Here is a 69,534-nt window from a genome sequence, read left to right on the forward strand (position 1 = left end):
ACATGGATCTACATAAGTTACAAGTCAAGCTAACTGTTCAAAGGTACACCTTATTACTAACAAGGACCTACCGTATAGCACAGGGAACTCTACTAATTTTGTGATAACCTAGATGAGAAAAGAATCTGAAGAAGAATGAATATATGTATATGTATAACTGAATCACATTACTATACGCCTGAACCTAACACAACATTGTGAATCGACTATAATCCAAAAAAAAGAAAAAATGGATACGTGAAAATGCTTAGAGAAAATGCTGGAAATATACACAACAAAGTATGAACAGCGATTATTTAACTATGATGGGAATATAGCTGATTCTTTTTCATTTTTTATACTTAACATGTTTTGTAATAAGGAAGAGAAGAATAAATGCTCTTTTGTTCAAAAAAAAAAAAAAAAAAATACACCTTGCCAAGTATACCTCCACCGTGACCTGAAAGCCAGGCTGGAATTCAGACTTCTGACTCCTTCTCAGAACATGGAAGCCTGCAGAAAACTTCTCCCTGACCCCCAGCCCTGGGCCATCTCCCCTCCCCTTCGCAGCCCTGGCTTCCCCCACACCACAAACGGCCTCCAGCATGTGGATGCAGGGACCACAGCTTGCATGTCCCCGCTGTGTGCATCCCTTTCCCATAACTGCCCCTTGTAGCCCCTTGGCCTACTGTGCTCACACCATGCACAGTGCTGCTATCTGAACAGGAGAAAGAACCTGAGTAAGAGACCCACAGGCCCTAGAAGCAGGGTCAGAGCTGGGCACGTACCCGTAGTGTGATCTCCAAGGGCCAAGGCATCAATCTGTGTACGTTCATCCCCTTGGCTCTGTGTGGAGGGACGCGACCGCAGAAGGACCAGAGCAGGGGCCTAGGTGTACGGATGGCTCTGCCCCTTTGCCTGGGACTTTGCCCCCCGGGAATGACTTCCACTTATCCGTGCTCCTTTCCCGCTGCTGTAACACCAGGGGAGAGCTGCTGGGTGGTGGCAAGGGACCATCATCAGCCTGAAGTTTAGCGTCCCGTCTGTTTACCTGGTCTTCCTTTATGGAGGCGGCCATCCCCGAGGCCAGGCAGAAGAGGAGGGAAGAAGGCCGTGTGTATTTGAGTGTACTGGGGAGAGAGTGCTGACTCAGCTGGGGTTTGTGTGTATGAATCTGTGCCTGTGAGTGTATATCCTTGAGGTGTGAGCATGGAAGGGTGTGTGTGTGTGTGTAACGTGTGCAGATCTAAATGTCTACTTGCTTCTGTCTGGGGAAGGGGCCTCCACAGAGAAAGGACTGATAACAGAGACTCATGCACCTCCTTATATGGCCCAGAGGCCTCGTGGAGGTTGAGAAGAAGGGAGAGGAGCTGAGGAGGGTGGCCGGGCTGCCTCAGTCCCCTTTCTCCAGGGAAACGCCTCCCATCCTCCACCGGCTCCCCTCATCAGACGGGCCCCTCTTTGCCAGTAACTCCTGTCTCTGGGGGGACTTGGGAGGGGCCACTTGATGCCCTTTCCTCCTTTACTCTGAGGCCCCACGAATCTGCAAGGTTGAATTAACTATATGTGTTCTTGGTGGCCCAAAGACTCCGCTTCCACTGAGCTCTGGGCAAGAGAAATTAGTTTAAACTGCAGGGATATGAATGAGGGCTAGACACCAGAAGGAATTTACCAGTGTTAGAATAAGGAGACAAGGGTATTCATATAAGGGAGGCTGGAGAATCTCCTTTCCTGGAGGTTTGTCAAACAGAGAAGTCCCTGCCTTTAAAGGCTTGGAGGCAGGGGACTGGGTAAGATGGTCTTGTGGCCTTTCCTTCAAGTTCAAGCTACAGAGGAGACTGTGGCCACAGGGACTCTCATCCCTATCCCTAGGCACCTCCTTGCCCCATGAGACCAAATCCCCTATACAGACAGCTGATTCTAGTAAACCTCATTTTCTGATTCTTTTCTGTATCCTACAGATGAATCCTCAGTGCCTAGGAGGCAACAGTAGGTGCTTAATAAACGTGCAGAAACTCCCTTGATGTGGGAGATGCAGCTCTTAGCCCAGTCTTTCCTGCTGCTGTGGTGATGCCTCCACCCAGTCTCAGGCTGAGTTTTGGGGCCAGCTTGTTGCAGCATGTTCTAGGCTGACATGCAGGGAGAATTCTGGGGACACACACACAAACACACAGGCTTTATTCTGAAGCCTTATTTCTGTCTCTCCACCCCACCCAGGCTTCTCCACCCTTTTGCAGTCAAACAACCTACTGAAGTCAGGAGAAAGAAAGGGGTTAAGCCAGGCTTAGGTCTGGACATGTGTGTGTCTGTGTGTCGCCTTGTGTGGGTACGTGAAGTGGGCAGGGGAAGATGGGAGGTGGGAGAGGAATGAAGAGAAACGCTGGAGGGGGCAGCAGCCTAGGATTGGGAGCTCTTTTCCTCCCAAGCTGGGGGCTGGCTGCTGCATGGCGCAGCAGGGTGGCAAGCAGGTGGATGGGGCACAGGGAAGGTAGGGAGAAAGAAGTTGGGGAGTAGGGGAAACAAAGCACAGGGCAGTGGCCAGGGCATGTGGATGGTAACTGGCTGGGGATGTTGATGTCTCCCTGACCCCTTCCAGGAAGACTTGGATGGCACAAGCCTCAGAAGTGAGACTGTTTTGCCATCATTCCTTTCTCTGGTGGAGAAAGTGGTCAAGGATGGACATGCCTCCATCCAGCCCATCCTGAGGGCTAGCTTTGGGGATGTAAAGGTTTTTTGAGCGGGGGACCCTTTCCTGAACAATCACCCCTCCAACACCGACACACATGGAGTGGCTAAAATGACCTGTTTACACTTGGCCCTCTGGAAGCCCTTTGAGGGTTGGGGTCATTTGATTTTCCCTGTCACCAGGGTCTAACCCAGTGTCTAGTATACAGTTGGTGCTCAATACTTGTGTGTTTTTTAAAAAATAAATTTATTTATTTATTTTTGGCTGTGTTGGGTCTTCGTTGCTGCTCACGGGCTTTCTCTAGTTGCTGAGAGCGGGGTCTACGCTTCATTGTGGTGCGCAGGCTACTCATTTCGGTGGCTTCTTTTGTTGTGGAGCACGGGCTATAGGAGTGAGGGCTTCAGTAGTTGCAGCACGCAGGCTCAGCAGCTGTGGCTCATGGGCTCTAGAGCGCAGGCTCAGTAGTTGTGGTGCATGGGCTTAGTTGCTCCGCAGCATGTGGGTTCCTCCAGACCAGGGCTCGAACCCGTGTCCCCTAGCATTGGCAGGCGGATTCTTAACCACTGCGCCACCAGGGAAGCCCAATACTTGTGTTAATAAATGAATGTCTGTAAGACCCTTGGCACACTGTACAGCAGGCTTTCACTTCATCAACCACAGAAAGAGCCTTGTCTTCTCAACCCGCCTACTGGGAAGTTCTTTCTTTTCTTTTTTTTTTTGGCGGTACGCGGGCGTCTCACTGTTGTGGCCTCTCCCGCTGCGGAGCACAGGCTCCGGACGCGCAGGCTCAGCGGCCATGGCTCACGGGCCCAGCCGCTCTGCGGCATGTGGGATCTTCCCGGACCGGGGCAGGAACCCTTGTCCCCTGCATCGGCAGGCGGACTCTCAACCACTGCGCCACCAGGGAAGCCCTCTTTTTTTTTTTTAAATTTATTTATTTTATTTATTTATTTTTGGCTGTGTTGGGTCTTCGTTGCCGCACGTGGGCTTTCTCTAGTTGTGGCGAGTGGGAGCTACTCTTCGTTGTGGTGCACGGGCTTCTCATTGCGGTGGCTTCCCTTGTTGCGGAGCATGGACTCTAGGCATGTGGGCTTCAGTTGTGGCTCGCGGGCTCTAGAGCGCAGGCTCAGTAGTTGTGGTGCACGGGCTTAGTTGCTCCGTGGCACGTGGGATCCTCCAGACCAGGGCTCGAACCCGTGTCCCCTGCATTGGCAGGCGGATTCTTAACCACTGCGCCACCAGAGAAGCCCTGGGAAGTTCTTTCTGATAACTAACCCAGACTTCCACTACTGAGGGGCCTGCTGCCCCATTTCTTTTATGCCAGTGTTGATGTCCTTTAGATCTGCTGCCTGACTTTTTCCAAACCCACCAATACTTTCTCTTTGACACACATCGTGGTTCTTCTGCCTCTCCCCAGAATATTCATTTTTGCCTTTTCCCCAGCCCCTCCCCACTGCTTTGACATTTTATGTCTATGCTATTATTCCACCAGGAGAGCATGTGGACCTTGAAGTTAGAAAAGGGGTCTAGTTTAGGATGTGCCATTTTCTAGTTTTGTCATCTCTCTGAAGCAGTTTCCTCATCTTTGAAATGAGGACCATTTTGTTGCCCTAACAATTTTTCAGAATTGTCATGAGAATTTTTTTTAAAAAACCCATCATTAATTTAACTTTAAGTTTTAGCAGTTGTCCAAGTGACTTCACAAAACTTCCTTCACCCCCATGAGAGAGCTGTAGCTCATAAACCCATTTTACAGGTGTGGAGAAACAGGGTGAAAGACAAGTAATTTGCCTAAGATCATATAGCTACTAAGTAGCAGAACCCGAATCCAGGACTTCTAATTGTAAAGCTCATGAGCAGTCCATCTTTTGGGAAAAAAAATCCCAGCCCAGAAACAAAAGCCTATGAAATGCTATACTAATACGTTATTACCACTTTGAGGCAAGGGTGAATAAGCCCAAAGAAGCATCATGCCTGACGCTGAGTTGGCTGGCCAGTGAAGTCATCTGTCCTTTCCCATGGCCCCTCCTGACTCACCTGTTGGACAGGTAGGGGGAAGGGGAGAGTAATCATTCTTACCTGCTCGGGGGTAGGGTGGGACAAGACACACCCCATCCCTTCCATTGGTTCTTTCCTTAGTCTTACTGACAGTTCCTTGCCCAATCAGGAGGAAGTAACCCTCAATCTGCCAATAGGTGAAGAGTTAGGATGGAACCTCAAGTTGGAAAACGTCTCTAGGGCCGAGTGGCAGTCCCTGGGGCCAATGGCCAGCGGATAAACAGAGGCGGCGGTGAAAGGGGACTGGGCGCGAGGCTCCGCCTCTCCATAGGACAGTCAGGCCAGGCAGCCAGTAAGCCCACATCAGCGGGTGGGCGTCTCCCTCAGGGGCGGAGCTTCGAGGGGGCGAGAGGCGTGGCTTGGCTGTCAGGTCCTTTCGCCTTTTGTTCGGTTACTGAGTTGCTGCCTTGGCCAGAGTCCGGAGCAGCCACCGCCCGAGTGCGCTAAGCTCAGTTCGCAGCCCGCGCCGGCTCCCATCCCGGCCCGACCCCTACCCAGCCCGGCCAGGCTCCAAACGCAGGTGCGGACGATCGGGGCAGGTATCGCTGAGGCGAGGGAAGCGGGGCGAGCGGACGAGAGGCCGATCCCCGCCGTCCCCGGGCAGGTGAGGGCGGGAGCCAGGGAGAGCCACCCTGCACGGGCGGCAGGGGGCGCCCTGGGGTCCTGGGCGCGGTGACTAAGTGGGCGCGAGGTTCGCGCGGAGCGCGACTGGGGGCTCCGAGAGCCGGTGTCTGAGAAAGGTGGGGAGGGATCAGGGCAGGTGCCTCCGGGTCGCGCCTCCCCCGGGACCCGCGGAGCTCGCTGGGCGCCGCGTCCCTGACTCTGGCCCTGCTTCTTGCGGGGGAGACTTTAACCTGCTCGGCCTGCGTCCCAGCGCTCACTCTGTAATCAGGAATTTACTGTTTGCGAAACTTGCTGCCGCTGGTCTCTTTGGGGCCACCGTCACCCCACCCCACGCGTTATCCTCGCTTTCCCTCCCTCTCTACTCCCCCAGGCCTGGGTGGGGCCCTATTGTCTACGCCCGGCTTGCCCAACTGTGAGGGCTGAGCGCACATTTTCCTAGAGACGCGGGCCCCACCTGCCGAGCAGGTGAGCACACGGAGTCCCGAGGCCCTGCCCTCCAGCTCTGCGAGCCTGGTCGGGACTGTACCTGCGGCGCCTCTCTCCGCTCCGTTCGGGTGGGTGCCGGGCTCTGGCTCCGCCAGCGGAGGCGGGATGGGATGGCAGGGGGATTGGTGCTGGGCCCGGCTCCGCGCCCAGCCGGTGTCTGGCACCCGAGGCTCAAGATAGGGGTCTGGGCGGAGGGGTTGTGCACGGGTGGAGAATTCACCGGCCCAGTTTCCAGTAGCTGCGGCTTCCAGAGTGTTGATATGGGAACAGGACTACCCTTCCTTTCTATCCTCTTCTTGGCGGAAAAATCACCCCGAACAAACTTTCCAGGAAGGAGTATTCACGGCGGCTTTCTCTGGGGGTTTTCCTGCCTCCTTGCCCGGGGCTTCCCGCAGGCTTTAGGGGTCCTTCTCGGAGCAAAGCCCCCTCCCCCAGCCGGCCAGGCTGAACCTGGGCAGTGCCTGCGCTGTGACCCCGTCCTCCCAGCCCCCACCTCCATCCTGTTTGCTGGGCCCCTTGGGGCCTGAGGGGGGGCCGGGGTGGGGGGCCGGGCCAAAGGGGAAGCAGCTTCTTCCTTGTCTTCCTGTCTCCGGGGACCACCACACCCCCTCGCAGGAGGTCTGCCCTACAGGCTCTCTCCCGAGCTCTGCCCCCCTCCCCAGGAATGGGGGTGGGGCCGGGCCGGGCCAAACTGACTGAGGGTGGGGGGAGCGATTGTTCTGGTGTTTTTTTCCCCTCTATCCCATCCCCCACGTTATTTAGCTGGCTGGGGATTGAGTCCGAAGAGCGCGGAGCAATGGGGCTGGATTTCCATTTGATTTCTGGGTTTTGAAGGTGCATTCCTTCTGGAGGCTTTTGAAGTCCTTTTCCCACCCACCCCCTTTCCGGAGAGACTTCGATGGGGAAGGTGGGACTGGAGGAAGGCTTCAGTGGGGAAGGTTTCAGGCAGAGCTGCGTTAGTTGCTGCCCTCCCTACTCCCCCCCAACAATTTCCTGAGAGCGCCTTCCCTGGCCTCCTTGGGGAACAGAAAGGGGGGATGTAACAGCCAGGTTCTCCATTCCTGAGATGAAGGGAAGATTGGGGGGATCAGAGTTGCTTGCCCTGACTCACTTGGGAAGACCCTTACCACCCTACAACTCCACCGTGGGGGGTAGATGGGAGAGTGAGGGCGGAGGTCAGACCCACCCCATGGAGTGCCCTGGGTCAGGGGGAGCCTGGGTCAGGGGGAGTCCCATACCTCTTCTGCTCCAGTGGGTGTCACAAGGGCAAGGAGTTTTGGCAAAATAACCTGTTTTCCCTCTTCTCTGTGCCAAAGTGGAGGAGGGGAAGGCATTGTTAATTACACTGGTTAAATGATTAGGTTAGCTAATCTGTTTCCTGGCTTCCATGAAAAGATAATACTGAGGAAGTATTGTTAGGAGGTGCAAACTGGCTACTTACTGGACTGGAGGGAGAGGGGAAAAAAAGGTAGGATCCAAGTGGTCATTTCTTGCTAGATCAAGCCTCAACTTGGGTGACATGAGCCCTCTCCATGCCTCCACCCGGTCCCACCCCACCCCAGTTACAACCCCATTTCCTCTGGAATCTCTGTTTGGGCTGCCAGAGATGAGGCTTTGAGAGTGCATTGCATGGGAAAGAAGGGGTACTGACTGGGCAGGTACAGGTGACGGGGGTCTCTCCCTGGCCTGGGAGGGCTTGTGGAAAAGAGCCACCTTAGAATGAGATGGGGCAGTTGACTTCTCTACAGAAGGGCTATTATTTGGACAGATGTTATAGTGGGGCAGTTCTGAGCATAGGGATTTAGGCTTGGACTGAGCTAGGTTTGATTCCCAGCTCTATCGCTCGTTACTTGCGTGGCCTTGGTCAAGTCACTTCACCTCTCTGAGCTTCAGTGACCTCCTGGGCAAAATGGAAATAATAGTACCAACTACCGAATAAGTACTTGATAAATGGTCACTTAAAAGGTAAGGGGCTACTTACAGATTCCAAGCACTGTCATTAACTGTTCTCACTTAATCTTTATGACCATCCCTCTAGGCAAGTATCATTACCCCATTCTACAGGTGAGGAAGGGGAGTTAAGTAACTTGCCCAAGGTTGCACAGTGAGACCCAAGCAGGGCCAAGGCTGGCATTTGGGTCCTTTGGCGCCAAGCCCAGGGCCCATCTTGCTGTATCACCCCACCATGGCTCTGGGAGGAATTTTTCTGCCATCCCTTTTTTGAGAGTCTCTGCTTAGGAGTTTGGGGAGAAGAGAATTCCAAAGGGTCCAGGGTGGTGTGTGTGGTTGGTGAAGGCGGGGCTAGGTTTGCCAGGTAGGGGTGACTCACGTCCCAGCCTCCTGCCCTCTGAAACCCCTGACCCTCCCGTGAGTTGGTTTTTGGTTCCTGGTGGAGGGGGCTGTCTCCCCAAGGCCAGGGGCTGTGGCGGATGTGTGGAGGAGGTTTCGGCAGGGAGAGGAAGGCAGGGGTCAAAGCTGCTGCCGCCTCCTGGCTTGAGCTGGGCCGAGCTGTGGACTGTTCTGGACTTCTCCCTGTATAGGAAGTGGGAGTTGTATGCTTTGCGGGGGGCTGGAGCTGGGCCAGGATAAAGGGGGGCCTGTCCCCTGGGGAGTGGAGAGAAACGAGAGTCAGATTTAGGACCGGACCAGTGTCCTGCCTGGACTCTACCAGTCAGCACTGCCAGGCTGGTCTAGGGCGGGGAGCTGGCTGTCCTCTGGAGCTGGGAGCCCTGGGGGCTGGGAGTAGGTTTTCTGCTGCTGAGGAGGCCTTTCTGGTGATTGGGGTGGGGTCAGCAGGGCCTGGGTCCTGGAGGGAGGGGCTGGTGTCACTGTCCTCAGACCTGCTGGCACGTCTGCCTACTGGGCACCTGACACCGGAATGGGCCTGGGAAATGGGGCCTCTATCTGTGTCAGTACAGCCTGGGTACTGAGCCTATCGACACGGGGCTTCCAGATCCCTTGAGGTCAGGAGGGGACCCTAGGCATGGGGAGTTACTGATCCTGGAGAAGAGAAGGCTGAGGGGACTTGATGTGACAAAGAAAGAAAGAGAATGAACTTAGTCCCGGGTGATTGCTGTGAAAAGGGTGACAGGCTTGCAGTTTTCCAACAGCCCTGAGGACACAAGAGCGATTGGGACTCTTATGGAAGGAATGGAGGCTAGACAGGAGGAAGGACTTCCTGCCTGTTAGAGATGAGATCTTGAGTTGATGAGCAAGAGGGAGATCCTGGTGGAGGCTCAGGGTTGACTCTTCTCGGAAGAGGATGAAGCAGGGTCCCATCCCTGTGAGCTGGGGGAGAGCCAGGCTGCCCCAGGAGAGAGGGCAGGTAGGAATCACTACCCTTTGGGGCGAGTCTGAGGTCTTTTGGGGTCCCTGGGGAAACTCTTAGTCTTGTGTCTTTTGGGAGGAGAGACCTGGCCATGTGAGAGGCAGGTGGCCATGAGCCGCTGGCCCAGTGACCCCTATGAAGAGAAGCAGCAGTGTGACTGGGGCAGGTCATCAGGGTTTGTGTCTCTGCAAGCAGACACCTTGAGGCCTGCCTCCAGGGACGTGGTTGAATCTGGGGGAGGTCTGGGGGGCGTGGACTGTCCTGATTTCCAGCAGCTTCCTTGATTAGGCTGAAGAGAAAGCTCACCGACCACTCCCCCTTTGCTCAGCCTCCTGGCCCCTCAGGCTTTGGGGGCCCTCAGGGCAGGAAGCTCAGCTTTCTAAGACCTGCAGAGTGTGGGTTACAGGTCGACTGTCTTTCCTCCCTGTGGGGACAGAGGATTCTTGTCTCTGGTGAGTGGCAGGGACAGGGGAGAATTGGGACGGGGCTGGGCAATCAATACACTGCTTATTTTGTGGTGAGCGGAGGATGCACTCACTACACAACTCCCGCTCCCACTTGATTGAAAAAGTAACATCTGATCATTTTACAAAACAGTTGGAAAGTTTAGGAAAGTTTCCAAGAGAAGAAAAAAAGTCACCCGTAATCCTGTTGAGGCATCTAACCATGAACATTTCCTTCCCTTCTCTTTTCTTAGCATCCTCCTGTTATCTCAGCCTCGCTCTCGGATGCTCTTATGCTCTGTATACAATAACAAATTTTAACCAAATCTTTATCCGAACCCTAGTTTTCTCCAGCAAATGCTGAACAGGGAAGTAAGAGTTGGGTCTTCCCTGCTTTTCCAGGAGAGGGCCAGGCAGCGATCCTTGCAGAATGAAACCCTGGGGAATCACACCCTGAGGAGTGGACATGAGCTGGGGACGGGCTCCCCAAGCCCCCCTGGGTGGGGGCGGTCAGGTGGGGACACCAGGCACTTGGGTATTGAGATACGTCACCGACCCAAGTGAGTCCTTAGCTGTTGTTTCCTGAGGCTGGTAAAGTGTTTTTCCATTCCCAGGAGTCCCGGTTTAGGGTCATCTGCCGGTTTGGGATTTTTGCCCACCCAGGGTCCCCAGCAGGGAATGGCGCTCCAGCTGGAGCCCTCTCCAGGGGAGCCTGGAGGTTCCCAGGGTCCAGCCACCTGGCTAGGCATTTCCCTCTCCTCCAAGTCCCCTTCATTTTCCCACCCTGGTTTGTTTGCTTTGGGCAGGAGCCCAGAAGGAAGAAAATAAACAGCAGCTGGGTCGGCCTGACCTGAACCTCCACTCGCAGCCAGTGCTGGGCCACAGCTCAGGCTGTCCTCCAGCCTGGAAGTGAGGGGTTTCCTCCGGAAGCTCAGGATGGGCTTCTGTATCTTCTCCCGTCCCCAGAACCCTGGCCACACATGGTACCCGCTTCAGTCCCTGCCCGTTTGGAATGACCAGTCTGATGGGGGAGACCACAGTCTCTGCTAAGGAACATCTAGTGTGCGGGTGGTGGACATTTCTCCTGGAGCCACCCGTCTGAGGGGAGAGGCCTAGATGGGAAGCCCCAGCCTGATGGGGGAGACAGGGCTCTCAAGGGATGCAGTCCTGTCTGTCTCTGTACTTTTGTAGAGTCTGTTTCCGTCTGTGCTTGGGACCGCTCGCCAGATCTCTTCTGGAGCCAGAGACGGAGTGGGGAAGGGTGGTGGCTGGCGACACTGTGGAGCCCAGCCTCTCCCCTGGGGCTGCTATGTGGGGAATGTCCAGGCCTGACTGGCCTGCAGGCCCCCAGCTGCAGAAGGCGGCACGTGTGACCGGGGAGAGGGGCAGCGCCATGTCTCCACCTGGCCTCCCCTCCCAGGACCTGGACATAACTCATCCTCCCCGGCCACACCTCCCCCGACCCCAGGGGCTCTGGCCCAGGGCCGGGAGGCAGCTCCCCTTCTAGCCTTCATCTGAGGGGTCAGGGAAAGGAAGCCTGGGTCTTGCCCTGAGTACTGGGTCCCGCAAAGCAGGCTGGCTACCGGCTACCTTGCCAGGCCCATCTCTGCTGGCTTCCTCCTCTGCCATGTCTGTGCTTCCCTAGTAGAAGGACGCTTGCCTGGGCCTTTCCTACCAACAGAGGCCTTGCACAGTCATGGCTGTGTACCATCCACACAACACACAGCCGTCTGAAGAAGGGAGTGTCTTGATTGTCTCTACTTTACAGAGGCGGAATGAGGCTTCGGGAAGTTGCGTGATTCGCCCGAGGGCACGCGGCCAGTGAGCGCGGGGGGCTGGATGGAGCCTTCCCCTGACCCCCATGCCCTCCCGCCCTGCCCATGGCCCCCTTCGTCTGTCATTTTCTGAGCCCGTGATCCGTGTCTGCACAGGGTGCTGGCCTCTGGCCCAAGGAACTTCTGGGGGGCCCTGACTGCTCTGATGCAGTGTTTCTGAGCCGGGTCCCAGCTCACCTCTCAGGCAGCCCATTTCCTGTCCTGGTCTCCCCGTGTCTTATTGACACTTGGCGTCCTGCAGCCCGGCCCAGCCCGTCACTGGGGCAGGTACTGGCAGGGCGAAGAAGCCTGATGCAGCTCTGGTGGGGGTTCTTTTTATTTCTCTTTAATTTTTTTTTGGCCGTGACGCATGGCATGCAGGACCTTCGTTCCCCGACCAGGGATCGAACCCGTGCCCCCTGCAGTGGAAGCACGGAGTCCTAACCACTGGACTGCCTGGGAATTCCTGGGAGTTCTTTTTAATGTCAGAGCTGGGCCACACTCTGCCAGGACAGTCTTCGATTTAGGGTGCTTGCTGCCAGCCCCCTGGGTCGGCCACGCGGAGGAGGAAGCAGGAGCGACAGGCAGGGCAGGCCCCAAAGCAGTCCCCTTGCTTGCAGACTCCTGGCCAGTGTGGACCAGTGGGGGAAGGGTCCTTCGCACACCCTCTTCAGGGCCCCTGTCTTCTCTCTTCCTGTCCCTTGCCAGGTCCCCCACCCCACCCAGTGATCTCTGAGCTGGCTTCTTCCTCCTGCAATAGAGACTGCTTGCTAAACAAAGTGCGCCCATTCAACTCAACTCAGGGCCCCGCCCTGTGTTTGGCTCTGCCCGGCTCCCGCCAGGGTGCAGGGGCAGGGCCCGCGTCTGTCTCGCCTCCTTCCACCCTGGCTCTGTCCAGGGGCATTGTGGCGGGTGTCACTCCAGGTCCAGGGCGGAGAGGGACAAGACCAAACCGGGTGCGGCCTCCTCCACCCTGGGAGCTGCAAAAACAGCACTTTTGTTTCTTGTGAAAGAATTCCCTTGGGGCTTCCCTGGCGGCGCAGTGGTTAAGAATCTGCCTGCTAGTGCAGGGGACACAGGTTCGAGCCCTGGTCCGGGAAGATCCCACACGCCACGGAGCAACTAAGCCTATGTGCCACAACTACTGAAGCCTGTGTGCCTAGAGCCCGTGCTCTGCAACAAAGAGTAGCCCCCGCTGGCCGCAACTAGAGAAAGCCCGTGTGCGTCAACGAAGACCCAACACAGCCAAAAATAAATAAATAAATATATTAAAAAAGAAAAAAAGAATTCCCCTGGTTCTCCTGGGGAGTAGGTGGGGAGAAAGGTGGGACTGCTTGACAGCCCTGCCTGAGGTCTGACTTATATCTTTCCTGTGGCGGGAGTGGCTTCCCACCAGCATCCTTTCTTCAAGAAGAGTTCTGGTGCATGTCCTTTCTGGACTGCTTTCCACCTCTGACCCTGCCCACCCTCAGCCTTTTCTGGTCTGTCATGGGAATTCTGACTCTTTATCCCTAGAATCTTAGATATCAACTTTCCTCTGAGATCACCTGGGCTAGCCTTTCTGAAGATGAAGCACAGAGAGGGAAAGCTGTTGCCCAAGGACACACAGCAAGTTTGCAGCAGAGGTGGGACTAGAACCTGGGACTCCTGATTGCCAAGCAGCAGGTGCTCGGCTGCACCTGTGCCCCTCCTGCCCCCTGCCCCTCACTCTCTTCTGCAGCAGGGTGTCTGGCATTCTCTCCTTGGTGGGCTGGAGGCTGGTTGGCAGTGAGGCAGATCTGGATTTGAGCAGAGCGCCACTGTTTTTCAGCCTGGAGCTTGTTTCCTCACCTAGAAACTGGGAATAATAAAATGCCGGCCAGGGTTGCTTCTAGGGAAGCATGAGATTCATTTGCTAGTTAAGGCTTTCCCCCCACCCCCGCCTCCCCTCCGCCATGGATCCTGTGACCTCTGAGGGCTCTGTCTCGCCCTGGGCAGCTGTCCAGCCCTCAACTTCTTTTGGCTCCAGGCCTGGGCTGGCGGGGGTTGGTGAGGGGCCTGCTGAGGAAATGCCCCTCCTATGGCCAGCCTTGACCTCGGTGGTCCCTTTGGATATGGGGCTGGTGAGGGGATTGTCCCTGAGGTTCTGGCCAAGGCCTGTATCCCTCTTACTTGGCTCAGAAGCATCAGGGTAGGCGGTGGTCTCTACTGGGGAGCAGCTTTTTCTGGCGCGGGTTGCGTGTTTTTACTGATAGGGCTGGAGATGTCCAGTTTGTCCTAAGCGAATCTGACTGAGGCTCGGAGTCCAGATGTCGGCTCAGCCCTCTGCCCGGCAAAGTGGCCTTTACAGGGTTAATGCAACTGTATTTACTGATGCAGTTTCATCTTCCTTCTCCAGTGCTTGGATGTCCAAGGCCTCCTGCCTGAATTTTCTCCCTGGGGCTTCTGCGACAGGCTTTCTCCTCCCAAACTCTCCTGTATTCTCTGTGTCCAGGGAAGGCAGGAGTGCCGGGCAGTGTGTGGTTAGGGTGGGGGCGGGGGGGAAGGGCTTCCCCTGAAATAGCCACACTTGGCCGGTGCCTGGAAAGCAGCTGGGCACGTCTGGAGGCACCGAGCCCGCTTCTGTTTATCAGCCTGAAACTCTGAGTCACTCGGGGTGATGGGAGGAGAGGAAGGAGTCCGCGGGGAGCTGGTCTGGCTCCTGCCTCTGCCGGTTCCAGGTGTGCTCACAAGCAGACGGGGAGCTGGGGTCGCCATAAAAGGCAGGGTGACATGAAGGATCTTTGTCATCCTCCCGGAGGGTAGCACTGGGGCCATCCCAGAAGACATATCCTTGGTGATCTTTGTTCCTGGGGTGGGACCAGGCTCACCAGCCACTCCAGCCTCGTCCTTAACTGGTCTCCCAACACAATGGGACAGTGGGTTTGAGGTGCTGGGTACTGCTGCCCAGCCTCACGGGTGGACCAGCCTGGGGTCTACTTGCCATCTGAGGCCACACTGGGTGTGCACAGGCCACAGACTCGGGTGTCACTCACACCTGGGCCTGGGCCTGGCTCTGTCATTTCTCTGCTATGCCTCCTTACTGGGTGGAGCCTCAGTTTCCCCATCTGTAAATGCGGGAGCAGAGCATGTGCTTCGAAACCCACTTGTGAGGATGGTGACCTTTTAAAATTTATTTATTTTATTTGTTTTTTAAATTTTTGGCTATGTTGGGTCTTCGTTGCTGTGCGCAGGCTTTCTCTAGTTACGGTGAGGGGGGGCTACTCTTTGTTGTGGTGCGCGGGCTTCTCATTGCAGTGGCTTCTCTTGTTGCGGAGCACAGGCCCTAGGTGCGCGGGCTTCAGTAGTTGCGGCACGCGGGCGCAGTAGCTGTGGCTTGGGGGCTCTAGAGCGCAGGCTCAGTAGTTGTGGCGCATGGCCCTTGTTGCTCCGCGGCATGTGGGATCTTCCTGGACCAGGGCTCGAACCCGTGGCCCCTGCATGGGCAGGCGGATTCTTAACCACTGCGCCACCAGGGAAGCCTTCTTGAAGGACACCAGGAAGGCCCTCACTGGGGCACAGCCTCCCTTGCCCGTCCTCCCAGCTGCTGGACTCTGGAGGTCAGCACCGAGACGGGAGCTGGACAGACCAAGTGAGAGTCACCACCTCCCTGGTAGAGTCAGGCCCAGCTATTCATGAGCCTCAAGTGGCCCCAAGTCTCTGAATAGTAGTCTGCCCCACCCTGAGGGAGAAGCAATACTGATATCTGGCCATGGTCACCAACATTGAACACCTACTGTGTGCCAGGCACCAGGCTGGGTCCTTTACGAATCTGGTCCTCACAACAGCCTACGAGGGAGGTGGTGCTACCCCATTTTACAAATGAGGACTGAGGTTCAGCAGAGCCTCTGAAGTATGTGGCTGAGATTTGAACTGGTTGGTGGGATTCAGAATTCCGGGAAAGGCTTCTAGAAGCTGGAGTGCTGGAGAGATGGGGTCCTTAGGGCCTGAGCCTCTGGGGTCACTCGTGATCCTGCCCCATCTGCAGGAAAGTGAGATCTTGGAGTCTCTGAGGCTTCCCAGACAAACCTGTCTGGCTGCTTCCCTGCCCCACCCGGTTTCCTGCCCAGTGCCTGGGGTGTAGCTGCCTCACCTCTACAGTGCTTCCCAGGGGGCCCCAGTGGATGGGGGTGGGTCTGCGGGACCCTAGAAGCTGTTGAAGGTCCTGAATGCCTTCTCCTGTTCTGGGGGTTTGGGGCTGGGACAGCAAGGTGAGTGAGCTGAGGGCTGGGTTGGGGCATCTGGCCCTTTATACCCCTCCCGCTATTGGGTTCGCCCCACCCTGGGCTGGAGGTCAGAGATGCAAGCCCAGGACTCACAGACAGGTGTCCCATCCTGGCAGTCCCCCCCTGGGCTTGGTCTCTCCTGTCTCCCACCCTCCTCCACAGCCTGCTGACGGCCTTGCAGCTGTGGTGCGGGTTAGGGGTGATGGGCAGGGCCTGGGGAGAGGCTGAAGGTGGGGACTGGGCCTGTTGATGGGATGCCTCACTGCGGCCAGCTGATTTCCTGCCCCTCCTTTGTGTCCCCAGCAGCCACCATGGACGTGATGAACCTGATCGAACAACCCATCAAGGTGACGGAGTGGCAACAGACGTACACCTACGACTCGGGCATCCACTCGGGGGTCAATACCTGCGTGCCCTCGGTCAGCAGCAAAGGCGTCACGGAGGATGACGAGGCCTGTGAGCGCCAGTACATGCTGAAGAAGACCACCACCTACACCCAGGCGGTGCCCCAGAGCCAAGGTCAGGATCCCTGGGGACTCTTCCATGGGACTATTCCAGCCGAAAACCAGGCTGGGCACTGGAGGGAGGTCAGGGTCAGAGGAGGCAGACTTTAGGGGGCTCCCGGTCTGAGGAGGGAGGCACAGCTACGGTTGTTTGTTTGTTTTTTTTAATATATAAATTTATTTATCTATTTATTTTTGGCTGCACTGGGTCTTCGTTGCTGCGCACGGGCTTTCTCTAGTTGCGGTGCACGGGCTTCTCATTGCGGTGGCTTCTCTTGTTGCGGAGCATGGGCTCTAGGCATGCAGGCTTCAGTAGTTGTGGCACGTGGGCTTAGTTGCTCCGACGCATGTGGGATCTTCCCAGACTAAGGCTTGAACCCATGTTCCCTGCACTGGCTGGTGGATTCTCAACCACTGCGCCACCAGGGAAGCCCCACAGCTCCTGTTCTTAGACTTACCAGTCTGAGGGAGGAGGCACAGCGACTTCAGAGCGCCCTCATCTGGGAGGGAGGCAGATTCCTCTTCCATGAACCTCTGGTACGGAGCGGAAGCGTAGACCCTGCCCACCAGTCTGAAGGCAGAGGCACAGTCTTTGCCTTCCGTGAACTTACAGTGTGATGAGGAGGCATCACTGCTGCCTTCAGGGAATTCAGGGACTGTGGGGAAGACACAGTCCTCTTGCTCCAGGAGCCTCAAATATGCCGGGAAGGCAGAGCCTTCCCCACCAGCCCAGGGTGCCCTGCCTCTCTGGGGGAGAGGAGTATCCAGTCCTGTCTGTAGTCCACAGATACCTCCAGGGCCCTGAGTGTTGCAGCCCGGAGAGCTATGGGAGGTGGGGAGGGCGCTGGGTAGGCTTTGGCAGCCTGGGCCACGGCAGAGCTCAGCCTCTGCACCCTGGGGAGCTCCTCCCACACGGCAGGCAGAGGCCTCTCAGCCTGGCAGGGCCAGGCATTGTGTTGGTAGCTGAAGTACAGCATCCGGACGGGAAAGTCACGTGGATGGTCTCTCCTTCCCGACTGACTGGAGGGTGGAACCTCTGCCTCCCTCTCTTCGGGGCTTTGGGACACTTGCCAGGGCAGGGCTGCCTGCCAGGGCAGGGCTGCCTGGGAAGCCGGGGCACCTGTTTGTGGGACTCCCAGACCCGCCAGGGGGTGGAGCCTGGACTCTGAGCTGAGAGCCCCCCTCTTGCTTGCTGAAACCCACAGTCTGGACTTTCCCTCTGATCTGCTGTATTCTACCGGGTGGCCCTCTGGGCCTCTATTTGCCTGCCCGTATAATGGGAGAGTTGTCTCCTTTGGGGAGGATGAGGGTATAATTAGAACCGTGAGATTTCAGGGTTGAAAATAGACCGAGGTTGTCTCATCCTACCCCTACCTGGTGGTGAAGGGAGGGGCATAGAGTCGGGGTTGGATTCTGGAGTCAGGCTGTCTGAGTTCAGATCCCAGCTTGGGTTCTTATAACCTCTCTGTGTCTCAGTTTTCCCATCTATAAAGTGGAGATAATAATAGTCCTTACGCTCTAGGATTGTTGTAAGATTAAATGAGAAAAGTATAAGGAAAGCACTTAATGCACTGCTAAGCACATAATAAGTACAGGCACTCCTCGTTTTATTGCACTGCACTTTATTACACTTCGCAGATACTGCGTTTTTTACAAATTGAAGTTTTGTGGTAACTCTGCATGGAGCAAGTCAATCGGTGTCATTTCTGCAACAGCGTTTGCTCACTTCATGTCTCTGTGTCACATTTTAGTAATTCTTGCAATATTTCAAACATTTTCATGACTATTCTATTTGTCATAGTGATGTATGATCAGTGATCTTTGATATTACTACTATGACTTGCTGAAGACGCAGATGACGGTTAGCATTTTTGGGCAGTATTTTAAAATTGAGATATGTACATTTTTTAGACATAATGCTATTGCACACTTAATACACTACATACAGTGTAAACATAACTTTTATATGCACTGGGAAACCAAAAAATTCATGACTTACTTTATTGCAATATTCACTTCATTGCAGTGGTCTGGAAATGAAACCGCAGTATCTCCAAGATGTGCCTGTACTCAAAAGATGTTAGCTATTCCTTTTAATAATAATAATCTCTGAACTTTTTTTTAGCAATATGTGCCAGGCACATGCATCCTTTCTTTTTTTAAATTAATTAATTAATTTATTTTTGGCTGTGTTGGGTCTTCGTTTCTGTGCGAGGGCTTCCTCTAGTTGCAGCGAGCGGGGTCCACTCTTCATCATGGTGCACGGACCTCTCACTGTTGCGGAGCACAAGCTCCAGACGCGCAGGGTCAGTAGTTGTGCCTCACGGGCGCAGTTGCTCCGTGGTATGTGGGATCTTCCCAGACCAGGGCTCGAACCCGTGTCCCCTGCATTGGCAGGCAGATTCTCAACCACTGCGCCACCAGGGAAGCCCCCATCCTTTCTTTTTTTTTTTTTTTTTTTTGCTGTACGCGGGCCTCTCACTGTTGTGGCCTCTCCCGTTGCGGAGCACAGGCTCCGGACGCGCAGGCTCAGCGGCCATGGCTCACGGGCCCAGCTGCTCCGCGGCATATGGGATCCTCCCGGACCGGGGCACGAACCCGTGTCCCCTGTATCGGCAGGCGGACTCTCAACCACTGTGCCACCAGGGAAGTACCTCGTCATCCTTTCTTTTAAGAGCAATTCACAACTTTTTTTTTTAAGATTTATTTATTATTTATTTTATTTGTTTTTAGCTGCGTCGGGTCTTAGCTGCGGCACGTGGACTCTCCATTGTGGTGTACAGCCTTCTCTCTAGTTGTGGCATGTGGATTTTCTGTTTTCTAGTTGTGGTGCGCAGGCTCCAGGACGTGTGGGCATTGTAGTGGCACGTGGGTTCCAGAGCACGAGGGCTCTGTAGTTTGTGGCACGTGGGCTCTAGTTGAGGTGCGTGAGCTCAGTAGTTGTGGCACATGAGCTTCGTTGCCCCGCGGCATGTGAGATCTTAGTTCCCTGACCAGGGATCAAACCCGCATCCCCTGCATTGTAAGGAGGATTCTTTACCACTGGACCACCAGGGAGGTCCCAATTCACAACTATTATCTCATTTAATTCTTGTAAGAATTCCCTGCGACGGACAGAACAGGTGGTGCCCCATTTTACAGATGATGTAACTGAGGTGATGATGCCCTCCTCAAGGTCACTGGTTAAAGGTAGAACTATGAGTGGTGGTCTGGGAGGCGGTCCAGAGGACCCAGATGGGATGCCTGCTCCCCAGTGTCCCCCTGCCTGCATCCTGCAGCTCAGTCCCTGCCTGTTGGCCCCCAGGTGACCTGGATTACCAGATGTCCACGACAGGCAGAGCCCAGCGGGTGCGGGAGGCCATATGTCCTGGTGTGACAAGAGAGGACAGCTGCCTGCTGGCCACCCAGGTGGAGGGACAGACCACCAACCTGCAGCGGCTGGCCGAGCCGTCCCAGCTCCTGAAGTCGGCCATCGTGCATCTCATCAACTACCAGGACGACGCCGAGCTGGCCACCCGGGCCCTTCCTGAGCTCACCAAGCTGCTCAACGATGAGGACCCGGTCTGTGAGGGGTCTGGCTGGGGTGGAGGTGGGGCAGGGAAGGGAGAGGTCAGGTGTCTGCAGGAGAGGGCCCTACCTGGGGTGGAGGGAGGTCATTGACCCAAAGCCCCATCAGTGGGAAGAGTCTGACCCGGGTCTGTCTGAGCTTTGTGGAGGGGTCTCCTGGCCCTTCCTTCTCACAGTGGCAACCAGCCTGGCCCATCTGCTCAGATCCTCCTGTCCTCCCCCTCCCCCCAGGTGGTGGTGACCAAGGCGGCCATGATCGTGAACCAGCTGTCGAAGAAGGAGGCATCTCGGCGGGCGCTGATGGGCTCGCCCCAGCTGGTAGCAGCCGTCGTGCGCGCCATGCAGAACACCAGCGACCTGGACACAGCCCGCTGTACCACCAGCATCCTTCACAACCTCTCCCACCACCGCGAGGGGCTGCTTGCCATCTTCAAGTCGGGTGGCATCCCTGCCCTGGTCCGCATGCTCAGGTACCGACCCCTACCCACCGCGGGAGCCTGGGGCTTCCCCTCCCTTGGACTCCCCAACCTGCCCACGTCCCTGGGCTTCCATACATTTACTGAGCACCTACTATGTGCCAGGTGCAGAACCACACCCAGTCTTGGTGCTCAGCTGCTCACAGCCTAGCAGGGGAGACAGGCATGTAACTCGCAGGTTAGTTATCAGGATACAGTATAGATGAGAGCAGAGGTGTGTCCAAGATTGGTCAGCGGAGCTCCAAGAAGCTGTTCACTCTAATGGCAGGGGGTTGACGGATGAGTGGAGTTTGGCTGGTGTAGATGAAGGGAAGAGTATTACAGGCAGAGGGAACAGCATGTGCGAAGTCCTTTGCCACCTTTACCTTTCCCAGCCTTGCAGTGTTGATTGGCCTTTTTCCTTACATCATATGAGGCTGCGAGTTACCTAAGGGTGGAGATACTGATCTTATTCCCCTGAGTCCCTTGCAGGGCCTCTCTAGTACGAGGCCTTCCACATGGCAGTTACTCAGTAGGGACAGGTGTCGAGGGGACAAACCGTGCGTTAGCACCCAGCCGGGAGCATAAAGCAGGAGGAGTCCTGGTCCCAGTGGAGAGAGGAGAGATGCTGTGTGCTTTGTGCATAAAAATGGGGCTGGGGGGGGGTGCTTCCCTGGTGGCGCAGTGGTTGAGAGTCTGCCTGCCGATGCAGGGGACACGGGTTCATGCCCCGGTCCGGGAAGATCCCACATGCCGCGGAGCAGCTGGGCCCGTGAGCCATGGCCGCTGAGCCTGCGCGTCCGGAGCCTGTGCTCCGCAATGGGAGAGGCCACAACAGTGAGAGGCCTGCGTACCGCAAAAAAAAAAAAAAAAAAAAAATGGGGCTGGGGGACTCCCCTGGCGGTCCAGTGGTTAAGACTCTGCGCTTCCACTGCATGGGGCGTGGGTTTGATCCCTGGTCAGGGAACTAAGATCCTGCATGCCGCACAGTGTGGCCCCCCAAAAAAAAGTGGGGCTGGACTCGAGGGACACCATTGGGGTGTCAGTACTGAGAGGTGGCCCACATTTACCTGGGACCTGACTCACGTGACCCCCTTGCCCCTCTCCCAGCTCCCCCGTGGAGTCGGTCCTTTTCTACGCCATCACCACGCTGCACAACCTGCTGCTGTACCAGGAGGGCGCCAAGATGGCGGTGCGCCTGGCAGACGGGCTGCAGAAGATGGTGCCTCTGCTCAACAAGAACAACCCCAAGTTCCTGGCCATCACCACCGACTGCCTGCAACTCCTGGCCTACGGCAACCAGGAGAGCAAGGTGGGCCGCACCCCACCCCCAACCAAGACCTGCAGCCCCCGTGGCATCACCCTCCGTCCAGCGGCAGCTTCAGGACACTGCCTTCTTACCCTATTTAGGTTAAATATATATGTGTATACAGATGTACATGTTTCACCATATTACTGGATATTTTGAGGACAAGGGAAAGAAGAAATTCATTATCCTCATACGACCGTGTGCTTCTCCAGTGCTTTCCTGTGGGCATATTTGTACACAGTTGTACTTACAGCAATTTACAACTTTGCATCTGTTTTCTGCGTGATATTAAATTTTTCTTTTTTGGCTAGACTGTCCGCAAAACCACCCTCTATAACAGCAAATAGCATTTCACTTAAGTGGAGGCCCCAGACTTTATTCTGAGGGAGGGCATCTAGGTTGCTCCCGATTTTCCACCTTGATGAACGCACGATGCTGTAATGAACATATTCAAGTACACAGCCTTTCCCAGAGAGTAGGAAAAGTTTTTCATCAGTGGGGCTGAGGATTTTTAATATCTCTAAGCTTTTACGCAGAATTCCAGGTACTTTCCAAAAGGATTGCATTATTGCAATGCCATCAGTGGCAATGTGCGTTCGTAGTTTCACCTCATCCTTTCCAGCATTGTGAATTACCTTTTTTTGTAACGTTTTGGCTTATTTAATAGTCACAAAAGCTGTTCAGGTTTTAGATGAAGCACAGTAGTAACAGCTGTGTCACCCCCCTTCCTTCTTTGTTCCCTGTCATGGTCCCTATCTGTCTCACACGCATTTCCCCCCTCCCTCCACAGCTCATCATCCTGGCCAATGGAGGGCCCCAGGCTCTCGTGCACATCATGCGGAACTACAGTTACGAGAAGCTGCTCTGGACCACCAGCCGCGTGCTCAAGGTGCTGTCCGTGTGTCCCAGCAATAAGCCCGCTATCGTGGAGGCTGGTGAGTACTGTGGCCGGTGAGGGTGGCCCATGTGGCCGGGCAGGCGGGGGTAGGGGCTCTGACCAGTGACCAGGCTCAGTCAGCGGTGCTCCCCTGTGGCTGAGGTGCCCCTGTCTCCCACCCCAGGTGGGATGCAGGCCCTGGGCAAACACCTGACGAGCAACAGCCCCCGCCTCGTGCAGAACTGCCTCTGGACCCTGCGCAACCTCTCGGACGTGGCCACCAAGCAGGTGAGGGAGGTTGTGGAGCCTGGGTCTGCCTCTTCAGCCACCTCGTCCTTCCATCTTACCATGTCCAACCTCCTGTCTGGGAGTCTGACCTTAGGAGCTGGGGAAGGGCTGAGACCTCTGTATCTTGCTCCACTGTGGCTGGGGATGGAAGTGCCCTGTAACCCCTCATCCCTTTAGGCTCAAGGCTCTAATCCCTGTTAGGGATTCAGAAAGGGGACTAGATGAAGGAGGCTGACGTTTCTTGGCTGAGGTTCAGGTGGTGTCAGAGGAACAGTTCTGACCTAGACCCTGGGCGGGGGGGAGCAGTAGTGTGCAGGAGACGGCTTGGGGGTCGCCAGTGCCTAAAAACAGCTTAAGGAAAAATGCAGTTTCAGGACAAGTCTTCTGGTCCCTCTTCCAACCTGACTGTCACTGCTAAGAATTGCATCGATCGGCTGCTTGTTGAGCACCTGCCACGTGCTGGGCTCCACTAGGCACCGGGGACATTGGCTCCTTTACCCCTTTCAGTACTGGGAGGTAGAGTGTGGGGCCTAGATGAAGAAACAGAGGCTCAGGTGGTCCAGATACACAGTGGAATATTACTTAGCCATTAAAAAGAATGAAATAATGCCATTGGCAGCAACACAAATGGACCTGGAGATTATCATACCAAGTGAAGTAAGTCATTCAGAGAAAGACAAATATCACACGATGTCGCTTATATGCGGAAGCTAAAAAAAAAATGATACAAATGAACTTACTTATAAAACAGAAACAGACTCACAGACTTAAAGAACAAATTTATGGTTACCGGGGGGAAGGGACAAACTGGGAATTTGGTATTAACATGTACACACTGCTATATTTAAAATAGGTAATCAACAGGGCCTACTGTATAGCACAGGGAACTCTACTCAGTATTCTGTAATAACCTAAATGGGAAAAGAATCTGAAAAAGAATAGATACATGTATATGTATAACTGACTTTGCTGTACACCTGAAACTAACACAACACTGTAAATCAACTATACTCCAATATAAAATAAAAAATTTAAAGAAAAAGAAAGTTTTCACAGAAAAATAGAAAAAAAAAAAAAGAGAGGCTCAGGGAGTTAAGGAACGGCCCTTGGTCACAGACAGCAGAGCTGGGATTTGAACTCAGGACTGTCTGTCCCCAGATCCTGGGCTCTTCCTGTTCCATCACGGCCCACATGGCTCCCCTTGGGAGAATGAGGCTCCTGGGTTAGGGGTGTTTCCTGAAAGCAGATTTGGCCTGGGGACCACAGAATGGGCAGCAGCTTAAGGCCCAGAGAGGGGAGAAGCGTGTAAAAGTGGGTCAGCTGGGCCATGGAAGCATGGACCTCCTCAACACTTTCTTTCTGGCCTAGGGGCCTCCCTCGGCCTGAGTAGAGCTCTGTTGGGTCTGAGGACAGGAGCGGGTGGAAGGAAAGAGCGTGGAGCTTACAGACAGGCCTGAGTTCAGATCCGGCTCACTAGCTGTGGGTCTGTGGGCAAGGCCCTCAACCTCTCTGGACCTCAGCTGCCCCGTGACTACCTTCTCACGGGTTTTGGCGGGATCACGGGGATGAACACACACAGGCAGGGCCCATCGAGTATGAGCTGAGTGGGCTGGAGACCTCCGTAGGCCATCTGTTCTCCCGGGTACACTTGGGAAGACCCTGCGTTTGGGAATCTCCCTCACTCTGCCTCCCCCGACCCCAGGAGGGCCTGGAGAGCGTGCTGAAGATTCTGGTGAACCAGCTGAGCGTGGACGACGTCAACGTCCTCACCTGTGCCACGGGTACTCTGTCCAACCTGACCTGCAACAACAGCAAGAACAAGACGCTGGTGACGCAGAACAGCGGCGTGGAGGCGCTCATCCACGCCATCCTGTGTGCCGGTGACAAGGATGACATCACAGAGCCCGCCATCTGTGCCCTGCGCCACCTCACCAGCCGCCACCCCGAGGCCGAGATGGCTCAGAACTCCGTGCGCCTCAACTACGGCATCCCGGCCATCGTCAAGCTGCTCAACCAGCCCAACCAGTGGCCGCTGGTCAAGGTACCGCCCACTGCACGGTGGGGTCCAGCGAGGGGAGGAGCTCTGAAGACCAGATTAGGCGCTGTATGGGTTCAGGCAAAGCTGCGGTAACAAAGAAGCCTGAAATACAGTGGCTCCGATAAGACAAACGTTTACTCCTCTCTCATGTTCCGGGTTAGACCTCCTGAGACCCAGACTCCTTCTATCTCGTAGCTCAGCCATCTCCTAGAATAGAGCTTCAAAGTTTAATATGCACAGGAATGCCCTGGGCGGTCTCATTCAACTGCAGGCTCTGATTCGGTGGGCCTGGGGTGGGCCTGAGAGTCTGCATTTCTAACAAGCCCCCAGGTGATATTGGTGGTCCATGGAGCACATTCCTCATGCCAGAGGGTCTGGTCATGAGGGTGGGCTGTCCTCACACGAACAGTTGGACTATATCATCCCCATAGGTGCCTTTTAGCCCTGGAGAAGTAGGGAGGGCTAGCAGCGACCAGAAAGTGGGACACAGCACTTCAGCCCATACTCTGGAACCTGGTCATTTGGCCACATCTGGATGCAAGGATGTTAGCACTGTTTTATGTGTCCTGCTCAAACTCAGGAGGGTTGCGAAAAAGACGAAGGGTAGAGAGGATTCTGGGGACACTGGGTGTCTGCTACCGGGAGCCAGGGTGGAGCCTTCTTCTCGGGGGGCTGCCTGGGTAGAGGAGAGATGTGTATCAGTTCGCTGTCACAGGCAGGGGAGGTGAGGGTGAGCCAGGGCAGAGCTACCGGTGTGTGTGACACCTGGTGCTAGAGAGTGAGGGAAGCCGCCGTAGACTGGGGTCTTGTCAAAGGGCGCGGGAGCCGGCTGGCAGGGGCTCCTGTTGCCTACGTTTTCAACAATAGAACAGTCCAGATGAGAATGACTCTTAAGTGATTATATATATCGTATTTTAAAGAAAGGGCAGCACGCGGTCCCTCCCCTCCTTGGTCTTGGTCTGCAGCACAAGCTCGAGGTGGGCGGAGGGTTTGCACCCTGACCCAGCAGCTAAGTTGACAAGTGACCTTGGCAGGTCATCCACCCTGTCCTCATCTCCCCCGTGATTTTCATCCCTGCCCTCCTGGTTTCTTGTTTTGAGGATCAAATAAGATGATAAATTGCTCCCCAAGGAGCCCTGGGAGGCCAGAATGGCTCCTGGGAGTGGGAGGACCCTGGGGCAGAGACCTCTTCCCAGAGCCGCCTGCCGGGGGTTGATTACAGTGTGAGCGTCACCAAAGCAGGAGGCTTCGGGGTCACCCCTAGTGAGGACCCCCTCTCCCTTATAATCAGGGTTTGGGAACTATCAGAAAAGCAAGACTATGTTGTCTGTGAGTGGGAGGTAAGAGAGAGGGGACAGGGGGCAGTGTCAGGGCCTGGGGGCTGATGGAATATTCTGGAATGGGGTATCATTTTAGCAGGGGCTCTAAGAGTTAGACATGGGGACCCACAGATTGTGTGGAATACGGGGCATGGGCTGGGGGTGATCTCATTCTCTGGAGATCTTCCAGCATGTCTGTGGCTGGCCTGGGGGGCAGAAGAGATGAGAGGGGAAGGAGGAGATGATGCTGGAGAAGTGATGCCCAGGAAATGCCCTTGATGAGTGTCCCTTTTCTTGCCAGGCAACCATCGGCCTGATCAGGAATCTGGCCCTGTGCCCAGCCAACCATGCCCCACTGCAGGAGGCAGCGGTCATTCCCCGCCTCGTCCAGCTGCTGGTCAAGGCCCACCAGGATGCCCAGCGCCACATGGCTGCAGGCACACAGCAGCCCTACACGGTAAGTGAGCTGCAGGGGCCTGTGACCCTCTACCCGGGGAGTCAGAGTGTCCTCTGTGTGAACGTGTGCGCACGCGAGTGTGTAAATAGGGAGGCGAGTTGCAGTTGATGCCAACTCCAAGGACCAGTGAGGTTTGCCAGCGTCCTGGGGGCGTGTGACCACTCCCAAGGGCTACCTGTTGCTATGCCCCAACGGCTCTCTCTTGTACAGGACGGCGTGAGGATGGAGGAGATCGTGGAAGGCTGCACCGGAGCCCTGCACATCCTCGCCCGGGATCCCATGAACCGCATGGAGATCTTCCGACTCAACACCATCCCCCTGTTTGTGCAGGTGAGTCTGGGGCAGGTGGGCAGGAGAGGTTCCCCCAACCCCTGCTTCTGCCCACTGCTGAAAGGGGAAGGTTGCCAGCCATGGGTTTGAGGGGGTCTGGGCCAGGCATCAAGAGGTCTTTGGAGGAGTTTGGAGAGAAGTGGCCGTACCAGGAGTGACCACTTAGCAAACGCCAGCAAATGAAAATAAAAACTATGTTTTAATGTCCGACAAAACCTAAAAGCATTGAAAAGTAAACAGCAAACTGAGAACATATTTGCAAGCATTACAACAGGCAAGAGTTTAATATCTTTCATATAAAAAGAGCTCGTTAATACTAGACCCCAGTAGTTATATAAAAAGAGGCACATGCAATTCCCAGCTGGCTCATAAACAGACAATGCTCGGGACTTCCCTAGTGGTCCAATGGCTAAGACTCCGCACTCCAAATGCAGGGGACCCGGATTCAATCCCACACCTAAGAGTTCACATGCCACAACTAAAGACCCCGCGTACCGCAACTAAGACCCAGCGCACCAAATAAATAAAGAAATATTAAAAAAACCAAAAAACAAAAAGCAATGCTCAACCCCAGGAGTTTAAAGAAATGAAGATTACCCTGCAGTGAGAGCCCATTTTCCACTATCAAATTGGCAAAGAAAAAACTGAGAGTGCTTGGGCTTCCCTGGTGGCGCAGTTGTTGAGAGTCCGCCTGCCGATGCAGGGGACATGGGTTTGTGCCCCGGTCCGGGAAGATCCCACATGCCGCGGAGCGGCTGGGCCCGTGAGCCATGGCCACTGAGCCTGCGCGTCTGGAGCCTGTGCTCTGCAACGGGAGAGGCCACAGCAGTGAGAGGCCCGCGTACCGCAAAAAAAAAAAAAAATGGAGTGCTTTGTGCTGATGAAGATGTGATCAAATGGGCAGTCTTAGACCCTGCTGGTGGGAAGATAAGGTGGTAGAACCTTTCCAGAAAGCAGTTTTGAAATATGTATAGACAGCCAAGTAGTACAGGTCTGGGACTCTGTCTTTATGAAATAGCATAATGTAATTGAACACATGGCATAGGTGTATGCACAGAGCTGACAATTGCAGTGTTACTACTAATAATTGAAAATTAACCGACTGTCCAATGATAAGAGAATGGTTAAAAAAAGAATGGTCCATTATATCATGTGGTCATAGACAATGGTGTCGAAGAAGAACTTTTAGTTTTTGAAATTTCTTTCCTTTAATTATTAACGTTCAGAGTAAGGAATTGGTGCCGGTAGCTACCTCCACTTGCGATTGATGAGGTTTTTTTACTTTTTGTTGTTGTTTTGCTTTGTAGCATTCTCTTTCTCTCTCTCTCTCTTTTTTTTAAAATTTAATTTTTTATACAGCAGGTTCTTTTTTAAAAAATTAATTTATGTATTATTTTTGGCTGAGTTGGGTCTTTGTTGCCGCGCGCGGGCTTTCTCTGGTTGCGACGAGCAGGGGCTGCTCTTCGTTGCGGTGCGCCTGCTTCTCATTGCAGTGGCTTCTCTTGTTGTGGAGCACGGGCTCTAGGTGCTTGGGCTTCAGTAGTTGTGGCTCACGGGCTCTAGAGCGCAGGCTCAGTAGTTTCGGCACACGGGCTTAGTTGCTCCGCGGCATGTAGGATCTTCCTGGCCCAGGACTCGAACCCGTGTCCCCTGCATTGGCAGGCGGATTCTTAACTACTGGCACCGCCAGGGAAACCCCTATACAGCAGGTTCTTGTTAGTTATCTACTTTATACACATCATTGTATACATGTCAATCCCAATCTCCCAGTTCATCCCACCACCACCACCCCCACTCCCCCTGCTTTCCCCCCTTGGTGTCCTTACTTTTGTTCTCTATATCTGTGTCTCTATTTCTGCCTTGCAAACTGATTCATCTGTACCATTTTTTGAGATTCCACAAATATTAATAGTTAATATACGATATTTGTTTTTCTCTTTCTGACTTACTTCACTCCGTATGACAGTCTCTAGGTCCATCCAAGTCTCTGTCTCTTTCTCTCTTGAGTATCAATACGTGCGCGTAGATTTTTTTTGGCTGCTCTGTGCTGCTTCTGATTTGTTCTCTGACCAGGGATTGAACTCACGCCCTCGGTAGTGAAAGTGCAGAGTCCTAACCACTGGACCGCCAGGGAATTCCCGTGAACTCATAGATTTTTAAAGAAAAGTTATTGAATAATGTGGGAAAATGCTTTATGCTACAATGTTTGATAAAAAAACAGGAATCAAATATATGTATATGACTATGATAAAAATCCAATGCAAAGAAGCTGTGTCTGGGTGGGGGATTGTGTCCAGCGTGCTTTTCCATTTCTTTTTACTTTTCTTACACTTTTCATGCTTTCTACTATGGACTTGGGTTAAATCCAAAAAACGGAGGCAGAGATGGTCAGGGCGGTGAGGTGCCTCATGCCCGCCTGCCTCACGCCCACCCCACGCCCCCTCTCCCCAGCTCCTGTACTCCTCAGTGGAGAACATCCAGCGTGTGGCCGCTGGGGTGCTGTGCGAGCTGGCCCAGGACAAGGAGGCGGCCGACGTCATTGATGCTGAGGGGGCCTCAGCCCCACTCATGGAGCTACTGCACTCCCACAATGAGGGCACCGGTGAGGGGCTGGGCTGGGGGCGAGGGGTCGAGGGGGGAAGCTGGGCCTTGTTCCTCCAGCCTGGGTGGAGGCAGGCACCTGACGCGGCCCGTCCTTTTCTCTGCTCAGCCACCTACGCTGCTGCTGTCTTGTTCCGCATCTCCGAGGACAAGAACCCAGATTACCGAAAGCGTGTGTCTGTGGAGCTCACCAACTCCCTCTTCAAGCACGACCCTGCAGCCTGGGAGGCTGTGAGTATCCCGGGTTGGGCTGCAGTGTCTGGTTGTGCAAGTTGTGTACTGCACAAGGATTGCACTTAGGGAGGCCTCTACCATCCTGTCAACTTCATAGATTTTTATTTTATAATTGGATCATTTATGACAATCCCCAGCAGATGGAAGTAGTGGGTTGAACCGTCTACTGTTTTTGACCTACAAAATGGCACTTTTATTTTGTCCAAACTAATCTGAAGTGTTGGGGCAGGGGTGCCTTTCTCTAACTTGCACAAAGGTGCCGTATAGGCTGGAGGCTGCCCTGATCCTGGGTGGGGCAGCTCCTGGCACCCATTCTCTAGTCCTCTCCCCTCTACTCCCCTCCCTGCTCTAGTTCTGAGGGTGCCTCCTAGCATGAATGGTGGGACCCTCCACCCTGGGGAGGTGCCTGAGGAGAGGAGTTCATCAGAGCTCTGTGTAACCCTATCTCATCCTCTGTTCCTTCAAGGGGTCTTTGCCCCCAGCCTGGAGCCTACATTTTCCACCCTTCCCCTCCCACAATGTTTCTCTTTGTCTCCATCCTCAGGCCCAGAGCATGATCCCCATTAATGAACCCTACGCAGATGGTAAGTGTGTGCAGAGCCCAGGGCAGAGGGGGTGCGTGTGTGGGTGTGAGCAAGGGGGCAACTTTGTGACCCCAGGGCCAAAGGACCAGTGACAGCCACTGTCGTGTCCACATGCACTTCTGTCCGGGTCCCTGATGTGAGAGTCTGGGGAAGGGGGCGGACCCACTGGGGGCGGGCAGAGGTAGAAAGTGTGTGGCTGAGGGCTGTCCAGACCCCCACGCAGGGTAACCTGAGACCCTGGACGGAGCTCCCTTCTCCTCCCCAGACATGGATGCCACCTACCGCCCCATGTACTCGAGTGACGTGCCCCTGGACCCCCTGGAGATGCACATGGACATGGATGGGGACTATCCCATTGACACCTACAGCGACGGCCTCAGGCCCCCCTACCCCACTGCGGACCACATGCTGGCCTAGCTGCCTGGACCCTAGTATGGCGACCCCTCCCCGCCCTGCTTTGCAGCTCTCCTTTCCCGCTATGGGCTGCTGAGGCTGGGGCTTTCCCTTCCCTTCAGAACCTCCTTCTCATGGAGGCCCTCTCAGGTTTCCCCTGAAACCCTGGCTCCTTTCTGGGGGGAACAAGTGTGGGGTCTCTCGGTGCTGAGCTCCCCCAGGGAAGGTGTGCCTCGCCTGCCTCATTCTGTTATCTTTGCTTGAGGCGAGGAGTCCTGCCCCTTCTACCATGGTGGCCGGGTTATGCACGAACTCCTACGGGCCACAGGGCTGGCCTGACCCCTCTGTGTCTGCCCCTCCCTCCAGGTGCGGTTCCCCATCTGAGAGGCTCTCCTCGCAGGCGTTGGGGCGAGATAGCCAAGTGCCTGAGCCTGGGCAGGAGGGCTGCAACTTCCTGCTGAACCCTGCGCCTTCAGAGGTCCTCTGTAGGGTCTTTCTCGGGATGGCGATCTGCTCTTGCTTTCCTGTTCTGGGCTGTGGGTCCAGGGCCCGACACCCCCTCCCACCCCCGAGGCCCTGGCACTAAAGCTTTAGACTTGAGGCCCCCACTCTGTCCCCCCTCCTCCTGGGCTTCCCGTCTCCATAGGGCCGTGGTTCCTTCTCCGGCTGGCTCCGATTTGGTCACTGAACTTCACCAACTGTACTGAGCCCCTGGGGTCTCCAGGCCCCAGGTTCAAGGCCCAAAGGCCCAGAATCCAAAGCTTATCTTGAAAAGTTCAGGGATCCTCTGACCAGGGGGATGGGGCGGAGATGCGGAGAGTGCCTCCCCTGCGCCAGGACATGGCCTGCTCCCTCCCCAGGATGCACAGTTGGCTTTGGCCCCTCCCAGGGTTAGCAGCTCCCTTGCACCTGTCCCGCCCACACAACTGCCCTAGCTGACCCCCGGAAAAGTGCTCTTGGCTGACCCCTCTGGTGTGCGGTGAGGGGCTTTCTCTTCCCCTTCCTGTTTCAGACTCCCCCCACCACCTCCTGCACACGGGTGTGGGGGGCTGGGGAAGGTCCCAGTAGAAAATTTTATTATTATCGCTTTATGTTTTTGGTTATTGGTTTTTTTGTATAGACCAAAGCAAAGAAAATAAAACTAAGGCACAGATCTGGTGGAGGCTGTTTGGGGGAGAGGGGTGGGGGGGGCGGGGCTCCGTTAGCAGCCTGATGCCTCCTCGGCTGGGTCCCGAGCGTCCACGGCTGCCTTGTGTGTGGAGAAGGCAAGGTGCGGGGGAGCGGGGGGGAAAGGAGCCGTCCAGGAGCTGGAGTTGATTTAATTTAATACACACAACTTGGAACCTTGGGAGGCTAGGAGGGGTGAAGAGATGACTGGGGGTGAGTCCCCCCTTTTGGGCACACCAGGCCGTACTTATCTCTTCAGCGGTCAGCCTCCTTGCCGGCCTCTCAACTTCCAGCCTGCTCTGCCCCCGTCCAGCCTTAATGAACATTGGCCCATCTCTCCAGGGCAGAACACTACCCCACCCCCACCCCACCCCCCCGCCCCGCCGTGGCCTGTAGCTTGGAGTCCCGGCCCCTTATTGGTCGGTGTGTGGTGGGCCCGCCCCCGCCCCTGCACCCCTCCCCTCCGTCCCTTCAGCCAACGTCCTCCGCGCTGTTTCTTGCCTCCTGATCATTGTCCATGCTGTTCCCTCTGCTCTCATTTCACCCATCACGGTGCCACTGTCAGCTTATGTGACGGTCCCCCGCCCACGTCCCCAGATTCTCCTTCCTGGGGAGGGCTGAGTATAACACACATGCCAAGCCTGGAACATGTGGCCCCTGCGGGCCTGCTCTCACCAGATCCGTTGCCTCATCTCTATACCTGCCTGGAGCTCGGGCCGTGGAGGGAGGTCATGGCCTTGTTCTTGGAGGAGCAGTGGCACAGGTCTGGTGTTGGGGGCAGGGCAGGGAGCCCAGTAAGGCGGCAGCTGAAAGGTGCAGGGGAGAGGTGATGAGATGCTGAGGAGAGCTCTGCTGAGAGGGGCCGTGGAATGGGAGGGGAGAACAGAATTTTCAGAGATCATGAGAAGGTCTTTTTTTTTTTTTTGGCCAGTTCTCGCGGCTTGTGGGACCTTAGTTCCCTGACCAGGGATTGAACCCGGGCCCTTGGCAGTGAAAGTGCACAGTCTTAACCACTGCACTGCCAGGGAATTCCCACGAGAAGGTCTCTTAACAATGCGCTTTCTGTACTCTGTGTTCAGGGCCTGCCTTAGTCTGCTCGGGTTGCTATAGCAAAATACCATAGACTGGTGGCTTAAACCCCATTTACTTCTCACAGTTCTGGAGGCAGGAAGTCCAAGATCAAGGTGCCAGTAGATTCCATGTCTGGTGAGAGCCTACTTGGCTTGCAGACAACACCTCCTTGCTGTGTGCTCACATGACCTTTCCTTGGTGCTGGCTCAGAGAGAGAGAGATTTCTCTCCCTCTTCTTATAAGGGCACGAATCCCATCATGAGAGTCCCACCCTTGTGACCTCATCTAAACCAGATTATCTCCCAAAGGCCCTATCTCCAAATACCATCACACTGGGGGCTAGAACTTCAACATATGAATTCAGAGGGACACAGACATTCAGCCCATAAGAGAGTCCTGATAGGAAACGATCAATTTGGGTAATTTGAGAATTTGCTAAAGGGACAGTTTTACAAAGGTGTGGGCAGGTATAGGAAGCAGGAAGGGAGAGGGTAGTACTCTGGACTAATTATGGGGGCCTCGCCTTCTCTACCCTCAGGCAGGAAGGGAAGGAGTGCTTCTTGGGGACAGAGCCCTGTGGATGAGGTTCCTGACAAGGGAAGGCTGTGACCTCACTCCCTACTGGTGCTCCCTGTTGGCCAAACCCAAGCAGAAACCAGAGAGCCCATCAATGTGGTCTATCCATGTTGTATCCTGCTGTCCAGAGCAGAGTGGGGAGTAGATCTGGGGAAGCCAGTGGAATATAACTCTCTCCCACCCACCATCTTTCCAAAAGAGAATTGGAGATGGCTTATAAGAAAGGATTGCTCTTTCAAGTCTCAAAACAGGCAATGAGGACAAGGGAAAGCAAGGGGCAGCAAAGCACCCATGTTAAGGGTTCATACTAGCCATGATTGAGCTTCCTCATTGACGCTGAGCTTCCTGGCAGCCTGGTCAAAAGGGGAAACAATGCAAGTTAAACTCAATGGAGTGAGTTGACTGCTGCTTCAGTTTTCACGCAGGAGCTGTCTGAGCCCCACAACCTTGAGAAAGTCAGTTCACTTCTCTGAACTTCAATATCCTCATCTGTAAAAAGGGGGTAATGCCTGCTCCGCCTACCGAGCATGAGGATGAAATGAGAAAGCACAGCGACTCCAGCAAGAAGAAGGAAAGGGCGAGAGGCTTTTTTCTAGAGAGACACCTAGGTGAGGGGGGCAGACCTGACTGACCCACATCCAAGGAATAGGACCCTGGCCCTGTCCATCTAGAGGGTCTGGAGGAAGGTCTCTGCCACCCACATGATCAACATCTCTACCTTGGTATCAACAGTACCAATGCAGACAGACACCCACCTATGACAAGGGAGGGTCACTTGCTAGATGGCCGAACCAAGCCCCCACCCGCCCAGAAATGGCAATGGGCCGGAATGAGGGGCAGAATCCAACAAGGTGGGATTAATATCAAGTTATTAAAATACGTCTTTAAAGGACTTCCCTGGCGGTCTGGTTAAGCTTCCGCGCTTCCAGTGCAGGGGCCATGGGTTTGATCCCTGGTCGGGGAACTAAGATCCCACATGCTGCATGGCGTGGCCAAAAAAAGTCTTAAAAATAAGTTCTCATCTGTGGACCTAAAATGGCTTAAAATAACGTCTGTCAATTAAAAAAATAAGTTACTAAAAATAAGTTATTAAAGGGAGTCTTACACTAAACATTTAAAAAACATTTCTGCATGACCTCATCTCCAAAGCATATAAGTTGGCTTAAAAGGTACAATCGAAAAAAAAAAAAAAAAAAAAAAAAAAAAAGGTACAATCGATAAGATAAAATAACTAGGTAGGAAATAATTTGATGGAATCCTAAATCCTATACTTTAATCTAAAAACATCTATGCACATATAGGAAATATGGGGAAATTCAGCTACACCCAGAACGTGTGGGAAAGATTAGTTGCCCCGCGGCACGTGGGATCTTTGTTCCCCAAGGAAAGAACTGTCTCTGGAGGAACGCAGTAGCACTGCGTTGGCTAGATTTGTGGATCGTTCGTTCATTCATTCATTCATTCATTCATCAACTGCTTCCTAAGGGCCTGCTGTTTGCCAGGCTTTGTTCAAGGCACCGTGGGTAGAGACGCCCATGTTCTTGTCTTCCAGGGGGAAGGTGGATGGACAGTAAACCAAGACCAGCAGGACGGCATGGATGGGAGCATGTGCTTAGGAGTCTGGGTGGGTCCAGGAAGTCCGAGAGGGAGTGGGGGGCAACTGAGCCTCATTGTGAATAGGGAGGAGGTATTTGCTGGCCGTCACTGGGAGGCACCGGCATTCCTGGCAGTGGGAACAGCAAAGACATGGACATGGGGATCTGGGTGGGGAGTTCAAGAAATAACAGTGGGTTGGTGTGCCCGGCCCTTAAAGAGGAGGGGGGCGGTACAGTGAGAAACAGGCTGGAAAATGGGGCAAAAGTCAGAGGGCGGAAGGCCTTGTGCATCTGGCCAAAGCGTGTGAACTTGATCCTGGATAAGCTGGGGTGTGTGTGTGGGGAAACCACTGAGGTTTTAACCAGAAGGCAACAGTGACCCCACGTGGAGGGTGAGGTTCTGTCTTGAGGTCATTCTTGGAGGGCCGGTCGTAGTAACAGTCAGTGATCATGCCCATCATCACTCATTTACCTTTTGCTTAGTACCAGACCCTCTGCTAAGTGATTTCCTCACAACTTTGAGGGGGAGGACTACTTCCTCTCATTTCACTTTTGAGGCTAACGACGTTCCAGTGACCTGCCTATAACTCTATAGTTTTAACTCATACTAACAACAGCAGTTATGAGCCCTCAGGTGCAAAGTACTTTACTGAATAATCTCAGTCCCCACATCCCTGTGAGGTGTATAAAATGAAGGTAAATTATACGAGGTGCAGCCCCCGAGGCTCAGAGAGGTTAGAAAACGTGCCGAAGGCAGAACAGCTGTGTGAGCACCGGGGCTGAGATCTGAATCCAGGACACCTGACTCTCTCTTTCTTTAATTTTGTTCTATTTCTTTCCCCTTTTTTTTTTTTTTGTGGTACGCGGGCCTCTCACTGTTATGGCCTCTCCCGTTGCGGAGCACGGGCTGCGGACGCGCAGGCTCAGCGGCCGTGGCTCACGGGCCCAGCCGCTCTGCGGCATGGGGGATCTTCCCGGACCGGGGCGCGAACCTGTGTCCCCTACATCGGCAGGCGGACTCTCAACCACTGTGCCACCAGGGAAGCCCTTTTTTTTTTTTTTTAACATCTTTATTGGAGTATAACTGCTTTACAATGGTGTGTTAGTTTCTGCTTTATAACAAAGTGAATCAGTTCCTCATTGTTTTTAAAATAATCAGCTCATTGGTAATAATCTTACACGGTGAACAGTGAGAGGCAGGCGAGGATGCCAGGAGAGGGCAGATCAAGGAGACACCCTGGTCTCGGAGCAGGGAGGGCTTCTCAGAGGAGGAGGGCAACCTCAGAAGGACAGATGAGCAGGAGTGAGCCTGCAGGCTGTATGGGTGGCAGGGGTTCTACGGAACAAGAGCCCTGTGGGAGAGAGCTTGGTGGGGCTTGGAGAGGAGGAAATGGCACTCTGCCCAAGGTCCTGGCCATCCTCCCTGGGGCCCCTGCGTCCCACCCTGACCATCGCCCCAGGTACTTCCCCTCTGTCCTCTCTCCTTGCTTCTCTCTCTTCACTGTCCTGGCCAACAGCAGGGCCTAGAAACCAGAAGACAGTGGGCTGAGGTGCTCAGGACCCCAGTGCATCCCCACGTCCTCACCCCGGCTCAGGGGAGGGCTTGGAAGGCCCAGTGCCCCAGGAGTCTGGCTGGGATCCTGGGAAGCGGAGTAAGGGAAAGGGGGCGCTGAGGGGTGGAGGGACCCGGGGGATCGGGGGTTACACTGTCGTGGCCATTGCCTGGTTCTGCTGGGGAAGTGGGACCAGGAGAGGGAGGAGGGCTCCCCGGAGGCCTGCGGGAGACGAGCAGGAGAGGGGGTGGGGGTGAGAGGTCTGTGCTTTCCCACGTCCAGGGCACCCCTCCGTCCTGACCCCCAGTCTGATGCAGAAGGTAGGCCTGGTGCCTGGGTCTGCCCGGGTCCCTGCATTCAACCTCAGGGGCTCTTTCCACGGGGAACCCTGTCCCAGGTGGCTTTTTCCAGGTTCAGGCCAAGGGAGGTGGCCTGAGCTGGGTGTGTGTCGCCCAAGGCTGGGGATCAGAGTGTCTGTGCCCCAAGTTCATGGCTGCGGTGAGGAGTATGCCTGGCAGACCTGGGCAGAAAGCGGCAGAAACCCAACAGCCAGACCGAAATGCTTATTGCGGACGGACTGGGGGTCTGAGCCCTGGTTTTTCCATCTGAAAAATGGAGTCACCATCCCTGCACTGCCTCTTCTGTGGGGTGATGACCCTGCAGGCGAGGGAGCTGGGGTTGGGTGGGGTGTGGGTGGGGGCATGTGGACTGGCACTGCCCTCTGGTGGCTACAGTGAGAGTTGCCAGGCACTAGTGCCTGGTCCTAGAGGGTGTTGTTACCTGGGAGCCTCATGGGTCCCCTTCAACTCTGTCTTCTCCATCCCACTTCCTTCTTCTTTACCCCACACTTCCCAGGGGTCTCAGGGCTACTTTCTCAAGGACTGGGATAATTCAGTTCAGCAAACATCTATTCAGCAAAAATTAAATGGGCCCCTACTCTATGTCCTGTTCTGTGCTTGGTGTTGGAGCTACAGAGATGTCTCTAGTAAGACTGTCCAGGAAGCTAGTGGCTAGTGGGGGAGCCACTCGACAGAGCGGCAGCCTCACGTAGTCCGGGCTGTGCTGATGCCAGGTCATGGCCACCTCCTGGTATTCTCCATCCTCCCTGTCCACAGCAAGCCCTTGGGGTTGGGTTGTGTCTTCTTAAAACTTCTTGTTGACAGACAGAGAAAGACAGATATCAAATGATATCACTTATATGTACAGTCTTATATGTAAATAAGTCCACGAATGGACTTATTTACAAAACAAACAGACTCGCTGACATAAAAAACAAACTTATGGTTACCAAAGGAGGGGCGGAGGGATAAATTAGGAGTTTGGGATTAGCAGACACCAACTACTATACATAAAACAGATAAACAACAAGGTCCTACTGTATAGCACAGGGAAATATATTCAATATCTTGTAATAACATAATGAAAAAGAATATATATATGTATAACTGAACCACTTTGCTGTACACCAGAATCTAACGCAACATTGTAAATCAACTGTACTTCAATAAAAAAATAATAAAAAACTTTTTGCTGACAAATAAACTGTAGGAAAGACGTGCACACTTCATGCACCTCTATGTTCACAGCAGCATTATTTACAATAGCCAAGATATGGAAGCAAAGTGTCCATCAACAGATGAATGTATAAAGAAGATGTGATATATACACACACACACGTATATATATATATATATATATGTATAAAATAAAATATTACTCAGCCATAAAAGAGAACGAAATCTTGCCATTTTCAACAACATGGATGGACCTAGAGGGTATTATGCTAAGTGAAATAAGTCGGACAGAAAGGCAAATACCTATGATTTCACCCATATGTGGAATCTAAAAAAAAAATAATGAACAAACATAACAAAACAGAAACAAGTTTATAGATAAGAGATACAAACAGGTGGTTGTCAGAGGGGAGGAAACAAAAAGTTGAGGGAGATCAAGAGGTACAAATTTTCAGTTGCAAAATAAATGAGTCATGGGTATGAAATGTACAGTGAGGGATCTAGTCAACAACTATGTAATATCTTTGTATGGTGACAGATGCTGACTAGACTTATCATGGTGAGATATATATATATATTTTGGGGGGGGGGTGCCGCATTGCGGGACTTGCGGGATCTCAGTTCCCCGACGAGGGACTGAACCTGGGCCACGGCAGTGAAAACCTGGAATCCTAACCACTATGCCACCAGGGAACTCCCATGGTGATCATTTTGAAATGCATAGAAATATTGAATCACTGTATCGTGCAACAGGAATTAACACAGTGTCGTAGGTCGATTATACTTTAAAAACAAACACAGAAAAAGAAATCAGATTTGTGGTTAACAGAGATGGGGGGTAGGGGAAGGGGGAAGTAGGGGAAGTCAGTCCAAAGGTACAGACTTCCAGTTACAAGATAAAGAAGTTCCTGGGATGTGATGTCTAACATGATAAATAGAAGTAACACTGTTTTATGCTATCTGTGAAAGTCGTTAAGCGAGTAAAGCCTAAGAGTTCTCATCACAAGAAAGAAATTTTTTTTGTTTTTTTAAAAAAGATGAGTGGGGGACTTCCCTGGTGATGCAGTAGTTGAGAATCCGCCTGCCAATGCAGGGGACACGGGTTCGAGCCCTGGTCTGGGAAGATCCCACGTGCCACAGGGCAACTAAGCCCGTGCACCACAACTACTGGGCCTGGGCTCTAGAGCCCACGAGCCACAACTAATGAGCCTGTGTGCTGCAACTACTGAAGCCCGTGCGCCTAGAGCTCGTGCTCCGCAACAAGAGAAGCTACCGCAATGAGAAGCCCGTGCACTTCAACGAAGACCCAACGCATTCAAAAATAATAAAAAAATAAAATAAATAAATGTATTAAAAATAATAAAATAAAATACAGCTGCTATAAAAAAACACAGCTGCTAGAACATTTAAAATCACATGTGTGGCAAAACAAAAACAGATGGACATAGAGAACAGACTTGTGGTTGCCAAGGAGAAGGGGGTGGGGGAGGGATGGATTGGGAGTTTGGGATTAGCAAATGCAGACTATTACATATAGAATGGATAAACAACAAGGTCCTACTGTATAGCACTGTTTTCAATATCCTGTGATAAACCACAGTGGAAAAGAATATGAAAAAAATTACATCTGTGACTTGTGTTTGTGACTCCCATTCTATTCTTATTGGACAGCGTTGCTCCAGAATTCATTCTTTACCCAGGAGCCAAAGTGATCTTCTCATAAATGTAGGTTAGACCATGTTGCTCTCCTGCTGGAAAATCCTCGGGGGTGTCCCATCCCACGAGCATCCAAGCAGGCACGGGTCTCCAGGTCTTTGTACTTGCTTTTCCTCTGCCTGAACAGCTCTTCCCTCATATAGGCAGGGCTCACTTGCTTAATTCACTTTGGTCTGTGCCCAAATGTCACCTCCTCAGGGAAGCCTTCCCAGAACACGCTTTCTGAAACAGTAACATCTGTTCCTCCTCCTCCTTACTTGGCTCTCTTTCTCTCCCGCAGTGCTTATCACCATAGGATATTATACATGGTGTCACTATGTGACATTATAGGTGGTGTTACCGTGTCTAATTCCCTAGAGTGGAAGCTCCTGACGGTAGGGACTTGTCTTGTTCATTGCTGTATCCCCAGTTCCTAGAAGAGTACCAGGCTCTTGGAGGGGCTCAATGAAGACTTGTTGAGTGAATGAATGAAAGTGTGAGAAGTTCCAAGGGTTGGGAGAAGTCCTGCATGGCTGGAGCGGGGGGATGTCAGTGGATGGCAGAGGTGCAGGTGGGTGAGATGGGAGCCCCAAACAGGAATGAATGTGCTGCCCAAAAGTTGGACTCTTGTTGGCCTTGATGACAATAAAACTATGTAAGATTGGAATGTTCTGGGCGACAAAGCAGGAGAGATGCTTACAACTGATTTTCAGCCCTCTTTGTAGAGGATAGGGAGTTATCCGGGGTAATGTGTGTCTGTGTGTTACTACTTTAAAAGTAAGATTTTATTTATTTATTTATTTATTGGCTGTGCCGCGCAGCTTGTGGGATATCAGTTCCCTGACCTGGGATTGAACCCCGGCCCTGGCAGTGAAGGCGTCGAGTCCTAACCACTGGACCACAAGGGAATTTCCTAAAAGTAAGATTTTATTAAGACACACCCCCCCAATGTTCATAGCAGCGCTATTTACAATAGCCAAGACATGGAAAGAGCCTGAATGTCCATGGACGGATGAATGGATGAAGAAGATGTGGTCCATACATACAGAAAGGAATACTACTCAGCCATAAAAAAGAATGAAATAATGCCATTTGGAGCAACATGGATGGACCTAGAGATTATCATACTAAGTGAAGTAAGTCAGAAAGAGAAAGACAAATACCATATGATATCACTTATATGTGGAATCTAAAAAAATGATAGAAATGAACTTATTTACAAAACAGAAATAGACTCACAGACATAGAAAACAAATTTATATTTACCAAAGGGGGGAGGGATAAATTAGTTTGGGATTAGCAGATACAAACTACTATATATGAAATAGATAAACAACAATGTCCTACTGTATAGCACAGGGAACTATATTCACTATCCTGGGATAAACCATGATGGAAAAGAGTATGAAGAAGAATATGTATATATATGTATAACTGAATCAATTTTCTGTACACCAGAAACTAACACATCGTATATCAACTATACTTCAATTAAAATGTAAGATTTTATTATGGAAAACAAAAAACACACGAGAGAGAGAGAACAGTATTATGATCCGCCTGTGTTTATCCCATGATGACGACACTAGTTACCAACTCATGGCCGACCTTGTTTCATCTATGTCCCCATCGGCTTCCCCCTCCTGTGTTATTTTGAAGCAAATCCCAGACATTGTTTCATATACAAAAAGTTCGGTATCTATCTTTAAAAAATAAAGGCTCAGGCTTCCCTGGTGGCACAGTGGTTGAGAGTCCGCCTGCCGATTCAGGAGACACGGGTTCGTGCCCCTGTCCAGGAAGATCCCACATGCCGCGGAGCGGCTGGGCCCGTGAGCCATGGCCGCTGAGCCTGCGCGTCCGGAGCCTGTGCTCCGCAACGGGAGAGGCCACAACAGTGAGAGGCCCGCGTACCAAAAAAAAAAAAGGCTCTTTTCAAAAACGTAAGGGGACTTCCCTGGTGGTCCAGTGGGTAAGACTCCACGCTCCCAATGCAGGGGGTCCGGGTTTGATCCCTGGTTGTGAAACTAGATCCTGCATGCATTCCTGCAACTAAGAAGCCCACATGCCCCAACTAAGAAGTCCACATGCCTCAACTAAATATACTGCATGCCGCAACAAAGATCCCGTGTGCTGCAACTAAGATCTGGCGCGGCCAAAATACATAAATAAATAATAAATCAAACAAAAATGAAAGGACATCAGTAGGTGAATAGATTAATAAACCATGATACATCCAGATGATAAAATATTATTCAGTGCAAAAAAAGAATGAGATATCGAGACATGAAAAGACATGGAAGAACCTTAAATACATATTAGTAAGTGAAAGAAGCCAATCCAAAAAGGCTAGATATTGTGTGATTCCAACTATATGACATTCTGGAAAAGGCCAAACTATGAGATTGTGAAAATATCTATGGTTGCCAGGGTTGAGGTAGAGGGAGGGATGAAAGGTGGAGCCCAGGGGATTTTTTTTAAATTGAAGCATAGTTGATTTATAATGTGTTAATTATTGCTGTACAGCACAGTGATTCAGTTATACATATATGTATACATTCTTTTGTATATTCTTTTCCATTATGGTTTATCACAGGATTTGAATGTAATTCCCTGTGCTATACAGTAGGACCTTGTTAAACAACAAGGTTATCCAAGGTTGTTATCCATTTTATATATGAGTTTGCGCCATCTAATCCCAAACTCCTAGTCCATCCCTCCCGCATCCTTCCTCCCCCTTGTCCGCCACAAATCTGTTCTCTACGTCTGTGAGCCTACTTCTGTTTCGTAAATAAGTTCATGTGTGTCATATTTTAGATTCCACATATAAGTGATATCATATGGTATTTGTCTTTTTCTTTCTGACTTACTTCACTTAGTATGATAATCTCTGAGCCTATCCATGTTGCAGAGGATTCTTAGGGCAATGAAAATGTTCTGTATGATACCATAATGATGGCTACATGTCATACATTTGTCCAGATCCATAGAATGTAAAACACCAAGAGTGACCCCTAATGTAAACTATGGACTTTGGGTGATGATGATGTGTCAGTTTAGGCTCATCAGTTGTAACAAATGTCCCACTCTGGGGGGAGATGCTGATAATGAGGAAAGCTATGCGTGTGTTGTGGGAGGGGATATATAGGGAACTCTTTGTACTTTCTAAGCTCAATTTTGCTGTGAACCTAAAACTGCTCTAAAATATAAACTTTATTTTTTTTGAAAGATAAAATATGGAGTGATGGATATGTTCATTGTCTTGATTGTGAGGATGGCTTCATGAGTATTATAAGTCTATCAAAACTTACCCTGTTTAAGTATGTTCCACTTTAAATATGTTCAGTTAGAATTGTCAATTATACCTCAATAAGTCTGGTTACAAAAAAAGGAATGAAGTATTGATATATTCTACACCTTAAATGAACCTTAAAAACACGATGCTAAGTGAAAGAAGCCAGACACAGAGGCCACATATTATATGATTCCATTAATATGAAGTGTCCGGAATAGGCAATCCATAGAGATAGAAAGTAGATTAGTGGTCGCTGGGGCTTGTGGGGGAGGGGAATGGGGAATGACTGCCAATAGGTATGGGGTTTCATTCTGGTTTGATGAAAATGTTCTGAAATTAGGTAGTGGTGTTGGTTGTACAATTCTGTGAATATACTAAAACCAGAGATTAAACATTTTTTCTTTTTTTTGTTTTATCTTTTAAAATTATTTATTTTTAATTTATTTTTATTTATTTATTTAAAAATTTTATTTATTTACTTTGGCTGTGTTGGGTCTTCGTTGTTGCGTGCGGGCTTTCTCTAGTTGTGTCGAGCGGGGGCTGCTCTTCGGTCTGGTGTGCAGGCTTCTCACTGCGGTGGCTTCTCTTGTTGCGGAGCACGGGCTCCAGGCGTGCAGGCTTCAGTAGTTGTGGCTCGTGAGCTCTAGAGCGCAGGTTCAGTAGTTGTGGCGCACAGGCCTAGTTGCTCCGTGGCATGTGGTATCTTCCCGGACCAGGGCTTGAACCTGTGTCCCCTGCACTGGCAGCAGATTCTTAACCACTGTGCCACCAGGGAAGTCCAGATTGGACACTTTTTTTTTTTTTTTTTTTTGCGATATGCGGGCCTCACTGTTGTGGCCTCTCCCGTTGCGGAGCACAGGCTCCGGACGCGCAGGCTCAGCGGCCATGGCTCACGGGCCCAGCCGCTCCGCGGCATGTGGCATCTTCCCGGACTGGGGCCCGAACCCGTGTCCCCTGCATCGGCAGGCGGACTCTCAACCATTGCGCCACCAGGGAAGCCCCTGGACACTTTTAAATGGTGAATTTTATGGCACGTGAGTTATATCTCAAAAAAGCTTTTATTTTTTTTTTAAAAGAGTGATAGAGTTGTTACAGACTGTTTTGTCCTCCATCTCCCTCTGCAATTCGTAGGCTGAAACTTCAGCCCCAATGTGATAGTATTAAGAGGAGGAGGCTTTGAGGAAGTGATTATGCCATGAGGGTGGAGCCCTCCTGAATGGGAACTGCAGCCTTATAAAAGAGACCCCAGAGAGCTCCCTTACCAGGTGAGGACACAGTGAGAAGGGAAGAGCGCTGTCTATGAACAAGAAATTGGACCTCTCACCAGACACGGAACATGCCGGCATCTGGATCTTGGACTTCCAGCCTCCAGAACTCTGAGGAGTAAATTTCTGTTGTTTGTAAGCCATCCAGTCTATGGTATTTTGTTAGAGCAATCTGAACGGACTAAGACACCCCCTGCTGGCTGTCTATTCTCAGCCAAACAGCCAGCGCCTTCCTGTTAAAGCTTAAGCCAGGTGACATCACTCCTCTGATGTAAAGTCCTCCACTGACTCAACTTAGGTCTAGCCCATCGGGCCCTGCTGTTACCTCTCCACCTCCCTCATCTATAGTCCCTTTTGTTCATGTCATTTTAGCAACTGTGGCTCCTTCTCTGGCCTCGAGTCTTTGCATTTGCTGTTGCTGCTTCGAACCCTCTGTTGGTGAATATTCTCCCCAGCTCCCTCCCTCCTTCAGCTTTGGACTTAAGTGACTCTTCAGTGAGAGCTTCCCTGACCACCCAAATATTTAAACTTGCAACCCACAGCCCACCCACCCCTCCCAGGTCCTCCTCCTGCTTTCTTTTCTTCTCCCAGCACTTTTCACATCATTTATGCTATGTGCTCTACTTCTTTGTTTATTACTTGTAGCTCTGCATTGCATGTGGGCCCTAGGAGGGCAAAGATCTTTGTTTTGTCTCACTGATGTGTCCCCAACACCTGTCACAATGCCTGGCGCCAGGTGCTTGATAAATGTTTGTTGAATTCACACCTATGTTCATAGCAGCACTATTCACAATAGCCAAGACATGGAAACAACCTAAATGTCCATCAACAGATGAATGCATAAAGAAGACATGGTACATATATACAGTGGACTATTACTCGGCCATAAAAAAGAACAAAATAATGCCATTTGCAGCAACATGGATGCAACTAGAGATTATCATACTAAGTGAAGTAAGTCAGAAAGAGAAAGACAAATACCATATGATATCACTTATATGTGGAATCTAAAATATGGCACAAATTAATCTATCCACAAAACAGAAACAGACTCACAGACAGAGAACAGACTTGTGGTTGCCAAGGGGGAGGGGGAATGGGGGAGGGATGGAGTGGGAGTTTGGGGTTAGTAGATGCAAACTATTTCATATAGAATGGATAAACAGCAAGGTCCCACTGTATAGCACAGGGAACTACATCCAATATCTTGGGATAAATCATAATGGAAAAGAATGTAAAAAAGAATGTATATATGTGTATAACTGAGTTACTTTGCTGTGCAGCAGAAATTAACACATTGTCAATCAACTATACTTTAATAATAAATAAATAAATAAATATTTGTTGAATGAATAAGGAGTAGAAGGTAAGTTAGGGGGACGAGAAGAGCTGAGATGAAAGAAGAAATGAAGCCAACAAATATTAAGGTTTTTAAGGATTATGACCATAAAAAATGGCCGTGGAGCTTAGATGCCCCATCTTTTTATCCAAAGCCTCTGGCCTGAGCCACCTTTAACAACTTGGCAGAAGTGCCCTGGAGTCTGGATGGGAGGAGAGGAGAGGAAGAGGGAGCAGGGGCCAGGTGGGCAAGGGTTGGGAGGGGTCTGGTTCCACAGGGGAACCACTTCTTACTTCCCAGCCAATGAGGGGGCTGCATTTGAGCCACTGTTTCAGAAACAACGTAACTAGTGCAGACTGCTCCTTTGATCAACTGGCAGATGAATCCCCATGTGGGTATGCAGGATTTGGGGAAGGGGAGGTGAACTGGCTCCAGGGTTCACTCACCAATCAGGAATAAGAAACACAGGCTTCTGGGGAGAGAGGCTGCCACTGGAGGGGGGTGGGTATGAATGGGCTGTGAAGGTGGAGGTGTGGGTTGAGATGCAAAATACTACGCAGTTAATGATTTCTCCTCTGCCACGGCCCAGACTACCCTGTCAGTAGCACTTTCCATTTTTCTCAGTCATAGCTCCGTTTGTTTCTTTCAGAGAACTCCCCACACTCTGTAACTACCTTACTTGTTCTCTTGTTTATCTGCCTCCCCTTCTAGACTCTAAACTCCAGGAGAGCAGGGATCTAGTTTCCCTTGTTCCCTGGTCTAGCCTGAGAGTCTAGCACGGTGCCTAGTATATATAGTAGGTGCTCAAGAAATATTTGTCAAAGGAATGAAAGAACCCAGACAGAAGGAAATACTCTAATCACACTGCTTCTCCACTGGACGGCTGGGGATGGGGCACTCTGATCCTCCTTCCTGGGTTGTGCCTCTTGTTCCAGGCTGTGTCATGGACACCTGGCCCCCAAAGCACGCTGTCAGCACGAAGAGCCTCTGTCCCAGGGGCACACCTTGGGCACAGCCTCTGTCCTGGGCTCCGGCTTTGAGTGGTGGCGGTAGGAAAAGGGCTCCTGGAATTCCTTAGCTAGGATAGGGGTATGAGTGAGAGAGATGGGTTAGAGATAGAGTCATGTGGATGGGGGTCGGGTGGGTGGGAGGAGAGACTCACAACAATCTAGAAGAGAGAATGAGGCCTCAAGAGCAGAAGGGCTGAAAAGGAGGTGGCACATGTGAGAACTATTTAGGAGGTAAATTAAGCAGGATTTCGTGATTGACGGTATTGAAGAGAAGGGAATTGGGGCACCAAGAATAATCCCAAGGCTTTAAAAGAATCAGTGCCGCAGCCATTTCTTTTTGGCCTGTAGGTTCCTCCGGTCCAAAGGCACAGAAATGGCCACTGGACTCCTCTGCCGCTCCACAGTTCATTCAGGACTTACGGCGACCCTCACAGGTATCCCGTCACGTGCTGCGCTCTGAGGAACACGCTCCCTGTGTTGAAGGGGCGCACGTCTGGTCTCGGAGACAGACACAGTGTGACCACTGCGGCCATCGCATAAAGGATGCTCTGGGGCCGAGAAGGACGGGGTCGGATGAGTCTTTACGCGGAGACATCTAAGTGGGGTCTCCCGGAAGAACAGGTGTTTGCTACCGTGGTATGAGGTGGGCAAAGTGAATAAGGGCGGAGGTAAAGCACTAGGAAAGGCAATAAAACGACTTAAGAAATAAGAAAGAGGTCTGTCAAGCGGCTGGAACACCGTGGGTGTGAGCGCCGGGATCATGATGTCCCAGACTGGGCAGCGCGTGGAGGCCGTACTGGAGTTTGGATTTATCTCCCAGCCCACGCGGGAGAGACACAATACGGCCCCAACTTACAGGTCAGATCCAGGGAAGGCAGCCGAAAAGCCTCTGGCTGGAGCGGAGCGAGGGGGTTCCCCCAGTTAGGGACTTCCAAGTCCGGGTAACCGAAACCCCGGGAAGCGGCGGCTTTGGGCAAAACCATTCTCCGGAGGTGGAGAGGGGAGAGAAGGCCAGCACTCGGAGCCCAAGTCCGCTGAACCAGCTGGAACTCCACTCGCCTCTTCTCCTCGCTCTTCTCTTACTTTTGCGCTCTGTTTCGCCTCATTGGCTCGCCTCCTGAGCGCCCGCCAGTGCCGGGCACCACCAGTTGCTCCTCGGCCGCCCCCTCCCGCGCGTGGTACGGCCCGGCGGGCGCGCATCCAGGCACAGGTTATAAAGGCCCTGCTGCGGCAGCCGACTGCGGACTCAACATGCGCCCGCAAGAGTTGGGGCAGGGTTCAGCCGGCGACTGGCCGGGACCCGGCGATCCGGCAGCAGTCACCCCAGCTCCTCTGCCCGCAGGCAATCCCGCTCCAGAGCCCTCCGGCGAGCCTGAGCCCGCCCCTGTGCAGGTACCGGCGGCAGGACAGGCAGCAGGATCCGGATCCGCAACCGTCTCGGGACCCTCAGCGGGAGCTCGCCCGGCCTCCAAGGCTGGATCGGAGGCAGGAGTCCAGCGCGCGTCCGCATTCTCGGCAGTCCAGGGGAATGCCCAGTCCGTGCCCGACAACTCGGACGCGCCGCGGACTCGCTTCATATTCCAAGGTACATTTGGCCCCCGGGTCGCTGGCTTGGGGACTGGAAAGGCAGCGGGCATCTGGAAGACGCCGGCTGCCTACATCGGCCGGCGGCCTGGGGTGTCGGGCCCCGAGCGCGCCTCCTTTATTCGGGAGCTGGAGGAAGGTAAACTGAGTCCCCGGACCCCCGGAGCAGGTGGGACTAGGGCAGCAGCAGGGAGGAGGGGGCCCCGTCGGGTCCGGGCGCCCGGTCCCCTCTGGCACTCAGTCCCACCCCTCCGCCCACCCTTGCGAAGTCATGGTCTGCGGCGCCTCTCCGGTCCCCTTTTCCCCACCTCCTTCTCCCCTTCTCTCGTTCCCTATTTCCGTCGGTGGGTAAGATCCCCGGGGCTCGCGCTCCCCTGCCCCCCTCTTCACGCCTGTTGCTGCAGCAGATCTGCGCACTCTCAGTGCCCCCCTCCCGAGGCTACCGCAGTGCCAGGAGAGGGGCGGGGGGCTGCGGGAGGGCTCTCTGCCCGGTGCGCTCTGAGCCTGCGCTGGCCCGCCGCGCCAGCGACGGGGAGGTGGGTGGGCAGAGGGGAGGTTTTGCCAACCTCCTGGCTGCTGGGGTCAAGATCGGGCTTTCCCCCCTACCCCCAAACAATCTTGGGGGTGGGCGGAGCCTCAGACAGAAGCTGCCTCTCCTCTTCCCTCCGAAGGGAAGTAGGACTGGGATCTCCTTACCCCTCCTAGGCCCCTCCAGAAAAAACAAACAATCAATCAATCAAACAAACAAGAGTCCAGCTGGCCCTGGGAGCAGGGAAGGGAGTGCTGATTACTGGGGGTATGGAGAGGATATTGGGGGCAGAAAGGGAACTCAGTCTTCTCCCTTGTTGCTGACCCTTGCTGTTGAGGGCAGGAAACAGTAGGGTGGCAGGTAGCATGTGCCCCCTTTTCCCTGATGTGGCTTCCCACTTTCTCTTGCAGCGCTGTGTCCTGACCTACACCCACCAGTCAAGAAAATCACCCAAGAAGATGTCAAAGTGATGCTAAGTTTGCTAGAGGAGGTGTGTGCTGCCTTCCCCGCCCGGGACAGCCCCAGCTTTAGCCAGGCTCCCGTTTTAATTATGTCTGTAGGGGTAGGAGTGTTCCTGCCTGGCTACCTCTCTGGGGGCCAAGCTGGAGGTCCCTCTTATGGAAGACAGGTAGATGTGGGATGTCCAGGCTGTGAGAGCTCTTAGCACCTTCCGGTCTGATCTCTTTTTCCATAGGGGGAAACTGAGTCAGGTCCCACAGTGGGTTCATGGCAGGCTCTTGTCTAGTACCTCGGAGAACTAGGGGATGGAGAGGGTCTCCAGCAGTGGCCTAGCTTTCCTCTGGACGCTAGCTCCTCCCATCTGTCTGGGAGATCCCAGAAACCAGGAACATATTCCCCATGGATGGGGGTCCCTCTGCAGAGAGAGCGGGACCTGAACACGGCAGCTCGCATTGGCCAGTCCCTGGTGAAACAGAACAGTGTTCTGACGGAGGAGAACAGCAAGCTGGAAGCCATGCTGGGCTCGGCCAGGGAGGAGGTACCTGGGTGGGGAGGGCAGCGGGAGGCGTATCTCAGGCCGGCCTCCATCCCACTGTGCTGGGCTGTGTGCCTGCCCCTGCCCATACCCCGCCCCAGGGCTTCTCTTCCTCCTGCCAGATTTTACATCTCAGACACCAGGTGAGCCTGCGGGATGACCTCCTTCAGCTTTACTCAGACTCTGATGATGAAGAGGAGGAGGACGAGGAGGATGAAGAAGAAGAGCGGGGGTATGGTCATCCCTACGAAGCCTCAGATCCGTCAGTGTCCTGCCTTATTTTTTTTTTTTTAAATTTTTCGCTGCGCCACGCAGCTTGCGAGATCTCAGGTCCCCAACCAGGGATTGAACCTGGACCACGGCAGTGAAAGTGCCAATCCTAACCACTGGACCACCGGGGAACTCCCCGCAAGTGTCCTGCCTTTGCACCTGGGCGGCCCCTTCTCCGAGCCTCAGTTTCCTCGTTCGCAAACAGGGACACCACGTACCTGCCACTGGGGTTGCTGGAGCTAACTGAGACCACCGCAGTCAGCCTGGGGTGGGGGAGCCCTGGGTGGGCTGGGAACTGGGTCCCCCGAGCCCCTGCACCCCGACTCCCATCACTCCCTCCCCTAGGACTCCTCTGACAGAGTCAGAGGCACACCACTGCCCGCAGCTGGAGGCCCTGCAGGAGCGGCTGCGGCTGCTGGAGGAGGAGAACGAGCAGCTGCGAGAGGAGGTAAGGACGGGGGAGGAGGGCGTGCCCGTGGGCAGGGGGTGTTGACGCCCCTGCCCCTTCCTCTCTCCCACTCTCCAGGTCTCTCAACTCGATGACCTTGAGGAGGAGGGACAGATGTTCATCCTGGGTTGTGTGGAGCAGTTTTGTACGTGAACTTGTAACTGGGGGTAGGGGATGCTGTCCAGAGGAGCAGAGACAAGAACCTGGGATTTGGAGTTTGGAGACTTGAGTTCATGTCGCAGCTCTGACACCTCCTAGCTGTGTTACCTTGGACAAGTTCCTTAACCTCTCTGAAACTTCGTCTTTAGAGTGGGGGTTCATAAACTTGGCCCTGCTGACCTCTCCAGGGGTTACAGCTGAGGAAGTGCTTTGTGCAAACTGTAAAGAGCTGTGCGGATGCTATGGGGCTCCTCTAAGCTTGTCTCCTTTTGTTATTTGAGAAGGGGGAGGGAGGGGGCTGGGAGCGAGGAATGGAGGGAGCCATGAACCGCCAGAGACCAGGGCCCCCCTCCCTCCTCAGGCACTGCATTATTAGGCAGAGGCTGTGCCTGGCACTGTGTGGTCCTGAAGAGGAGTGAGGCACAGCGTTTGTCCCTGAGGAGCTCAGACCTAGCTGGGGAGATGCATACTCAAGGTGGCAACAGATGAACTCGTGCTGTTCCGCTCACCCCAAATCTGGCCTTCCTTCCCCCTGGGTTCCCTGAATGGCGCCCCCCTGGTCCCAGGCCCCCGGAGTAGGAGCCAGTCCCCACATTCTGTTGCTTCTACAACAGGAAAGGCTAGGAAAGGCTCACGTCTCTTTCCGTTTCCCACCCCAGCTGCCTCTAGCCCAGGCCAACTCTTAACTGGTCTCTCTGCCTCCACTCCTACCCTTCCAGGCCCTTCTGCACACAGCGCAAAGGAGTTTTCTAAAACCAAATCTATGTCACTCCCCTGCCTAAAACACCCAAGTAACTCCCCATTGGCCAAAGGATAAACCCCACCCTCCCTACCCCAGCCCTAGTGATCTGGGCCCTGCCCACGGCCCCAGCCACTCCCTCCTGGTGTCCTCTGGGCCTCTCCACACCCTGCCTGGGGCGTCTTCCCTTCTGCTGGGCGAGCCCCATTTCCCCGGGGAGGTCCTAGCATCTCAGACCTTGCCAGGCTGGCCTGGGTGCGGCAGCTGTGACCCCCGATGCACCCTTTATGCTTGCCGCATCCTAGACCATAATGTGCACTATCGTGATTTTTTTCCCTCAGTTTCCACACTAGTCTTGAGCTCAGTGTGGGCTGGGGCCAGGTCTTGCTGACTGCTTGTCCAACACCCTGCTCTGTGTCAGTCAGTAAATGTTTATTGAAAAGAAGACCCGAGTGAGGGATGCTAAGCCCTGTGGAACCTCGGGTACTTGGCGCGAGCTGAGGGGTGCAGGTGGACGGAGGCAGCTGGGAGACTGAGGACCCAGGGAACCAGGGCTGACCTCTCCTCACTCCTCCCCAGCGGAGGCCAGCCAGCAGATGGCCGAGCTGTCGGAGGTGCTGGCGCTCAGGATGCAGAACTATGAACAGCAGCAGAGGGAGGCTGCCCAGCTGCGGGCCCAGGTCACAAAGCTGCAGCAGTGCTGCCAGGCGGTGCGTCGGGGTGTGTGCGGGGCTCCTTGCTCCTGTCATGGCCCCATGGGACCCACACCTCCTTCTCCCTGCCCCCACCCCATGGAGCTCAGAGGCCCAAGGCCCCTCTCTGTGTCAGAGTCAGTGTTGGAGGAGACATCAGAGAGCGCCTCATCCTGTCCCCTCGTCCCAAGTTGGGGACCGAGCCCAAAGAGAGACACAGGGTGTTCCAGGAAACAGGCCACGTGACTCCCCACGTTCTTTGGCCTTATTCCATGTGACTTCTTTTTGGAAGAGCTGCCAGAGACTCACTGATGAGCCTGGGAAGACTTGCCAGAAGCAGGGTGTGCGCGGGAGCGGGGAGGTCTGGGGTGAACTTCACTGGTCTTGGGTCCTTCCAGTATGGGGCTGAGGCTGAGAAGTTGCAGCAGCAGCTGGCTTCGGAGAAAGAAATCCAGACGCAGCTCCAGGATGAGGTGAGGCTACCCTGGGCTCCTGGGGGACCTGGGACCCTTGGGCAGCTGCCTGACTCTCCTGAGAGGACAAGCTCCTTGCAGCAGGGACTGGGTCTGTCCTTTCCATACCCTCAGCCTCTGGCACAGGGCCTGGCAGGTGGCAGTTCATTTGGGGTCTGAGTGGAGTGGAGTCCGGGGATCACCCTGCATATCATTATGGGGGTCTAGAGTCTGGGCCTCTTGCCTCTTTGCCCAGGCTTCCCCGCCCCCTGGGGAGAGAGTGGGCAAGGCGTCTGGGCTGGGTGTGCCTGCGTCCCAGCAGAGCCTGTGGGCGGGTTCCCAGCTGCAGGACCTACGGGAGAAGTACTCTGAGCGTGGGAGCATGCTGACTGAGGCCCAGGAGGAGGTGAAGACCCTCCGCCAGCAAGCCCCGGCGTCCACTGGCTCTGTCACCCACTACACGGACACTGTACCTCTGGTGAGGCCCCCTGGCTGCCTGCCTTTTTACCTCTGTGCGATCTGTGTCTATCCGCGGTCCTTTCCTGTGCCTGGGGGTATGGGTGGGGGGTTCTGTGGGGATCTTCTGGTGATGTGCCCCCTCTCCACCGTAGGAAGCACTTCCTGATTTCCAGGAGACCCTGGCTGAGGAGCTCAGAACGTCTATAAGGAGGATTATCTCAGACCCTGTGTATTTTATGGAAAGGTGCACTCTGGGCCCCAGACCTTTGCCTGCCCTGCACTCACTCTCGCCTACCTGGTAGGCAGCAGCCTTTCTGGTAGTGGGAGGGGGTTCACCTCACACCCGGCTCTGACCTCCCTCCCCCGCTCCTCCCCCCCGGCTGCCCCTCCTCCTGCCTCATTGGTCCTTGGCCCCTTCCACTCAAAACCTTTCCTCTGTGCACACGTTCTGGGTGTATCATTTCTCCCTGGGATTTTTCTGCATGATGGGGTCCCAGGGATTTCACACTTTCAGCTTCCCGTTGCCTCGGGACAGTGAAGGCCCTTTTCTATGTTGAAGGTGACTCCAGAGGAGACCTCAGATCTGGGGTACGCCGACCAGGGGCTCCCCCTTCACCTGCCCTCACCTTTTTTAAAAAAATATTATTATGTTTTTGGCTGCGTTGGGTCTTAGTTGCTGCACAGGCTTTCTCTCCTTGCGGCGAGCGGGGGCTACTCTTCGTTGTGGTGCGTGGGCTTCTCGTTGCGGTGGCTTCTCTTGTTGAGGAGCACGGGCTCTAGGTGCGCGGGCTTCAGTAGTTGTGGTGCACAGGCTCAGTAGTTGTGGCTCGCGGGCTCTAGAGTGCAGGCTCAGTAGTTGTGGCACATGGGCTTAGTTGCTCTGTGGCATGTGGGATCTTAGTTCCCCGACCAGGGCTTGAACCCACGTCCCGTGAATTGGCAAGCGGATTCTTAAACGCCGCGCCACCAGGGAAATCCCCACCTGCCCTCACCTTTCAGCAGCCAGACAACCCCCTGCAGCTGGTTCTGTGGCCCTACAACCCTGGAGAAGCCCCTGCTCTCGGGCCGGCTGGGCTAAGAGTTGTTCTGGGAAGGAGCTGCCCGCTTTGCCTTCAAATTTTGCCCCATGGGTGGCCATCTGATTTGAGGCTTCTCCAAGTGGGAGCTGAAGCCTTCCCTTCACCTGACCAGGGACTGAGAGGCGAATGGGCACTGGCCTAGGAGCTGGAAACAACTGGGACTGAGTCCCAGCTTGATCCCTTTACTGGCTGTGTGTCCTTGGGCAAGTCACTTGACCTGTCTGGGCCTTACTAAAATGGATTTGTTCCCATGGCAACTAGATATGGGATGGGTTGTGAATGTTAAATAATGAAGGAGGGGGGCAGAGGGGATGTTATTCCTGCTGGTCTGTTCCGTGCAGCAGGGTGTGGTTACTGGGGGAAGGCGGGGCCTAGGCAGTGTTGGTGACCATTCTTCTTTCTACCAGGGTCATGGGCTGGGTGTTTGAAGCCTCGAGGCTGGTACCCAGCTGCCCTCTCCCCTGGCTGGGACAGAACTGGGGAGTAACCATCAGGGTCTGTGTGCAGGCCGGGGCGGAGAGCAGGAGCCCCAGTGGCTGGAGGTGCCCTGGGGCAGTGAAGAGGGGTGGCTCTGGCTTTGGGGGGTTAGGGAAGGACTCTCCTGTCTCCCTGCCCAGCTGTGAGCTGCACTACAGTGAAGATCGAGAGCGGGAGCAGGGGCTCGAGGCAGAGGAGGGGCTGATGTCAGCTGAGGATTTCGCGCCTGCGGAGGAGCTGGTGCCTGCGGAGGAGCTGGGGGCCACAGGAGAGGCGCTGCCAGCTGACGAGGGGGTGACGGAAGAGGCAGAGCTGGTGTCTGAGGAGGCTGAGGCCTGGGAAGAGGCGGAGCCCGAGCTGGATGAGGCAACGCGGATGAATGTGGTCACGTCAGCCCTGGATGCCAGCGGCTTGGGCCCCTCGTGCCTGGACATGAAGTATGTCCTCCAGCAACTGGCCAACTGGCAGGACGCCCATTACAGGCAGCAGCTGCGGCAGAAGATGCTCCAGAAAGGTGAGTGCTCCCGTGGGGGCCTCCCTTCGGCCAGCCGGACAAGCTGCAGATCGTGAAGCCGATGAAAGGTGAGGGTAGGTGAGCCCCCCAGACGCTCACTTACCCCAGCCCGGCCCCACCCAGCGTGCTGATTTGCATGGACTTTGCATATCATTTACATAGGCACCTCAGGTCCCCCTCAGTGGGAACTGTGGCCCCAATGCTTATTTACGTGGAGTGTGCATAGGATTCCAGATCTTCACCCTTTTTGCTCCTGGGGCTGGGCTGGGGGTCAGGGCGCGGACTGTAGCCCCTCACTGCGTCTCAGCTTCCTGTCTCGGCCCGCCCCCTTCCCGCGTCCCCCCCACCCCCACCTCCCCCATCCCCAAGGCTCCTCAACCCTGCAGCAGGGGCAGCAGCCAAAACAAACATGGGGGGCGGGGTCGTGGAGCAGCAGCTGTGGGGGCCGACCCAGGACTTTCGGAGGCTGGAGGAGGAAAGGGCCAATCACCCTCCCAGGGCCTGGAAGGACATTCCCAGGCCATTAGGACAAAAGCCTCTGCCAGCAAGGGCCACAGTCGGACCAGTCCCCTGGATGAGTCTGAAGGTGGGCTAGGGGCTCCTACAGGGTGATGGGGGGCGGTTAAGGTCTCCTCTCCCCAGCTGGAAGCCCCAAAGGTTGGGGAGTAACACCTGCTGAGTACAGGCCTTGTGCTAGGCTGTGAGAGCCCTGCCTTGAGGAGTACATGGAGATATCAAAGATGATTTAGTGATGCGAATTATCTTCTCTAATCCTCACACCCCTGTAGGTACGTATTATCCCCGTTTGGAGAGGAAACGGAGGTTCAGAGAGAAAAATAATTTGTTCAAGGCCACTGAACCCGTTTTCGTCACTGCTATGCCATAACGACTTCCCTGACCCATCCCTCCCCTCTAACCCTGTCCTGGTGCCTTCTTGGCCTCCTGGGTGAGCTGTGATGTTTATAACCTGTTGGCAGCCTCACCATTATATCTGATCTGCCCTGACTCTGATGGCCGTTTGGTCACTGCTGGGTGGCCTCATCAGGGTCGCCATGTAAGGTTGTGCAGGTTGTAAACTGAATGGTGACCTCTATGGCTAGACAACCTGCATGACTCAATGGTGGCTGTCTCTTTCTGATACAGCTGACGAGGCGTAGCCCCTGCCTGCTGCCCAGGCCAGACCTGTGGTCCTCAGGCCCCCAGTTCACGTCCACCCACTTCTTTTCCAGGCTTTGCTGTTTCCCAGCAGCCTGCTGAGGCCCCATAGACAGCCTGAGGCCCCTCCTTCCGCTGCCTGGCCAAGCCCCACCCTCCCCAGACCTCCCTTCCCTTGCTCAGAAACCGGACCCCCGATCTATCACCAGCCCACCTGCTGTCCTGATGAACCTGGGCCGGAACTTGAGGGCCCAAGCCTTGACCCTCTTCTGGGACAGGCTGAAGGAACCCCGGCCCTCGTTCTGCAGCTGGTGCAAAAGCTGTGGCTGCTGGGCCTGGATCACTTGGTGGCCCCAGGGGCGTAAGAAGCTCAGGGGGCGTAAGAAGCCCAGGGGGAGGCCCACCAGCTACCAGACTCGGCTCTGAGCTGGGGCAGGGCTCAGGCCTGGGGTGTAGGAAGTTGTTTTGAGCACCTTGGTCACTACATGCCCCTCACCCCTTGACCCCCAACCAAAGGTGGCTTCCCAGTCCTTGGTGACTTTTAGGGACCTGGTCGTCTTTCCCGGTTCTTAGCTCTTTCTTCTCAGTCCCTAATTGCTGTGTGTAACCAGAAGCATCTGTCTGTGTGGGCGAGGACTCCCTCTGCCCGGGATGGGGGTGCAGGGCTCCCTCCCCTCCCCTGCCCTCCCCACCTCCCCACCTGTGGCCTGTGAGTGTCCAGGCTCCCTCCCAAGGCCCTGTCACTCCCCACCACATCCTCTCCTCAGTGCCCCTTGTTTCCTTGTCCTAGATGTTTCGCCCTTTCCCACCCTTTACTCATAAACACCTAGAGTCGGGGGCTCAGGCCCCCATCGGTATCTGCCCACCTCCCCACAGTGCTTCTCATGCTTCTGTTGCTTGTCAGACCGTGTACGTGCCGGTGAAGGAAATAAAGGACCTGTGCGCTACCTGGCCCAGCCTCTGCTGTCTTTCTCAGGGAGTGCACGTGTGTGTGTGTGTGTGTGTGTGTGCAATGTGTGCGTGTGCATGTGCACTTTGGTGCGGCAAAGCTGTGGCGAGAGGATGGGCTCCAGTAGTGAATTACGTGCCAGGGGCTTTGATTAAACACATAATCATTTCAACAACCCCTGGAGGGTTGGTGGGTGATCTGATAAATGGTCGTCAGGTGATGAAACTGACACCTAGGCAGGTGAAGTGACCCTCCCAAGAGTGGAACAGCTGGTTGTGGAGCTGGGATTTGAACCCAAGCCCTCAGGCCTCCAGAGCCCATGCTTGGGCAGGCCCCCTTCCCCGATCCTTTCTGTTCCTGGGATCCTGACTCAGTGCCTAGCTGCAAAGGGTAAAGCAGGAATGAAGTCACCACTGTCTTAGGCAGAGGTCCCCCAGAACAACATGTGAAAACACGTCGTTTGTTCCGTTAAATGAGGCTGTTGGACTGACTCTTGCCAAGGCAGGATTCTCAAACATGCAGGCAGAGAGGGACAGAAAACAGTATGAGATCAGAGGGTCCCAGAACTTTTGTTATGAGTCTGGCTTGATATGTTCAATTTCCAGTTTAGAGTTTATCATTTTGGAAAATAAGAGCTCAATTCTCAGAGCGGTTTAGTCACCTTCTAATTAATTCTTGGTGTTTCCAGAGCATTGATAATAAAGATTTCAATCATGAAAAAAAAAAAAAACCAAGTAGTTTATTTAGAAGATGATCCCAGGAAGCCCTGCTGGTGGGGGAGTGGGGAATTGAGAACAGAAGGAAGCTAACGAAAGGGAGTTTTAGGCAACAGAGGCTCAGTTCTACCGGGGAAACCTGGGAGGGAGTGTAGCCCGTTGCAACTCAAAGTGTGGTCTGTGGACCAGCATCATTAACATCTCCTGGGAGTTTATCAGAAATGCAGAGTCTCAGGTCTCACCCAACACCTATATTGTCGGAATCTGCATGTTGACAAGGTCCCCAAGACCTTGACCTTCAATGCATATTGAAGTCGGAGATGCACCAGTCTAGAACCCATTTCAGTTACCCCATCCAAGGGGCGAGGAAGCTGGGGCAGGCATCCTCCAAGTTTTGTTTGTCATTGGCTGAGGTCTGCTCCGGGGGTTATTAACTCACTGGTGCTCTGGCCTCTCCACACATACGCTGGGGAAAAGCCCCCTGGCAGAGACTAACTGTGCTTGTCATGGACCGTGGTCAGCGTGTGCTAGAATGGTGAGTGCCGAGGAGGCGGGCAGGTCACTGACGGTCTGCTACAGTCCACCCTTTGTGCCACTCAGATGCGCTCAAGCCCCATGTGGAGTTCACTCTGGCCCAAGATGGCGGCTGGTCACAGTGTCTTAGGAAGAAGAATTACACCTGGAGGATGAATGGTATAAGCTGTGGTCCTCAGCTGCAATTGCTCCTGAATCCCTAGATGATACTTCTCATCTCCTTCCTCTACCACCCATCCTATATTCCCCTCTTCCTTGGTCAGCACTTCAGCTGGTCCAGGTTGCTTTCCTGGTGAAGTAACCTAGATCGTAATTCCTGAGAGGTCTGAACACTTGGTCATCGGCCCTGGTCAGGCTATTGTTACTGCAACTGCCTGTTTATGGTTATTGCCAGGCGGGAAGTCCCAAGACGCACCTCAGTGAATCCCCCTGAGTTCCAGACCCTGAATACTCCTTCCTGTCCCCACTATGAGGCAGTGATCCTAACCCCTCATGTTAATCAGAATCAGTAACCGCTGCTAATAATTGACTTTTCTTTGCCTAATGGTCTAATGACATGAACCAAAAATGGCCAGGCAGCCCCTATAACTTTATTTTTTTCTTTTTCTTTCTTTTTTTGTTTTTTTGTTTTTGGCCGCACTGTGTGGCTTGCAAGATCTTAGTTCCCTGACTAGGGATGGAAACTGGGCCCCCCGTAGTGGGAGCACAGGGTGCTAACCACTGGACCACCAGGGAATTCGCAAGCCCTTATAACTTTAGATTTAGGAGAACCTTTACTGTTCTCCCTGGTGGAAGCATCTTTCCCCAGGAACCAGGATTTCTAGTCCAGGAGTGTCTAGAAGCGTGGGGACGGAAAGTACAAATTTCTGAGGTGGGCCACTGGCAATGGTGGTCATAGGGACCACTTCCACTCTCCCCCTAGGTTCCCTATCCCATGTGTTCTGGCTGTCAGGGACAAAGCATTGTTTGAGAACCTCTGGCTCAAAGTATATCCTGCACCCCACCCTCCAGGGTGCATCCCCAAGTTAGTGCCTTAGCTGCGCCTTTAATTCCGACATTCTTTTAGGCCTGCGGTCTCTGGGTCACATGGTGTCTGGTAGGACAAGTGGATCCCATGGTCATGTGCTCATTGCTGCACCTCCTTCACTATAAAGCAGGTCCCTTGTCTGAGGTCCTGTTTTTTTATTTTTTAATTTTTTTTAACTTAACATCTTTATTGGAGTATAATTGCTTTATAATGTTGTGTTAGTTTCTGCTGTATAACAGTGAATCAGCTATATATATGCATATATCCCCATATCCCCTCCATGTTGCATCTCCCTCCCACCCTCCCTATCCCACCCCTCTGGGTGGATACAAAGCGCCGAGCTGATCTCCCTGTGCTATGCAGCTGCTTCTCACTAACTATCTATTTTACACTTGGTAGTGTATATATGTCAATGCTACTCTCTCACTTCGTCCCAGCTTACCCTTCCTCCTCCCCGTGTCCTCAAGTCCATTCTCTACATCTGCGTCTTTATTCCTGTCTTGCCCCTAGGTTCATCAGAACCTTTTTTTTTTTTTTAGATTCCATATATATGTGTTAGCATACGGTATTTGTTTTTCTCTTTCTGACTTACTTCGCTCTGTATGACAGACTCTAGGTCCATCCACCTCACTACAAATAACTCAGTTTCATTTCTTTTTATGACTGAGTAATATTCCATTGTATATATGTGCCACATCTTTAGCCATTCATCTGTCAATAGACACTTAGGTTGCTTCCATGTCCTGGCTATTGTAAACAATGCTGCAATGAACGTTGTGGTACATGACTCTTTTTGAATTATGGTTTTCACAGGGTATATGCCCAGTAGTGGGATTGCTGTGTCGTATGGTAGTTCTATTTTTAGTTTTTTAAGGAATCTCCATACTGTTCTCCATAGTGGCTGTATCAATTTACATTCCCACCAACAGTGCAAGAGGGTTCCCTCTTCTCCACACCCTCTCCAGCATTTCTTGTTTGTAGAGTTTTGGATGACGGCCATTCTGACCCGTGTGAGGTGATATGAGGTCATGTTTTAGGGGATCCTGTGATAGCATGTCACACGCTGTATGTCCTTAGATGCTCTGTCGTCCTGTAGTGCTGGGGGAGGCACTGCGGGCAGAAGGGAAAGCCTACATTCAGAACGTGAACCACTCCCCACCAGGATGGTTCAATGCCCCTTCTAGGGTGGAAGGTGTCTGATGGAATCAATTTACCAAGTGGCTTGTTGGTCCCCTAAGGGCGTGGTCCCACAGCCAGGGCTCAGAAATGGCCTCTGCTGCTCACAAGTCAGATGTGCAGCAGAGGTAGTAGCTGGATTGACGATCGGTTCCATGCCTGACCTCTGTCTCTGGCACCATGGTCACTTTATTCATGGGCCCATAGTGCAAGTAGGGAGTGGCCAAAGACTGCACCTAGCTGACCTCCATTGGGTGAGACATCCTGACCACCTGGTCGTTTCAGTGGATGCTCTCAGGTGGGCACTGGTGTGAGACATGGAAGTCCACAGGCCCTGTGCCGCCCTCCATGGATCTATCTACTTGCTTCTTTCTCAGTTGTCTTCGTCTCGGAATTTCTAGTCTTCCTCTTGCATGTCCCCTGACCGACCTGCTGCTGCCCGGAGGTCTGTGTGTGTTCTTCCACCAAACCGCTTCTCCCTCCACACCAAGTGGATGCCCAGGTCCAGAACGTGAAGCTCTACCCACCTGAAAGACTGCCCTTCACCACCGTCTTCCAGGGCCACCCAGAGTGAGCCGTGGTTCAGCAGCAGTTCATTTTCAGTTTTTACCGGCTTTTCAAGTCTACCTCCTCGTGAACCAGGTCTGAATTTTTCCTCCTGTATGAGCTGGCCATAGGGAACCTCCAGTGAGGCTATAGGGGTAAGCCGAGGAAGAGGCACTGGTGCAGTAGACATAGGTGGCCTGGGGGTGTGGGTGACTGACTAACTTGTTTGTGCCCTCTGGCCTTCCTCAGGCCCAATCTCAAGTGTACCATTTCATCCTAAACTGAATCACTGCTTGGCCCATCCAACCTTATGACGTGGTGAGTCTGAAAACACCCAGCTCAGGGTGGGCAACTCTGATTGCATAGTAACTTAATGTCCAGTGGTCAAGTGCTCATTCCCTACTAGGGCCCAGTAGCATGCTGGGAGTGGCTTTTTTAACAGTAAATAATTCTCTTCTGTAGATAGCATGCCCTTGACTCTAGAACAGGGGTCAGCAAACTATAACCCATGGGCCAAATCTGGCCCGTCACCTGTTTTTGTTTGGCCTGCAAGCTAAGAATGTTTTTTATAGTTTAAATGGGTACACTTTGAATGGTTATTTGAGTACCTATGTCCCTGATTTTGCCTCTTGGCCTGCAAAGCCTAAAATATTTTCCATCTGGCCCTTTAAAAGAAGTTCGCCAGCCCTAGGGGTCTGCACTGCAGTTCTCTTATTGGGATTTCCCAGAGACTTCACATGAAATTCTTGTCCAACACAGATATTTCTAGCACTGTGGGATCTGTAGCAACACAATTACTGAGATTCCTTTAAAAAATTTTTATTTTATATTGGAGTATATTTGATTAACAATGTTGTGTAGTTTTAGGTGTGCAGCAAAGTAATTCAGTTGTACATGTATCTATTGTTTTTCAAATTCTTTTCCCATTTATTGCAGAGTATTGAGCAGAGTTCCTTGTGCTATACAGTAGGTCCTTCACAATTACTGAGATTCTTATCTGTAGTGAATTAGGATGGGATCCCGGTGGATGAGGGTCCATTGGCTTATCAATCGCTTCAGCGCTTGAGAGATAAGAGCAATGATTATTATGACTGTGGAGTGGCTTGGCTATTGTTAATCACCAGAGAATCTCTAAAGGAGGAAAATGTTAGGCTCAGGTCAGCCAACCATTCACTCAGGATATGGTATGAAAGTCAAATGGCCTCCATTGCAACAAAGGGAAGACTGCATTGGAAATCAGGACCAAGACCTGATGGTAGGAGTGCAGAGTAACAAAGGAGGCTGAAAGCAGCACCCCAAAATCTCCTCTGCTGAAGTCCTAGAATGAAAGGAATGGGACCATGACACCCATGGGTGGAACATTTGAGGAGATACCCTTAAAAATCTTTTTATTTTTTTTTGGCAGTACCCCGTTATGGAGCACAGGCTCCAGACGTGCAGGCTCAGCGGCCATGGCTCACAGGCCCAGCCGCTCCGCGGCATGTGGGATCTTCCCGGACCAGGGCACGAACCCGTGTCCCCTGCATCGGCAGGCGGACTCTCAACCACTGCGCCACCAGGGAAGCCCTACCCTTAAGCATCTTGAACTCCCAACCCTCCTACACTGTTGGTGGGAATGTAAATTGGTACAGCCACTATGGAAAGCAGTATGGAGGTTCCTTAAAAAGCTAAAAATAGAGTTGCCGTATGACCCAGCAATCCCACTCCTGGGCATATATGTGGGCAAAACTCTAATTTGAAAAGATATATGCACCCCTATGTTCATACCAGAACTATTTACAATAGCCAAGACATGGAAGCAACCTAAATGTCCATCGACAGATGAATGGATAAAGAAGATGTGGTACATATATACAATGGAATACTACCCAGCCATAGAAAGAATGAAATAATGCCATTTGTAGCAACATGGATGGACCTAGAGATTATCATACTAAGTGAAGGATGTCAGAGAAAGACAAGTACCAAAAGATATCACTTACATGTGGAATCTAAAATATGACACAGGGACTTCCCTGGTGGTGCAGTGGTTAAGAATCTGCCTGCCAATGTAGGAGACATGGGTTCGAGCCCTGGTCCAGGAAGATCCCACATGCCACGGAGCAACTAAGCCTGTGAGCCACAACTACTGAGCCTGCACTCTAGAGCCCGCAAGCCACAACTACTGAAGCCTGTGCGCCTAGAGCCCGTGCTCCGCAACAAGAGAAGCCACCGCAATGAGAAGCCCACCCACCGCAACGAAGAGTAGCCCCCGCTCACTGCAACTAGAGAAAGCCTGCGCGCAGCAATGAAGACCCAACGCAGCCAAAAATAAATTAATTAATTAAGAAAAAAATGACAGGAACCTGTCTACAAAACAGAAACAGACTCACAGACACAGAAAACAAATTTATGGGGAATTCCCAGTGGTTAAGACTCGGCACTTTCACTGCCGTGACCTGGGTTTGATCTCTGGCCGGGGAATTAGGATCCTGCAAGCCTTGCGTCCCAAGGCCAAAACAAACAAACAAACAAACAAATAAATCCCCTCCCCCATTTAAAAAAGAAAAGAAGGGCTTCCCTGGTGGCGCAGTGGTTGAGAGTCCGCCTGCCGAGGCAGGGGACACGGGTTCGTGCCCCGGTCCGGGAAGATCCCACATGAGAGGCCCGCGTACCGCAAAAAACAAAACAAAACAAAAAACAAAAAACAAAACTTATGGTTATCAAAGGGGAAAGGGGGTGGGATAAATTAGGAGTTTGGGATTAGCAGATACACACTATTACATATAAAATAGATAAACAACAAGGACCTACTGTAAAGAACAGGGAACTATATTCAATATCCTGTAATAAACCATAATGGAAAAGAATATGAAAAAGAATATGTATACATATGTATAACTGAATCATTTTGCTGTACACCAGAAGCTAACGCAACGTTGTCAATCAACTATACTTCAATTAAAAAGAAAAAAAGTAAAAGAATCTTGAACTCCCGGTTTCCGGGAATCCTCTGGGCTGGAAGAAGGACCTCTACTTTGCCAGAGGGAAGCAGCTTCCCTTTACCTGGAGGCTGCAAAGACCTCCCTGAGGCAGATGCCTCCTGAAATGATGCTTCTCAAGATTTGCCCCTGCCACCCTTAGGCGTTTCTAAACCACAAGCTGACGTCCAGGTCTTAGCATGTGGAGAAGTACTGTTCCAGGTAAGAGAATAGAGGGATTACTCTCCGCCAAATGCTGCAGGAGCTGAATGACCTGATAATATGTACCAGCAGGGACCAGGACAGCAAATATAGGAGTGGATTTTTGAGGTTGGTAGACCCAGGAGGGTGAGCTGGAGAATGACTGGCTAGGGGAGAGTTTATTTTATTTTATTTTATTTTGGCCACACCGCCCGGCTTGCGGGAACTTAGTTCCCCAACCAGGGTTTGAACCCAGGCTCTCGGCAGTGAAGGCGTGGAGCCTAACCACTGACCGCCAGGGGATTCCCAGGGGAGAGTTTATTTATATAGGAGACAAAGATGCCTACTCTCCTATGACTCAGGATCTAACTTCCTGGCAAAGACACCTGAAGCCAGATGACTCGCTGGTAATGACTCCTTGACAGACAAAACAACAGCATACAGCAACTGAATGGAAGATGTCTGAATTGCCTCAGTAGAGTATTGAGGAAGGAGACAACAGGCTCAGAGAGGGAGCAATGAAGACCCATTCCATTGCTAGAATGGAATTGTGATGTAAGATGAGAGAATCCACAGGGGACTGTGATGCTGCAGGTGTTATCAGCACCCTTCTTAGCACAGCAATGGGGTCTGGCCGGTGCAGGACCAAATCTCGGAATCCCATCATGGGGGTCTTACTTCCTATAACTGCTTCTAGTACCCACTGTCTTAGGATGCGTTCCCCCAGGTGCAGACTTGGAGATAGGGATTTGAATGCAGGTAGTTTATCTGGGCGGTGATCACAAGAAATATCTGTAGCAGCCTAAGGATGTGAGACAGGGAAGGGAAGGGAGCCAATAAAGGAGATGGTTGAGCAGGTTACTGTTGTGGGTAACTAGGGCTCAGTGCTACTGGGGACCTCTGGGAGACAGAGTAGCATATACCTCAGTGTTACCCCGCCCCAGGTGAGGGAGCTGGGGTAATTGTTCTCCAACTCTAATCTGTCATTGACTGACAGATGCTTCTGGAGGCACTAACTCCCCAGAATTTCTAGCCTGCCTTGCGTTCTGAAAGCCCTCAGGTGGCGAGTAGCAGGTGCCTGGGGTAGGATGCTGTGACAGGCACAGGAACAGTAAAGGAATATGAGCAAAACGCAAAGTGTGTGTGCCGGCCACGTGCCTATCCATTTGATAAATATTTTTAAATATTTATCCATTTGATAAATGTTTTTTATCAAAATAAATCAAATTATCCATTTGATAAATATTTATCCATTTGATAAATATTTTTAAAATTATTTATTTATTTAATTCATTTTTGGCTGCGTTGGGTCTTAGTTGCAGCACACGGGACCCCTCGTTGCGGCACTCGGGCCTCTCTCTAGTTGTGGCGTGTGGATTTTCTCTTCTCTAGTTGTGGTGCGTGGATTTTTCTCTTCTCTAGTTGTGGCGTGGGTTCCAGAGCGCGTGGGCTCTGTAGTTTGTGACACGCAGGCTCTCTCGTTGAGACACACGAGCTCAGTAGTTGAGGCATGCGCGCTTAGTTGCCCCGCGGCGTGTGGGATCCTAGTTTCCTGACCAGGGATCAAACCTTCATCCCCTGCATTATAAGGCAGATTCTTTACCACTGGACCACAAGGGAAGTCCCCTATTTGATAAATGTGTATGGGGTATCTCTTGTTCTTGGCACTAGGGATACAGCAGGGAAGAAGGACACGTAGTCCCCACCCATAGAGTTTCCCTTCTACCTGGGGCGGCAGACAATAAACTGGCAAACAAAACAACTACAGATTGTGAAATGCGCCCTGCAGACGGTGCTATGCTGTGATGAAAGACTATTGGGGGCTGCGTGCGAGGAGCAGAAAGGGCAGGTCTCACAGGAAGAGGCCTTTCAACCAAGACCCAAGAGAAAAAGAGGAGCCGGCCACGTTTGTGCCCAGGAAATGCATTCCACGCACAGGGAACAGAGAGGACAAAGGTTCAGGGCAGGAAAGAGCATGGTGCGCTTGAGTAGCAGGAAGGAAGAGGAAGGAGGAAGGAATTTGGCACCCATGAGGTGGAAGAGGACAGCAGGGCTAGGTCTTAGGGCTATGGCAAGGAGCCCACGTTGGTTTTTTTGTTTGTTTTTGTTTTGTTTTTCTGGCTGGGCCATGCGGCATGCGGGGATCTTAGTTCCCCAATCAGTGATCCAACCCATGCTCCCTGCAGTGGAAGCGTGGAGTCTTAACCACTGGACCACCAGGGAAGTCCCCAGGAGCTTAGGTTTTATTCGAAGTGCAACGGAAAGCACTGGGGGGTTCACTCTGGAGTGGCATGATGGATTTCTCTTTTAGAAGGCTCACTCTGGTTGCGATAACACCGTCTATTCTCCCATCCGCATTATAGAGTCTTGTTCAATGTTAAGCTCTGGGGACGCCCAGGAGACTTAGCCAGTATCCCTGCCCCTAGGGGCATGCTCAACCCTCCTCCCTGTCTCAACTCTGCCGCAGCCACCCCCATTCCCTGCCCCGTGACACTTGACACAATGTGATCCATTGGAAGCTAGTTTATTTCGATTTATGTTTCAGGGGCTGGGCTAGGCTGGGCTGGGAGGTGGCTGGGCTCTCAAGCTTGGCTCTAGGGACCTAGGTCCCCTTCCTCGGCACTGCGGCGGCCGAAGTCCATCCAGCCATATGCTTCTTCTTCTTCTTCCACCCATGGTCCCTGCTTCTTGGACAGGTCTGAGGGTCAGAGGTGGGAGAGGAGGTGAGGATGGGGGAAGGATGCCTAGCCTCTGGAGACTGAGGCCAGGGCCAGCCTGGGGGGACTTTGGCTAAACCAGGCTGGGCGAGGCAAGTAGGGACTGTTGTCAGCAGCTCCTACCTGCTACCAAGTGTGAAGGATCCTGGAGCCCCAGCTGCCTTCGGTGGTGAGAGGCTGGGCCCAACTGGTCCAGCCCACGTGGCTCCTGGCCCCTACTGGCCCCTGGACCCAAGGGTGCATCCTGCAGGTGGGAGCGGGGCTTCCAAGAAGCTTCAGAGAAGGTGGCCAGAGCCAGCACCAAGATCAGCACATACGCACACAGTCGCTGCATCTTGTCTGCAAAGGAGAGAGGGGTTGAGCTTAAAGTTGGGGCTGTCCAGGCACCCAGAGGCAGGGCCAGGACCCTCCCTGCTGACGAATCTGCAATTCTGCGTGGGGTTGTGGTCTGTTCCTCCAGGTCCTGCCAGATCCTCCCCTAACTCCCAACCTCAAGCCTTGCCCCTTTGCTCCTTACCTACCCTAGTTACAGCGACTGTTTCTCTCGGAGGAATTTAAAACCCAGAACAATGGTTTCTAAACTGTTCTGAAGAATTTGAGGCCATGTGAGCGGTTCCATAATGCTTAAGTCTTGCAACTGAAAGTGAACTTTAAATAGTAATAGGAATGGGATACACACACTCAGCTGCTTAAGTCTTGGAACTGAAAGTGAACTTTTTTTTTTTTTGCGGTACGCGGGCCTCTCACTGTTGTGGCCCCTCCCGTTGCGGAGCACAGGCTCCGGACATGCAGGCCCAGCGGCCGTGGCCCACGGGCCCAGCCACTCCGAGGCATGTGGGATCCTCCCGGACTGGGGCACGAACCCGTGTCCCCTGCAGTGGCAGGCAGACTCTCAACAACTGCGCCACCAGGGAAGCCCTGAAGGTGAACTTTTAAATAGTAATAGGAATGGGATACGCACACTCAGCTGCTCACGCCTCTCTATGCAGCCAACCGGCACATTCACTGTGTAGTGGGATCACCCTGTTTTTGTGCAGCCTTCGGAGGAAAGGTTCTCCTGCCATTTTCACTTACCTGAGGACTATCCTCTGATGATAATCTAGCAATTAAAAAACAAACAAACAAACTGAAACTGTCACCATTTGCAGCTGTGTGTCAAGGTGAACCAAGTTTGGGGAAACCAGAATACAGAAATAAACCGGACCCTCAAACAAATCTAAAATTTATCGGAAGTAAATAATAAACATGTTGCCTTCGAAGAACACATTTGTATTAATAAATTACTGGTTTCATCTGTTTTCTCTGTTAGATTTCTTTTGGAAGAGAAAGGGTTCTGCTGCTAAAGAAACAAACCTGAAAAACCAGTGATCTAGAGTGATGCTGTCCAATATGGTGGCCACCAGCCACATGTGGCTGTTTACATTTAAATTAATAAAAGTTAAAAATTCCTGGGACTTCCCTGGCGGCCCAGTGGTTAAGACTCTGTGCTTCCTCTGCAGGGGGCATGGGTTCAATCCCTGGTCGGGGAGCAAAGATCCCACATGCTGGGTGGCCACACACACACACACACACACATACACAAATTCCTCTCTTGCACAAGCCACATTTTTAGTGCACATGTGGCTGGCAGATACCGTATTGGACAGTGAGGCTGTGGAATGTTACCACCAACATGGAAAGTTCCATGAGACAGTGCTGGTCTAGGAAAGAGCTTGAGATGGGTCTAGGAGCTGTAGGTTCCAGTTCCAACCCTGCCCAATTTGTGTGACTTTGGGCAAGTCACATCTCTCTCTGGGCCTCAGTTTTCTCCCCCGAGAGATGGGAGAATAGTCTTCATCCTCACCCCGCAGGGCTGGGGTGAGCATGGAGTCAGGGGGTCAGGGAAGGGCCCTGGTTGAGGCAGCAGGGCAGCTCGAAGGCAAGGGCTGGGATGCCAGGGTGGGTCCTAGAGCTGAGACCTAACCCAGCTAAGGGCTAAGGGAAGGCTCCCAGCCCTGGAGACACTGAAGTGTGAGGCTGCTAACTGGATGAGGGCAGGGGTCCCATTAACCCTCCTCCCAGCTTCTCCCCTCCCTTCCTGGGTGCTCTCACCTGCAGAGTTGGGAGATGCGTGTCGCTGCTGTTGGCCTGGCGCCTCAGTTCTCTGCTCTGCTGGGCGCTCCAGCCTGACTTATAAACCCTCAAGGGCCCTCCCAAGCCCTCCTCCCCCAGGAGGCCAGGCTCCCCACTGCAGAGGAATAAGGATGGGCACAGGTACCTCAGCCCCGCCCCGTCCTGTCATTTAGTCAGCTGTCCAGATGTGGGGGAAGGGAAGGCGAGTTGAACTTCACAGAGAGGGGCAGGAGCAGAGTGGGGGCAATTCTTCAGCTGGGCATATCAGGCGGGAGACAGGCTCCCTGGGCTCAGGACAGAGCCCCTTGCCATGTCCTTGGGGTCAGCAGCCTGGTGGTCATTCCTTGGACC

The 69,534-nt window shown here is 52.9% G+C and overlaps 3 protein-coding genes across 6 annotated transcripts; 2 read left to right on the top strand and 1 right to left on the bottom strand.

Annotated features, from left to right (window-relative positions):
- The first annotated feature begins 5,117 nt into the window (after positions 1 to 5,117).
- JUP (junction plakoglobin) lies at positions 5,118 to 31,771 on the top strand. Of its 4 annotated transcripts, none has more exons than XM_082678287.1 (15): positions 5,118 to 5,243; positions 15,966 to 16,181; positions 19,470 to 19,726; positions 19,964 to 20,202; positions 21,298 to 21,499; positions 22,287 to 22,431; positions 22,558 to 22,661; positions 24,364 to 24,702; positions 26,320 to 26,475; positions 26,686 to 26,805; positions 29,257 to 29,407; positions 29,516 to 29,637; positions 30,185 to 30,224; positions 30,490 to 30,655; positions 30,984 to 31,771. In XM_082678287.1, the coding sequence occupies exons 2-14, from the start codon at positions 15,974 to 15,976 to the stop codon at positions 30,639 to 30,641; spliced, it is 2,235 nt and encodes a 744-aa protein (XP_082534413.1). In that variant the 5' UTR covers positions 5,118 to 5,243; positions 15,966 to 15,973; the 3' UTR covers positions 30,642 to 30,655; positions 30,984 to 31,771. The 4 variants fall into 4 exon arrangements, with proteins under 4 accessions (XP_082534413.1, XP_082534414.1, XP_082534416.1 ...); XM_082678288.1 differs by having other exon boundaries at positions 5,182 to 5,327; XM_082678290.1 differs by lacking the exon at positions 5,118 to 5,243 and adding an exon at positions 5,814 to 5,901 and having other exon boundaries at positions 15,969 to 16,181.
- Positions 31,772 to 47,945: 16,174 nt separating this feature from the next.
- On the top strand, positions 47,946 to 55,146 carry HAP1 (huntingtin associated protein 1; the record flags this gene model as incomplete). The annotated part of the gene is made up of 13 exons (XM_082679290.1): positions 47,946 to 48,417; positions 49,218 to 49,297; positions 49,688 to 49,804; positions 49,924 to 50,063; positions 50,417 to 50,519; positions 50,598 to 50,664; positions 51,040 to 51,153; positions 51,997 to 52,127; positions 52,508 to 52,582; positions 52,818 to 53,039; positions 53,173 to 53,318; positions 53,561 to 53,608; positions 54,717 to 55,146. The coding sequence occupies 13 exons, from the start codon at positions 47,946 to 47,948 to the stop codon at positions 55,144 to 55,146; spliced, it is 2,145 nt and encodes a 714-aa protein (XP_082535416.1).
- Positions 55,147 to 66,948: 11,802 nt separating this feature from the next.
- On the bottom strand, positions 66,949 to 67,405 carry GAST (gastrin; the record flags this gene model as incomplete). The annotated part of the gene is made up of 2 exons (XM_082679509.1): positions 66,949 to 67,052; positions 67,195 to 67,405. The coding sequence occupies 2 exons, from the start codon at positions 67,403 to 67,405 to the stop codon at positions 66,949 to 66,951; spliced, it is 315 nt and encodes a 104-aa protein (XP_082535635.1).
- Between the last annotated feature and the right edge of the window lie 2,129 nt (positions 67,406 to 69,534).

The sequence above is a fragment of the Grampus griseus genome (assembly GCF_964374135.1).
Source record: "Grampus griseus genome assembly, chromosome: 20".
Classification (NCBI taxonomy): domain Eukaryota; kingdom Metazoa; phylum Chordata; class Mammalia; order Artiodactyla; family Delphinidae; genus Grampus; species Grampus griseus.

Excerpts from the sequence above, each read along its gene's own strand:
- JUP (XM_082678287.1), top strand. The coding sequence starts at position 15,974 with ATGGACGTGATGAACCTGATCGAACAACCCATCAAGGTGACGGAGTGG. Across the intron at positions 16,182-19,469 it reads GGCGGTGCCCCAGAGCCAAG|GTGACCTGGATTACCAGATG; the intron begins GTCAGGATCCCT and ends GTTGGCCCCCAG. Across the intron at positions 21,500-22,286 it reads ACGGCAACCAGGAGAGCAAG|CTCATCATCCTGGCCAATGG; the intron begins GTGGGCCGCACC and ends CTCCCTCCACAG.